Below are 58,598 nucleotides of genomic sequence, written 5' to 3'. Positions count from 1 at the left end.
GACTCGATTCAATCCTGGTATTCTACAGAAAAGTGCATTTTTGGTTTTTATAATCTCAATAGATATTCTACACAACTCAGAGACAGATGTAGGTTGCATTTTTAGAAGGTACACACTATACATTTTAAAACAGATTTATTTTGAAAACTTTTCAGGTTAGTTTTACAGCTATATCAGACAATGAATGATTGTTTGGTTATTTCAGTCATGCCACCCTGTGGAGGAGAACATCACCAGAAAGACATTTAAATTGTTTATTTCACTAAAACAACAACGTTAAGTATTCTGGATTTTTTTCTTCAACAGCAAAGATATAATATTTTAACAGAAAAGCATATGTCCATCGTTTCTTACATTTATCTCCAGACTTCTTCTCCTTGTCCAGATCTATTCCACCTCCAACATTCTTCTATTCATTCAACTTTTTGAAACTTTGCACTTTTGGAGAGAGGGAAGGGATTGACTCTGTGTACACAAATTTGCAGAGCGACAATAGAGGTGAGGTCTGTTATTTCTCACCTCTCTATATTATTTTAAAACATTTTGGCTGTTAACAAGCATGTTACCTCTGGAGACACAAAGCCACAGTTTGAGAACTGGGAAACTAAGCATCTCTGATGGAGTCTTCTAGACTGAGCACTGAGTCCCATGGGGTAGATGGAAAGATTAGCCTAAATAATCTATACAGAAGCCTGTGGAATCCCATAAAATTGGGTCCCTAATCCATCAACTATTGGAACTCATCATGTACAAAACTTTTCTTAAACATTCCATGAATATATTGTCTCATACTATAGAATTAGAATTTACAATCCCTATTCCATGATGAGATATCTTTGAGCTATAATGTATCTTAATTAAACGTATCTTTAGATAAGGTTTTTCCTCAAAAAGCATTTTATCAAAAAAAAAATCCAATTTAAATAAAAACACTGATTTTTGTTTAACTCATTGATTTTTATCCAGCCTGGGAAGCAGTGTAAAACATGCCCTGGGATGGAGAATTAAGCAGTTCAACAGTCCAGATTGTACCCTGGGGTACGTCTCACACCCGCTGTCTCCTGGGCCCCAGCATGGCACTGTTGGGCTTTCATCTTCCTGATCTTGAAAGACACGCTAAGCAGGGCAAACCAGAGAAGGGGAGCCAGCGGACATCCTCAACGCCACTGAGTTTGATTTTGACTAAATCCTGAACTCCCCCTGGTACGTGAGCAGCTGCTGGGAGCTTCGGGCCCTTGAAATCAGGGCAGGAGCAGTAGCTGCAATGGCAGCCGGGACCCCCGGGGCTCCAGCGGTGATTTAAAGGGCCCAGGGCTCCGCTGTGGTACCGGTGGCCAGAGCCCTTCACATCACCGGCCTGGGGAAGCTGCCCCCTGCCGGTGCAGTCAGCGGTGTCCCGGCTCTTGCCGGGTCCGCCAGAGTGGATCAGACCGGCTTACTTTCACCTCTGCCAGTGGTCTAAACAATTATGCCACCCCCACTTCTGCTCTCTCTCCTTTTGCCTTCCCTCGCTCCCCCCTGCAAATCTGGCCCAGTCAGCTCAAACAACCAGAGGTTTTGGGCCAGTCGCCGGTGACCAGAGAGGCGGTGAGAGCAAGGCCTCTGCCAGCCCAATATGGAGAGAAGTTTGCCGCAGACGGGCTGATCAGCCAGCGGCCGGTGCCCGGTCAGTCCTGCAGGGAGGCTGCGAGCGAGACTGAATGCTGACAGGAGAAGTTTCGAGGCGGGATGACCCCTTACTGCTGGGAGAAGCTCCCCGAGCCCAGGGGCGGTTGGGCCCCCAGGGGGCAGGGGCTGGGCAGGGGGCTGGATTACTGTGGGTTGATCGCTAGGACCCAGGAGCGGCTGGGGGGCGGCTCTGGGGGGAGCGATCGCGGGGCTCAGGCCCGGCCCAGGAAGTGACTCGCAGCCGCTGCGGGGACTCTGGCTCCCGGCGAGATCCCCGAGCCCCGGCGGCTGGTGCTGGGAGCCCGGAGCCCGGGCTGCAGCCGGGAGAGGGGAACCTCCAGCCGGGCCCTGCCCGCTGCTCCCCGGGAGCCTCTCCCAGGGCAGAGCCCCCAGCCCGGCCAGGGCCCCTTCCCGGCCCGGCCCCTGCCCCGGGGGGCCCCGCTCGGGGGGAAGGTAAGAGAGACCCTCCCATCCCCCCTTGCAGCGGGCCCCCCCCCCGTCACATCTGGGCTGCTGGGGGAGGAGGATAAAGAGGGGCCGGAGGCGGGTGCAGGGGATGCCGGGGGCAGGCTGGGATGGGGGCAGGGGTGCACGGAAGGGAAGATGGGGCAATGGAGGAGGATCGGGGACTGTGGGGCTGAGGGGAGCGAGGTCGGGAATGGGGGAAGACGTGAGTGGGGGGCACAGCGAGGGAAAGGGGGGATGTGGGGAGGCGGGCGGAGAGAAGCTCTTCTCAGCTTTGGGAGTGATCAGGGGACTAACCCCTCAGAGTGCAGAAGCTACACGGAAAAAAACCCAAACCCCCCTTAACCCCCCCCCCCGACACACACACCCGGCTCTGAGTGTGTTATTGTCAGACACCCCTGTGGTGGTGGGGTCTGTGTGCCCTGAGTGTTGGGGGCTGCCCAGGGCCCTGGTCTGATTTCCCTGTAGGGTTCAGATCTCAGCTACACCAGAGTCAGACCGGAGTCGCTGCTGGTTCAGGCAGGGGGTGCGCGGATGGGCCAATGGGATCAGCCTCTTCCTGCCTGTCCCTGGGGGCTGCCGGGGGAGTCCAGGGCAGCTCAATCTTCAGGTGATGCCAGCAGAGGGCTCCAGCTATTGGTAAGGGAGAGGGGTTTACACTGCAGTGGGGGGAAATCTCCCAAAGTGGCCCTTTTGATTCTTCCCTTTTCTTTAGCATTTGGCTCAGAGATGCTGTTACTGGGAGGTTCTGAAGAGTCTGGGGGGAATCGTGGTGTGACAGGACAGAGGTCCCTTCTGTAACCTCCCTCTCGCCCTCACAGGCAGAAGAATCAAGTCCACGTTTCACTAAAGATCAGCCAGTCTTCCAGGGGAGAGAGAAGGGAAATGGCTGTGTTGGAGCCAGCTCAGGTAGGGCATTTTCAGGGAGCTGCTGGGCGGGGGAGGGAGGAGTCAGGGTTTGATAAACCTACTGATTTACTAAGTAGGCCCATTGTGGCAGGGAAAGGGGAAGGGGACATTCCCCCATTTCTCAGGGAGGATATAACCACCTCGGCAGGGCTGGGAACATTTTTCAGGCTCCCAGTGCTGGAGCCTGACCCCACTTGCCTGGGGCTGCTGTGAAATACGAAGGGAAGCTGTCGGGATTCCTGTTCCTGTCCCCGGCTCAGAGCTCTGCTTCCTGTCCCAGTCTGTGGCTGGCAGACGTGTGGGAAATGAGAAGATCCTGGCGTGCTCCGTGTGCTGGGGCGGACAGGGAGCTCTCACCTTCTCCGCCCCCTGAAGCCTCCTGGCTGCTCTGAGCAGGGTGTGGGTGGGATTTTGCTATTCTGGCCCTCCCACAGCTTCACGTTTTTTTTTCCATTCCCCTGAGCAGTGGGATTGTGGCTGGGGCAGCAGGTGCTGAGTGGGGGACTCTTGGTGTTTCAGATGCCGGTGACCTTCGAGGAGGTGGCTATTTATTTCACCCAGGGGCAGGGGGCTCTGCTGGACCCCGCTCAGAGAGCCCTCTACAGGGACGTCATGCAGGAGAACTACGAGACGGTGACCTCGCTGGGTAAGGGATTCCCGTCCCCTCAGTTATTAGAAGCTGTGGGGTCTGTGTGTCTTAATGTGGTCAGGTTCTTCCCTGGTCAGTTGGAGCAGAGGCGAATGGGTTCCATAATGCACAGCTGCCATATGAGAAATACATGCATTTCGGTGCCCTCTCCACTGGGACATGGGAGTCAAAACCCAATGGACAAGCTAAACCATCCCCACCCCTCCAGCTTTCAAACGGGCATAAACCTGCATTGTCTTCTCTGTAAAAAGAAAAGGAGTACTTGTGGCACCTTAGAGACTAACCAATTTATTGGAGCATGAGCTTTCGTGAGCTACAGCTCACTTCATCGGATGCATACCGTGGAAACTGCAGCAGACTTTATATACACACAGAGAATATGAAACAATACCTCCTCCCACCCCACTGTCCTGCTGGTAATAGCTTATCTAAAGTGATCATCAAGTTGGGCCATTTCCAGCACAAATCCAGGTTTTCTACCCTCCACCCCCCCACACACAAACTCACTCTCCTGCTGGTAATAGCCCATCCAAAGTGACAACTCTCTACACAATGTGCATGATAATCAAGGTGGGCCATTTCCTGCACAAATTTGGACAGTGGGGTGGGAGGAGGTATTGTTTCATGATCTCTGTGTGTATATAAAGTCTGCTGCAGTTTCCACGGTATGCATCCGATGAAGTGAGCTGTAGCTCACGAAAGCTCATGCTCCAATAAATTGGTTAGTCTCTAAGGTGCCACAAGTACTCCTTTTCTTTTTGCGAATACAGACTAACACGGCTGTTACTCTGAAACCTGTCTTCTCTGTGTTGTTTCTTGCCTACACATACAATCTCTGTTCATCTCCCTCCTTGGGAATAGCTCCAGGCATGGGGAGAGCTCTGGGCTCTGCAGGTTTAGAAAGAGGCAGGGTCTTAAGTGCAGACCTGTGTGTGAGTCAGCAAGGCCCCCAGAGTGCACAGATCCTGGGAACGCCTAGTGAGGGTGTAGTAATAATTCAATTCACCTCCCCAGAGAACGTCCTCTGCGCAAGGGGGCTCAGTGACCCTGTTCCCATCCTCTTGGATTCCACCTTCCTCCAGCAGAGCACAGGGACAGGTTCCACTCACGGAATGTCCTTTGTGACAAATCCTCCACCAATGCTCCATGCACCCTGATCCGGACTCATTTCACCTTCTGCACAGGATTTCCCGTTCCCAAACCTGAGCTTATCGCCCAGCTGGAACGAGGGGAAGAGCTGTGGGTGTCCGATCTCCAGGATTTCAAGGACAGAAGGCTTCGGAGATGCACCAGCACAGGTGAGGACTGACAGAGAAACCATCCAGGGAATGAAGGAAAAAGTTGAGAATCCCAAAATATGATGTGAGTAATGCCCTCAGTTCTTCTTCATCTCACCGAGAGCAGGGCTATGGTCAGCAGATATTGCTCACGCCATTCCACCCTTCCCGTCTCTCCTTCCTTGTAAGTGTTAGGGTGGGATGTGGAGGCAGAATCCAATTGCTCAGTCTTTGTGTTGGCTTTTCCCTCAGTGCTATTCCTCTTTCTCCCCCGCACAATGACTCCTCTCTGGATTGTGTCTCTCCCAGCAGGTGCTGAGCGAGGGAGTGAGAAGAAGGAGGGGAATCATCATGAGGCAGTTCCTGGGGAAGTGGAACCACAGGGGACCTTTTTGGGAAGAGCTGAAGGGAATTTTTCCCCTTGCTGGAATCAGGGAGAAGCCTGGGGAAATTGGCACAGGTCAGAGAGACTTCTGATAAACCAACCCAGGAAGAAAGTGGATGAATCTGTGAATGGTGGGGCAGGAGACGAGAATCCCAGAGAGCAGCAGACATATCCCAAAGAAGAGACGCCCTGGCACTGCCTTGAGTGTGGGAAAGGATTCATTGTGAGATCACAACTTGTTACACATCAGACAGTCCATACGGGAGAGAAACCATTTCAATGCTTGGACAGTGGGGAAAGCTTCAATAAGCGCAGAGATCTTAATAACCATGGGAGAAGCCACACTGTAGACAAGCCCATTCAATGCGTTGAATGTGGGAAATGTTTCAGTTCAAAGTCAGCACTAAATTCACATGAGAAAAGCCACACAGGAGAGAGACCCCACAAGTGCTTGGACTGTGGGAAAAGTTTCATACGAAGGTCAACCCTTGTTCAACATCAGGCAGTCCACACAGGAAAGAGACGCCATAAGTGCTTGGAGTGTGGGAAAAGTTTCACATGGAGAGCAGGCCTTTTTTATCATCAGAGAATCCACACAGGAGAGAGACCCCATAAGTGCTTGGACTGTGGGAAAAGTTTCATATGGAGGTCAGACCTTGTTATTCATGAGGCAATCCACACAGGAGAGAGACCCCATAAATGCTTGGATTGTGGGAAAAGTTTCATACACAGGTCACACCTTGTTAAACATCAGGCAATCCACACAGGAGAGAGACCCCATAAATGCTTGGATTGTGGGAAAAGTTTCATACACAAGTCAGACCTTGTTAGACATCAGGCAATCCACACAGGAGCAAGACCCCACAAGTGCTTCCACTGTGGGAAAAGTTTCAAGCGGAAATCAGACCTTGTTAGTCATCTGGCAATCCACACAGGAGAGAGACCCCACAAGTGCTTGGACTGTGGGAAAAGTTTCATGCAGAGGTCATACCTTCTTAAACATAAAACAATTCACAAAGGAGAAAGATCGCATAAGTGCTTGGACTGTGGGAAAAGTTTCACAATGAGGTCAAACCTTGTTAATCATCAGAGAATCCACAGCGGAGAAAGACCCCACAAGTGCTTGGACTGTGGGAAAAGTTTCACTTTGAGATCAACCCTTGGTTATCATCAGAAAAGCCACACAGGAGAGAGACCCCACAAGTGCTTGGACTGTGGGAAAAGTTTCACTTGGAGATCAGCCCTTGGTTATCATCAGAAAAGCCACACAGGAGAGAGACCCCACAAGTGCTTGGACTGTGGGAAAAGTTTCATATGCAAGTCAGATCTTGCTAATCATCAGGCAATCCACACAGGAGAGAGACCCCACAAGTGCTTGGACTGTGGGAAAAGATTCATACGAAGGTCACGCCTCGTTCAACATCAGGCAATCCACACAGGAGAGAGACCCCACAAGTGCTTGGAATGTGGGAAAAGTTACATTTGCAAGTCAGATCTTGCTGATCATCAGGTAATCCACACAGGAGAGAGACCCCACAAGTGCTTTGACTGTGGGAAAAGTTTCAAGCGGAAATCAGTCCTTGTTCGTCATCAGGCAATCCACACAGGAGAGAAACCCCACAAGTGCTTAGATTGTGGGAAAAGTTTCATAAGAAAGTCACAGCTTGTTCAACATCAGGCAGTCCACACAGAAGAGAGACCCCACAAGTGCTTTGACTGTGGGAAAAGTTTCAAGCAGAGGTCATACCTTGTAAAACATCGGGCAGTCCACACAGAAGAGAGACCCCAGAAGTGGTTTGATTCTGGGAAAAGTTTCATGCAGATGTCACACTTTGTTAAACATCAGGCAATCCACAAAGGAGAGAGACCCCACAAGTGCTTTGACTGTGGGAAAAGTTTCATGCAGAGGTCACACCTTGTTCAACATCAGGCAATCCACAAAGGAGAGAGACCCCACAAGTGCTTTGACTGTGGGAAAAGTTTCATGCAGAGGTCACACCTTGTTCGTCATCAGGCAATCCACACAGGAGAGAGACCCCACAAGTGCTTGGATTGTGGGAAAAGTTTCATAAGAAAGTCACATCTTGTTCAACATCAGGCAATCCACAGAGGAGAGAGACCCCATAAGTGCTTGGACTGTGGGAAAAGTTTCATAAGAAAGTCACACCTTGTTCAACATCAGGCAATCCACACAGGAGAGAGACCCCACAAGTGCTTGGATTGTGGGGAAAGTTTCATATGCAAGTCAGATCTTGCTGATCATCAGGCAAACCACACAGGAGAGAGACCCCACAAGTGCTTGGAGTGTGGGAAAAGTTTCACTTGGAAATCAGCCCTTGGTTATCATCAGAAAATCCATACAGGAGAGAGACCCCACAAGTGCTTGGACTGTGGGAAAAGTTTCATACGGACGTCAGACCTCGTTAAACATGGAAGAATCCACACAAGATGTAAACTTCTGTGACTCATGGCAAGGAAGGGTTTAGCAACTTGTATGTAATTGACTGAGATTCAACTTTTAGAGAGAGATTTTAAAAGTGTTTCCACCTTCATGAAGCTAGAGTTTGAAATGTAAACATGTTAAAGACTTGGAAGAGGGGTAACTGTCGTGGTCTATGTTTAGCTATATCTTTTTAGAGGTTTACAATTTATGCAAAGGGTTCCTGTATTCTGTTAATTCAGAGATTATACCCATCGCCCATGTCACCTGCCCAATTCCAGCTCCCTCTCCTTGAAATCACTGGGGTTAGGGGCTGAAGGATGGAGGGAATGTTTATAGCTGAAATCACTGAAATGTATTTTGCAAGGTTAATATCAGTGCGATCTGTTCCTCTCTCTTGTTCGGACATTTTCTCTGGGGATCCCGCAGACAGAAAGGAGCAGGTGTTACCATCTTGGGTTCCGATCCCAACGGTGACTGTCTACACTAGTAATTCTCAAACTGTGGGGCACGTCCTCCCAATGGAGGCGCAGGAATATGTCAAGGGAGGCGTGACCTCTGGCTGGGACTCTTGAAGAAGGAACTGGCATATCTGGGAGGTGGGGATAAATGCTCAGGCTCTCAAAAGCCAGGTGGAGCAGCAGGGCAGAAATCAGGGTGGCAATGGGGTGCTAAGTCTGCTGTGAACAGTGATATTGACGAATATCACTTTTCACTCGGTCACCCTAACTTCTGTGCTGCTGCTGGAGGCCTTCAGAGCCGGGCGCATCGCCAGCAGCGACTCTGCCTTTAGAGCTGGGTGGCCATATATGTGCTTGTGAGGGCAGGGGCATAAATGACCACACACACAAAGAAGGGGGGGCCAATGAAACACTTTTGAGAACCACTGGTCTACACTCTTATGGTCACCACGATTACAGAAGGATAAATCTTCTCCAAAGTATGTCTTGTGAAGTATCATAGGAAAAGTCATCACCTGCTGAATATTATTGTCCTGTTAAAATGTGTCTATCAGCGCTGTCCATGGAGCTCTGAGAGTTTGCTGTATGTTTGTTACATGCTGGAAAGCTGGAAAACGCCCACAAACTAGCTCTTTAGAGACAATGGTACCTGCAGACCAGCTAGGTGCTAAGTGGCCATTAATTGCTTAGCTGGCCATTCGCCAGCTGTGGAGCTGTGAACAAGAGAGTTACAATTCCCCCCTGGAACTCTGACCTGGGATATTCTATCTACTACCCAAGATCCATAAACCTGGAAATCCTGGGCGCCCCATCATCTCAGGCATTGGCACCCTGACAGGAGGATTGTCTGGCTATGTAGACTCCCTCCTCAGGCCCTACGCTACCAGCACTCCCAGCTACCTTCGAGACACCACTGACTTCCTGAGGAAACTTCAATCCATCGGTAATCTTCCTGATAACACCATCCTGGCCACTATGGATGTAGAAGCCCTCTACACCAACATTCCACACAAAGATGGACAACAAGCCGTCAGGAACACTATCCCCGATAATGTCACGGCTAACCTGGTGGCTGAACTTTGTGGCTTTGTCCTTACCCATAACTATTTCACATTTGGGACAATGTATACCTTCAGATCAGCGGCACTGCTATGGGTACCCGCATGGCCCCACAGTATGCCAACATTTTTATGGCTGATTTAGAACAACGCTTCCTCAGCTCTTGTCCCCTAAAGCCCCTACTCTACTTGTGCTATATTGATGACATCTTCATCATCTGGACCCATGGAAAAGAAGCCCTTGAGGAATTCCACCATGATTTCAACAATTTCCATCCCACCACCAACCTCAGCCTGGTCCAGTCTACACAAGAGATCCACTTCCTGGACACTACAGTGCTAATAAACAATGGTCACATAAGCACCACCCTATACCGGAAACCTACTGACCGCTATTTCTACCTGCATGCCTCCAGCTTTCACCCTGACCACACCACACGATCCATCGTCTACAGCCAAGCTCTGCGATACAACCGCATTTGCTCCAACCCCTCAGACAGAGACAAACACCTACAAGATCTCTGTCAAGCTTTCTTACAACTACAATACCCACCTGCAGAAGTAAAGAAACAGATTGATAGAGCCAGAAGAGTTCCCAGAAGTTACCTACTACAGGACAGGCCTAACAAAGAAAATAACAGAACGCCACTAGCCGTCACCTTCAGCCCCCAACTAAAACCCCTCCAACGCATTATTAAGGATCTACAACCTATCCTAAAGGATGACCCAACACTCTCACAAATCTTGGGAGACAGGCCAGTCCTTGCCTACAGACAGCCCCGCAACCTGAAGCAAATACTCACCAACAACCACATACCACACAACAGAACCACTAACCCAGGAACTTATCCTTGCAACAAAGCCCGTTGCCAATTGTGCCCACATATCTATTCAGGGGACACCATCACAGGGCCTAATAACATCAGCCACACTATCAGAGGCTCGTTCACCTGCACATCCATCAATGTGATATATGCCATCATGTGCCAGCAATGCCCCTCTGCCATGTACATTGGTCAAACTGGACAGTCTCTACGTAAAAGAATAAATGGACACAAATCAGATGTCAAGAATTATAACATTCATAAACCAGTCGGAGAACACTTCAATCTCTCTGGTCACGCAATCACAGACATGAAGGTCGCTATCTTAAAACAAAAAAACTTCAAATCCAGACTCCAGCGAGAAACTGCTGAATTGGAATTCATTTGCAAATTAGATACTATTAATTTAGGCTTAAATAGAGACTGGGAGTGGCTAAGTCATTATGCAAGGTAGCCTATTTCCTCTTGTTTTTTCCTACCCCCCCCCCCCCCAGATATTCTGGTTTAACTTGGATTTAAACTTGGAGAGTGGTCAGTTTGGATGAGCTATTACCAGCAGGAGAGTGAGTTTGTGTGTGTATGGGGGTGGGGGGGATGTGAGAAAACCTGGATTTGTGCTGGAAATGGCCCACCTTAATTATCATGCACATTGTAGGGAGAATGGTCACTTTGGATGAGCTATTACCAGCAGGATAGTGAGTTTGTGTGTGTGGTTTTTGGGAGGGGGGTGAGGGGGTGAGAGAACCTGGATTTGTGCAGGAAATGGCCCAACTTGATTATCATGCACATTGTGTAAAGAGTTGTCACTTTGGATGGGCTATCACCAGCAGGAGAGTGAATTTGTGTGGGGGGGTGGAGGGTGAGAAAACCTGGATTTGTGCTGGAAATGGCCCAACCTGATGATCACTTTAGATAAGCTATTACCAGCAGGAGAGTGGGGTGGGAGGAGGTATTGTTTCATATTCTCTGTGTATATATAACGTCTGCTGCAGTTTCCACGGTATGCATCCGATGAAGTGAGCTGTAGCTCACGAAAGCTCATGCTCAAATAAATTGGTTATTTAGCAGTTTTTGAGACCCTCTGCCAGTGGTCTAAACAATTATGCCACCCCCACTTCTGCTCTCTCTCCTTTTGCCTTCCCTCGCTCCCCCCTGCAAATCTGGCCCAGTCAGCTCAAACAACCAGAGGTTTTGGGCCAGTAGCCGGTGACCAGAGAGGCGGTGAGAGCAAGGCCTCCGCCAGCCCAATATGGAGAGAAGTTTGCCGCAGACGGGCTGATCAGCCAGCGGCCGGTGCCCGGTCAGTCCTGCAGGGAGGCTGCGAGCGAGACTGAATGCTGACAGGAGAAGTTTCGAGGCGGGATGACCCCTTACTGCTGGGAGAAGCTCCCCGAGCCCAGGGGCGGTTGGGCCCCCAGGGGGCAGGGGCTGGGCAGGGGGCTGGATTACTGTGGGTTGATCGCTAGGACCCAGGAGCGGCTGGGGGGCGGCTCTGGGGGGAGGATCGCGGGGCTCAGGCCCGGCCCAGGAAGTGACTCGCAGCCGCTGCGGGGACTCTGGCTCCCGGCGAGATCCCCGGGCCCCGGCGGCTGGTGCTGGGAGCCCGGAGCCCGGGCTGCAGCCGCGAGAGGGGAACCTCCAGCCGGGCCCTGCCCGCTGCTCCCCGGGAGCCTCTCCCAGGGCAGAGCCCCCAGCCCGGCCAGGGCCCCTTCCCGGCCCGGCCCCTGCCCTGGGGGGCCCCGGTCGGGGGGAAGGTAAGAGAGACTCTCCCATCCCCGCCTTGCGGCGGGGCCCATCCCCGTCACATCTGGGCTGCAGGGGGAGGAGGATAAAGAGGGGCCGGAGGCGGGTGCAGGGGATGCCGGGGGAGGCTGGGATGGGGGCAGGGGTGCACGGAAGGGAAGATGGGGCAATGGAGGAGGATCGGGGACTGTGGGGCTGAGGGGAGCGTGGTCGGGAATGGGGGAAGATGTGAGTGGGGGGCACAGCGAGGGAAAGGGGGGATGTGGTCGGGCGGGGGGAGATGCCCAGGCAGCTTCTCCGCCCCATGGGAGACGAGGTGGGAGGAGCGGAGAGAAGCTCTTCTCAGCTTTGGGAGCGATCAGGGGACTAACCCCTCAGGGTGCAGAAGCGACAAGGAAAAAACCCAGCGTCGCCCTCCCCCCGCCCCACACACACACACACCCGGCTCTGAGTGTGTTATTGTCAGACACCCCTGTGGTGGTGGGGTCTGTGTGCCCTGAGTGTTGGGGGCTGCCCAGGGCGTTGGTCTGATTTCCCTGTAGGGTTCAGATCTCAGCCACACCAGAGTCAGACCGAAGTCACTGCTGGCTCAGGCAGGGGGGTGCGCGGATGGACCAATGGGATCAGCCTCTTCCTGCCTGTCCCTGGGGGCTACCGGGGGAGTCCAGGGCAGCTCAATCTTCAGGTGATGCCACCAGAGGGCTCCAGCTATTGGTAAGGGAGAGGGGTTTACACTGCAATGGGGGGAAATCTCCCAAAGTGGCCCTTTTGGGTCTTCCCTTTTTTTAGTATTTGGCTCAGAGATGCTGTTACTGGGAGGGTCTTGTTGCCCGCACCCAGTGCCAGAGGCAAGCAACAGCGGTAGGGGAGGGGTTCGCTACCTGGTGTGCTTCACCCAATAATCACAACGGGGTGGAGAAAAGCAGAAGAGTTTATTTGAAGCCTTAAAAAGGTACAGGGAGAATAGAATCTCAAATCCTGTACACAGAGCAGGAAGTTACACAGGCTTTTATACATCCTTTCTTCAGCATACTTATCCAATAGCAAGCTGCCCTAAGTATCCATATAGCCAGCCAATCCAGTTCCCGGCTAGTTTCCTTGTTTTTTGTATCATTTGTTAAACTATACATAAAGCTGCTTTATTCAGCATTGTTCATCCATATCTGCCCTGTTTGGCCTTGTTTAGTTTCAGGCAGTCTGACTCTGCAACATACTGTTGCAGATCCTCAGCATAGCTGCTGCGAGTGCCTCCTGGCCGGGGTGGGGGGGCAAGGACACTTGGGCCATGACACATGAGACTGCACAGCATAACTCTGGTAATACAAGCAATACAGGAAAAAGAAGTTTCAATAACAGGCTAAATAAACCACCAAGCCAAAACGACAAACCACAGCCTGAAAACAAGGTTTGCAACCAATCGCTCTCGGGGGCAGTATAGGCAACCTGTGCTCCGGCTCGGGCATGGGCCTCAGCCTGTACCACCTTTTCATAGATCTCATAACTGCTATCATTTATATATACACACCATCGGGGCGCGACGAGGGCACAAACCCCTCCTTGGGATGCCAAGAGATAGTCCAAAGCCAGCCTGTTTAGGAGGGAAAACGTCCTGAGCTGCTGTACCTCTTTATTTAATGTTTTTACTGCGGACCCTAAATCACTAACCGAGTCCTTTAACTCTAAGGCAACTTTCTCAAGTACCATTTGCAGCCTTACAGTATAGCGGCCTGTGCATGCCATGGCTGGTCCGGTAAACAGTGGCGCTATTCCCAGTACAGAGCACCCTACGAGCTTCTCGGTTGTGAGGGAATTTTTTTATATTGCCCTCCAATGCCATAGTCAGTCGCCGCAGGGTCTTTTCTCGTGACTCAACAGAGGTGTCTCGGGCATTTCCAATCTTTCCTTTAGGCAGTGTGGCAGTTATGGAAAGATGAGGAACTCCACGAGCTATATAACAGCTACCTGTCCAGTTGGCTGGCAGCACCTTGTAAGCCTTTCGGCCACATACAAAATAGTGACCCTGTAGGGCCCAGTAAGGACTGTTTCTTAAGGGGATTCCTGGGATATTTAAGGCTGCTTTGGCTGTTTTTCCAAACAGTTCATATGCCCCTAAGGGGGTATCCCATCCTCCTGATTGGGTACAAGTGGGGGCATTTCTAATTGTGCCGTTCAAATTACGCTCGCCATAGGGACCACTACAAACCCTCCATTGGCTTACTACGTTGGAGATATTAACTGGACGGCAAGTTATATTTTCAAACCCTTTTTTTGTGGTAAGATTATGTGTAAGAGTTTCCCTAAAAGGGGAGGAACCATTATACCCACACTGCTGGCCTCTCCTTTTGGTCTTTATCCAATACGCATCAGCCCACTGTGTAACAACACAGGAGCTTTTTCCCACAGGACGCCCATAGTGATCAGATTGGTTTCGGGTAAAACATAACACTCCCTCAGTGAGTACTGCAACTGAATACTCCTGGTCCTGATAGGTGGCTTGCTGTAAAGAGGTCTTGTTCCAGAACGGCGAGTCCGTTCTTTCCTGCTCTTTGGTGGCGGCTAATTCTGCTAGGGTCAAGGGCAGCATGTCAAGGGGCATTCCCATTTTGGGGGACAGTGGAGTTGGAGCACATACCCAGCAATCAGTCTGGTTTGTTAAAGTAGCAATATGGCGCGCAAGCAAAACAAAGGAGTTATGCTCCCGATATGCACAGTTTGGAAATACCAGTACAGAGAATAACAATGTTACCCAATTAATTATCACCAGAGTCTTTTCAACCCAGGGTCTTTAGTACCTGGGTGGGCCCATTTTAGCGTTAAGGTGCCCACTATTTGTGTCTTTTAAACAGTAGCTTTAGCCCAAGATTATTACTAGATGAGGAGTCAGCAGGTTGGACGGTCCACTGTTCTGCTGACGAGGGGGCGGGTACTGCCTTCAGACCAGAGTGATGGCTCCAGTTCTTGTGTCCCTCGATCTTTGCTGCTGTATGGGAGACCAGCAGGACGGTCCTTTCCACTTTTCCTGGAGAGTCTCGTCTTTCCAGGTACGAACAAGCACGAAGTCACCGGGCTGTAAGGAGTGGATGGGAGAGTCCAAGGGGAGAGGCTGGGAATCCTTGGTATACCTGTGAAGAGACAAGAGAACAGCAGACAGGGAACACATATACTGAGACAAAAAACCATTACCCAACTCCCATTCCCCTGACAGAACCGGGATGCCATTCATAGGCCATGCCCTTCCAAACATAATTTCAAAGGGACTAAGCCCTAATCTACCCTTTGGGAGAACGTGGATACGGAGTAGGATGAGGGGCAAAGCATCAGGCCATCGCAGTGAGGCTTCTTGGCACGCTTTTGAGAGATGCCTTTTTAGGGTCTGATTGGTACGCTCCACGACACCACTGGCTTGCGGTGTCCAGGGCGTATGGAGTTTCCAGGGGATCTGTAAGGCATTTGAGATGCTTTGGATGATTTTTGACGTGAACTGTGTCCCGTGGTCAGATTCCATCCACAGGAGGAGTCCAGAGCGAGGAATGATCCATTAACAAACTTGAGGGCCACTGTTCTGGCAGTGCAATTAAAGCATGGGAAGGCTTCTGGCCATCCGCTGAACCGATCCACTATGACAAGGAGTATTTGAACCCCTGGGTCCGGGGAAACTCAGTAAAGTCTATTTGTCACACTTGTCCGGGGCCCGGAGTGGGTTCTAGGGCAGCTGGTGGCACAGGATGTCCCGGTGGGGAGTTATTCTTTTGGCAGACTAAGCAGTCCGCTTGTATGTGGGCAGCCAGGGGTCGGAGTCCGGAAGTGATAAAGTATTTTCCCATTAGCTGGATAAGTGCTTCCCTGCCAGCATGAGTGGTTTGATGTAGTTTCTGCAGCACTGGCCGGATCAGGCCCTTTGGTAAGAGGACCTTCCCTTCCGGGGAATGGAGCCATCCCTCCTTTTCCCGGAGACTGAGTTTGTCAGTTAGCTGTCTCTCCTCCCCAGAGTACTGAGGGGTTGGAAGCTCCCCTACTGATGGGATAAGGGCATGCATATGGGCGTTCTCAGTCTGAGGGGATGGCAGGGTGGCAGCATGCTTAGCCTCTCTATCCGCCCGGGCGTTACCTCTGGCCACATCTTGATCTTCCCTTTGATGGGCTTTACAGTGTACCACCGCCACTTCCGAGGGAGTTGTACGGCTTCTAGGAGCCGGAGGATTTGGGGCCCGTACTTGACTGGGGAGCCTTGGGCTGTCAGCATTCCCCTTTGCTTCCATAGGCCAGCATGAGCATGGAGCACACCAAAAGCATACTTTGAATCAGTAAAAATGTTGACCCGCTTTCCTTTTGACAGTTCAAGTGCACGGGTCAGGGCTATTAGTTCGACAAGTGGGCAGAGGTCCCAGCAGGCAAACCTTCAGCTTCCACAGTGTCATGGAGGGTCACAACAGCATAACCCGCCCTCCTTTGCCCATCTATTACGGTACTGCTACCATCAGTGTACCACTCATAATCTGCATTTGGGAGGGGTACATCCTTTAAATCCGGACGGCTGGAGTAGTGGGCATCTGTGATCTCTAAACAGTCATGTTTCTGTTCCTCTGTTTCTGGCAAGAGGGTGGCTGGGCTAAGGGAGGGGCAAGGCTGTAAGGTGACTTCAGAGTTTTCTAACAACTTAGCCTGATACCGAGCAATCCGAGCCTGGGTGAGCCAAAGCCCTCCCTTTGCATCCAATAAGGCTCGGACCATATGGGCAGTATAGATTTGCATAACCCCTCCCAATGTTAGCGTCTCAGCTTCCTCAAGCACTAGGGCAGTAGCTGCGACCACCCGGAAACATGCCGGCCAACCCTTTGCAACCTGATCCAGTTGCTTAGAGAAATAAGCCACGGGACGTCTCCGTGCTCCTAACAGCTCTGTGAGCAATTCTAGGGCCACCCCCTTTCGTTTATGTACATACAACTGAAACGGCTTGGAGAGATCCGGCAGGCCCAGAGGCGGGGCTTTTATTAACTTTTTGTTCAGGATTTCAAATGCCCTGTCAGCCTCTGGGGTCCAATAGAAGGGGTCATGATCTGCTCCTTTTACACAGTCGTACAGGGGTTTAGCCCATAGTCCAAAAATCTGGGATCCATATCCTGCAAAAGCCTGCCATACCCAGAAATGCCCTGAGCCGTTTACGAGGGCTTGGGGTAGGGACTTGACAGATAACTTCCTTTCTTTCGCTTGAAAGCTGACACTCCCCTTGCCTTAGATGTAGCCTGATCCCTCTCCACCTCAGACAACAGGGTTCTCAGGAGGATATTACAGTTGTCCGAGTCTGGCTTGTGACGACTGAGGCACCCCTCAAAGACTGAAATAAACCGGCTTGGGTTCGTGGAGAATTCCCCAGCCCGTGTTTTAAAAGCTGCTAGGTCTATTGGATTGAATGGCACATGGGTGTAAACTTGCATGGTGGTAGCCTGACATCCATCTGCCCCTGGGCAAGTCACAACAGTCTCAGTAAGCAAAGGATAGAGTCCCACCAAGGGGGCAGTCTCTGTAACCTGAGGCATCCTACCCTTATAAGGTGGGGGTGTGGGGGCCGAAGGGGACACCGGCTCTGCCATTACAGTGGGGGTGGGGGTCTGGGGACTAACATTAGCTACGAACGAACCAGTCGGAGTCAAATTAGAGTGCTGTAAAATATCTGGTCGAGTACATAAAGCCAGAAACAAATGCGCATACACATGTTCATTCCACTTTCTTGTTCTCTGACAGAACAGGAGTAACTGGAGGATCGTGTTGTAATTAATTGACCCTCCTGGTGGCCACCACTCCTGGTCCTCTAGTTGATATTGAAGCCAGCCAACTGTACAGAATCGTTTTAATTGGCTCTTAGTCATCGGATCTGCACCAAATACCTTCCAGTTTGCTAGAATGTATTCTAGGGGCGTACACTGTGACCTAACCCCCGAGCTCTGTCCCTGTCCCATACCTACAGGGTATCTCTGGGTGTCCCCAGGTTCCAACAGAGCATACAATGCGGATTTCAAAAGGTTCCTACCTTATCCAAGGGACCGGTTCCTCACCATTGCCCGCAGCTGCTCCTCCCCATGTCCAACGGACCGGTTCCTCACCGTCGCCCACAGCGGCTTCTCCACTATATGAGTGCGTTGCACCATTGTACACTCCAGGGTCGATCAAATCGCGTCTCCCCCGAGGCCCCCGATAAACTCACCAGTGCACGCTGGGCGTCGGATCTCGCTGCAATCCTCGACCTCCAGGAGGGGTCCGGGCAAGGCTAAATAGCAGCCTCGTCGCCCACCCAGGGACGCCAAAACCTGTTGCCGGCACCGAGTGCCAGAGGCGAGCAACAGCGGTGGGGGGGTTCGCTACCCGATGTGCTTCACCCAATAATCACAACGGGGTGGAGAAGCAGAAAAGTTTATTTGAAGCTTCAAAAAGATACAGGGAGACGAGAATCTCAAATCCTGTACACAGAGCAGGAAGTTACACAGGCTTTTATATATCCTTTCTTCAGCATACTTATCCAATAGCAAGCTGCCCTAAGTATCCATATAGCCAGCCAATCCAGTTCCCAGCTAGTTTCCTTGTTTTTTGTATCATTTGTTAAACTATACATAAAGCTGCTTTATTCAGCATTCTTCATCCATATCTGCCCTGTTTGACCTTGTTTAGTTTCAGGCAGTCTGACATGTTATCCTCAGCATAACAGCTGCAAGTGCCTCCTGGTGGGGGGGGGGGCAAGGACAGTTGGGCCTAGTGTGAGGGCGCTTCATCCACACTCATGGTCTTCCATTCCCTTGAGTTACCTAGTGGCCATGCCCCAGTGTCCCCAACAGTCTGAAGAGTCTGGGGGGAATCGGGGTGAGACACGGACAGAACCATCTGTAACCTTCTGTAACCTCCCTCTCGCCCCGACAGGCTGAGGAATCAGGTCCACGTTTCACTAAAGATCGGCCAGTCTTCCAGGGGACAGAGAAGGGAAATGGCTGTGTTGGAGCCAGCTCAGGTAGGGGAGTCTCAGGGAGCTGCTGGGCGGGGGAGGGAGGAGTCAGGGTTTGATAAACCTACTGATTTACTAAGTAGGCCCATTGTGGCAGGGAAAGAAGAAGGGGACATTCCCCCATTTCTCAGGCAGGATATAACCACCTCGGCAGGGCTGGGAACATTTTCCAGGCTCCCAGCGCTGGATCCTGAACCCACTTGCCCAGGGCTGCTGTGAAATACGAAGGGAAGCTGTCAGGATTCCTGTCCCTGTCCCCAGCTCAGAGCTCTGCTTCCTGTCCCAGTCTGTGGCTGGCAGGCGTGTGGGAAATGAGAAGATCCTGGCGTGCTCCGTGTGCTGGGGCGGACAGGGAGCTCTCACCTTCTCCGCCTCCTGAAGCCTCCTGGCTGCTCTGAGCAGGGTGTGGGTGGGATTCTGCTACTCTGGCCCTCCCACAGCTTCACGTTTTTTTTTCCTTTCCCGTGAGTAGTGGGATTGTGGCTGGGGCAGCAGGTGCTGAGTGGGGGACTCTTGTTGTTTCAGATGCCGGTGACCTTCGAGGAGGTGGCTATTTATTTCACCCAGGGGCAGGGGGCTCTGCTGGACCCCGCTCAGAGAGCCCTCTACAGGGACGTCATGCAGGAGAACTACGAGACGGTGACCTCGCTGGGTAAGAGATTCCCGTCCCCTCAGTTATAAAAAACTGTGGGGTCTGTGTGTCTTAATGTGGTCAGGTTCTTCCCTGGTCAGTTGGAGCAGAGGCGAATGGGTTCCATAATGCACAGCTGCCATGTGAGAAATACATGCATTTCGGTGCCCTCTCCACTGGGACATGGGAATCAAAACCCAATAGACAAGCTAAACCATCCCCACCCCTCCAGCTTTCAAAGGGGCATAAATCTGCATTGTCTTGTCTGTCTTGTTTCTTGCCTGCACATAGAATCCCTGTTCATCTCCTGCCTTGGGAATAGCTCCAGCCATGGGGAGAGCTCTGGGCTCTGCAGGTTTAGAAAGAGGCAGGGTCTTAAGTGCAGACCTGTGTGTGAGTCAGCAAGGCCCCCAGAGCGCACAGATCCTGGGAACGCCTAGTGAGGGTGTAGTAATAATTCAACTCACCTCCCCAGGCAACGTCCTCTGCGCAAGGGGGCTCAGTGACCCTGTTCCCATCCTCTTGGATTCCACCTTCCTCCAGCAGAGCACAGGGACAGGTTCCACTCACGGAATGTCCTTTGTGACAGATCCTCCACCAATGCTCCATGCACCCTGATCCGGAATCATTTCACCCTCTGCACAGGATTTCCCATTCCCAAACCTGAGCTTATCGCCCGGCTGGAACGAGGGGAAGAGCTGTGGGTGTCCGATCTCCAGGATTTCAAGGACAGAAGGCTTCGGAGATGCACCAGCACAGGTGAGGACTGACAGAGAAACCATCTAGGGAATGAAGGAAAAAGTTGAGAATCCCAAAATATGATGTGAGTAACGCCCTCAGTTCTTCTTCATCTCACCGAGAGCAGGGCTGTGGTCAGCAGATATTGCTCACGCCATTCCACCCTTCCCATCTCTCCTTCCTTGTGAATGTTTGGGTGGGATGTGGAGGCAGAATCCAATTGCTCAGTCTTTGTGTTGGCTTTTCCCTCAGTGCTATTCCTCTTTCTCCCCAGCACAATGACTCCTCCCTGGATTGTGTCTTTCCCAGCAGGTGCTGAGCGAGGGAGTGAGAAGAAGGAGGGGAATCATCATGAGGCAGTTCCTGGGGAAGTGGAACCACAGGGGACCTTTTTGGGAAGAGCTGAAGGGAATTTTTCCCCTTGCTGGAATCAGGGAGAAGCCTGGAGAAATTGGCACAGGTCAGAGAGGCTTCTGATAAACCAACCCAGGAAGAAAGTGGATGAATCTGTGAATGGTGCGGGAGGAGACGAGAATCCCAGAGAGCAGCAGACAAATCCCAAGGAAGAGACACCCTGGCACTGCCTTGAGTGTGGGAAAGGATTCATTGTGAGATCACAACTTGTTACACATCAGACAGTCCATATGGGAGAGAAACCATTTCAATGCTTGGACAGTGGGGAAAGCTTCAATAAGCGCAGAGATCTTAATGACCATGGGAGAAGCCACACTGTAGACAAGCCCATTCAATGCGTTGAATGCAGGAAATGTTTCAGTTCAAAGTCAGCACTAAATTCACATGAGAAAAGCCACACAGGAGAGAGACCTCATAAATGTTTAGACTGTGGGAAAATTTTCACATGGAGGTCGGCGCTTGTTAATCATCAGGCAATCCACACAGGAGAGAGAACCCATAAGTGCTTCGACTGTGGGAAAAGTTTCACATGGAAGTCGGCGCTTGTTAATCATCAGGCAATCCACACAGGAAAGAGACCCCATAAGTGCTTCGACTGTGGGAAAAGTTTCATATGCAAGTCATATCTTGCTAATCATCAGGCAATCCACACAGGAGAGAGACCCCACAAGTGCTTTGACTGTGGGAAAAGTTTCGTACGAAGGTCAAACCTTGTTCAACATCAGGCAATCCACACAGGAGAGAGACCCCACAAGTGTTTGGACTGTGGGAAAAATTTCGTACAGCGGTCAACCCTTGTTAAACATCAGGCAATCCACACAGGAGAGAGACCCCACAAGTGCTTTGACTGTGGGAAAAGTTTCAAGCAGAAATCAGTCCTTGTTCGTCATCAGGCAATCCACAGAGGAGAGAGACCCCACAAGTGCTTGGACTGTGGGAAAAGTTTCATACGAAGGTCACGCCTTGTCCGTCATCAGGCAGTCCACACAGAAGAGAGACCCCACAAGTGCATTGACTGTGGGAAAAGTTTCAAGCAGAGGTCAGACCTTGTAAAACATTGGGCAGTCCACACAGAAGAGAGACCCCACAAGTGCTTTGACTGTGGGAAAAGTTTCAAGCAGAGGTCATACCTTGTAAAACATTGGGCAGTCCACACAGAAGAGAGACCCCACAAGTGCTTTGACTGTGGGAAAAGTTTCAAGCAGAGTTCACACCTTCTTAAACATCAGGCAACCCACAAACGAGAGAGACCCCACAAGTGCTTTGACTGTGGGAAAAGTTTCATGCAGAGGTCACACCTTGTTGAACATCAGGCATACCACACAGGAGAGAGACCCCACAAATGCTTGGATTGTGGGAAATGTTTCATAACAAAGTCACACCTTGTTCAACATCAGGCAATCCACACAGGAGAGAGACCCCACAAATGCTTGGATTGTGGGAAAAGTTTCATAACAAAGTCATACCTTGTTCGTCATCAGGCAGTCCACACAGAAGAGAGACCCCACAAGTGCTTTGACTGTGGGAAAAGTTTCAAGCAGAGATCAGCGCTGGTTAAACATCAGAGAATCCACACAGGAGCGTGACTGTATAAGTGCTTGGACTGTGGGAAAAGTTTCACATGGAGATCAGATCTTGTTCAACATGGAAGAATCTGTAGAAGAGAGAGACCCCCACAAGCGCTTAGACTGTGGGAAAAGTTTCAGACAGAGATCATACCCCATTAAAAATGGGAGAATCCACACAGGATGGACGTGGTCCACTTCCAATGACTGATGAGGAGGGGTCAATACCAAGAGAGGGAAAATTGCTTTTGTAGTGAGCCAGCCACTCCCGTCCCTATTCAGGCCCAAATTGTTGGTTTTAAGTTTGCAAATGAATTGTAGCTCTGGAGTTTCTCTCTGAAGTCTGTGTTTGAAGTTTTTTGGTTGAAGGATGGCTACTGTTAAATCTGTTATTGAATGTCCAGGGAGAGTGAAATGTTCTGCTACTGGCTTTTGTGTGTTACCGTTCCTGATGTCGTATTGGTGTCCATTTATTCTTTTACATAGAGACTGTCTGGTTTGGCCAATGTACGTGGCAGAGGGGCATTGCTGGCCCATGATGGCATACATCACATTGGTAGATGTGCACGTGAATGTGCCCCTGATGGCGTGGCTGATATGGTTGGGTCCTATGATGGTGTCGCTAGAGTAGATATGGGGACAGATTTGGCAATGGGATTTGTTGCAGGGATTGGTTCCTGGGTTAGTGTTTCTGTGGTGTGGTGCTGGTGAGTATTTGCTTCAGATTGGGAGCTGTCTGTAAGCGAGGACTGGCCTGCCTCCCACAGTCTGTGAGAATGAGGAATCGTTTTCCAGGATAGGTTGTAGATCGTTGATGATGTGCTGGAGAGGTTTTAGTTGGGGGCTGTACATGATGGCCAGTGGTGTTCTGTTATTTCCCTTGTTGGGCCAGTCCTGTAGAAGGTGACTTCTGGGTCTCCATCTTGCTTTGTCAGTCTGTTTCCTCACTTCCCCAGGGGAGTATTGTAGTTTTAAGAATGCTTGATAAAGATCTTGTAGATGTTTGTCTCTGCCTGAGGGATTGGAGCAAATGCGGTTGTATCTTGGGGCATGGCTGTAGACAATGGATCGTGTGATGTGTCCTGGATGGAAGCTGGAGGCATGTAGGTAAGTATAGAGGTCAATAGGTTTCCAGTATAGGGTGGTATTTATGTGACCATCACTTATTTGCACTATAGTTTCCAGGATCTCTTGTGTGGACTGGTCCAGGCTGAGGTCGATGCTGGGGTGGAAATTGTTGAAATCCAGGTGGAATTCTTCAAGGGCCTCCTTCCCATCGGTCCATAGGATGAAGATGTCATCAATGTAGCGCAAATAGAGGAGGGGGCGCTAAGGGACGAGAGCTGAGGAAGCATTGTTCTAAGTCAGCCATAAAGATGTTGGCATGCTGTGGGGCCATGCGGGTACCCCTAGCAGTCCCGCTGACTTGAAAGTATAAATTGTCCCCAGATCTGAAATGGTTGAGGGTGAGGACAAAGTCACAAAGCTCAGCCACCAGGTGTGCCGTAGCCTCATCAGGGATAATGTTCCTGACAGCTTGTAGCCCATCCTCATGTGGAATATTGGTGTAAAGAGCTTCTACATCCGTGGTGGCCAGGATGGTGTTTTCAGGAAGCTCACCAATACGTTGTAGTTTCCTCAGGAAATGGTGAGGGTTAGGGCCTGTTTGTTGGGTTATGCGCCCCGAGGCACACAGGCAGGATGTTTTGCCAACAGTATATAATCTTTGTGTAACCTGTAATCGGGGTCCCGTTCAGCTTAAGAGAACGGTACCACGCTTGAGCGTAATAAACCTACAAACTCTGAGACACTCTGCAGTCTGTCTTTATTTGGTTGCCTCAGCTTAGAAACGAAGTGTAAGTGTCCTAACTGGAATAATTCGTAACAGTTGCTGTAAAATATGAAGGGAAGCTGTCGGGATTCCTGACCCCATCCCCGGCTCAAAGCTGGACCTGGGCCAAGCCTGGGGAGGGGCTCCTCTCCCTGCCTGCCTCCACGGCCCTCCATAGCCTGCAGTTCAGCTGCGTAGCCTGACGGGAACACAGTTTCTGACCCCCGACCTTCCGTTAGCAGAGTGATTGCTAGTCCCTGAGTTCCCCCTTTGGGGCCAGGTTGTCTCATTCCCAAATAGTCTCACATTGCTCCAGGCCGTGCTGAAAAGCATTTAATGTTTGTACATTTTATCCCTTATGGGCCAGAATTAACTAGATGCTAAAAAGGTGGGAGAAGGGACAATAAAATGTGGAGTTTTCGCTTCTGTGCTATTTCAGGGCAAAGGGGTGAGTGCGAGAGATTCCCTCCTTCCCCTCTCACTGTCACGCTCCTCTCTCCACACAGCAGCCTCTGTCCCAGCTATGGAAAGTTTAACCTGCCTCCGTTCTATCCCTCCATCTCCCACGGTGTCACGTACCACCCTGTCCCTGGCTCTCCATGCTTAGGAGTCACAGCTTTGATGTCTATGATCTTAGTCAGACTCCTAAGGGAGGGACTCACCATCTACTAAGTAGCACTCGCTAGGCAAGGGTCATGGGTTCCAAAACTCTGTGAATTGAGAGAGGCTGGGGATAAGTATTAATACTTGGTGGTATGGGCTCCTTTGTGAGGGCCTTACATGCTAATTGCACTTCCTCCTCGCTCCACTGTGGAATGTCAGAGCTAATTTTGATTCCATTAGGAGTCTAGTTACAGGCTGCTGAGCTCACTTTGGGCTAATGGTGCACCAGCACTGAGGCTCCCCTACTAGAAGCTGAATTCACCAAAGAGCTGAACTGACTAAGAGCTGAAATCACTGAGCGTTGTGTTAAGTTGTGGGGGAGCCTGAAGATATATTGTGGAGCAGTTTGCGGGACGGCTGGAGTGCCTTGTGGACAGGCTGGTGGAGCAGTTCATAGGACGGCGGGAGCTGCTGGTGGGATGCGGAGCAGTTCGTGGGATGGCGGGAGCTGCTGGTGGGCCACAGAGCGGAGCTGAGCGAAGCAGTTCGTGGGGCGGCGAGCAAGCAGAGCGGAGGCCTATGGAGCTGTGGGGTGCTCAGCTTCAGATCATGTAAGGTGCCTCTTACCCCCGCCCCCATCTCCACCCAGGTTGGGAGGTAAAGCTCTGCAGATAAACTTTCGAACTCTGGAGCTGCCCTGACCAGGGACAGAGACTTTTGGGTCATTGGACTTTTGGGACTTTGGGTGATTCGGGGTTGCTGGACTCAAGAACCAAAGGGAAAGGGCATGCCCCAATTTGCTTGGGGTGGGTTTTTTGCTCATGGGTTGTGTTACGAATCCTGTTCGTGGTGTTTCCCCAACATAATGCCACATTGTTTCTCTCTGTTATTAAAAGGCTTTTTGCTACACTCAGACTATGTGCTTGCGAGAGGGGAAGTATTGCCTCTTGGAGGCGCCCAGCGGGGGTGGTATATATTTGTCCCAGGTCACTGGGTGGGGGCTCGAGCCGGTTTGCATTGTGTTATTGGAATGGATCCCCTAGATATTGAACCCGGCCCTTGTTGCTGCCAACTCTGACGGGCGAAGGGTTACATGAGTCTAACCCACCTGCCCCCTGGTTCCTTCCTCCACCATCGGAAAGCAGAACTTGTCCCTGACGCGTTCCCAGCACTTCTGGCACAGTGGGTGCTGTTAGGGTGGCCAGGTGCCCGGTTTTCAACCATGAAGTCCAGTGGAAAAGGGGACCTGACAGTGTCCGATCACATCTACTGACCGGACAGCCAAAGTCGAGATACTGCGGGTGGGGAGGCACTGGGTCATCACTCCCATCAGAGCCGACTCAGCCAGGGCTGCCTCCTACCTGCACTGGGCAGCTGCAGCTCCCAGCCCCGGCTCCACAGACAAGCCCTTCCTGACCTAGGCAGGGAAGGGGGAAAGAGAAGTGGAGGGCGGGTAGACCCTTGGAGGAAGAGGTGGAGTCGGAGCAGGGCCTTGGAGGGAAGAGGTGGGGCAGGGATGGGACCTTGGGGGGAAGAGGCGGGGCAGGGGAGGTTGCAGCACTCCGACTTGAGTGTCCATTTTTAAAATATTACCAAATTGGCAACCCAAGTCGCTAGCTGAGAGGTTGTGAAAATTTTTAGCAAACATAGAAATACCCTTTTTTACAGCAGCGGATTTACTAACTACCAATAAAGAAATTATGATTTTCATGTTTATAGGAGTAAGGGGATTGTTGGCCCGTTACTGAAACTTAATGGGTTGGCCATTAGTTAGGCCGTCTCCTAACACCAAAAGAAAGGGGAAGGGCCAATGAGAACTGAGACCCTGAGCTGACGCTAGGAAGAAGGGTCCTACTACCTAGAGCCTGAGGCCAACACCAGAGTTAGTGTCCAACCCTGGGCATGCCTGCAGCACAATCAGGGTCTGGGCAGGAGGCCTGGGACGTTGGAGGGACAGACTGTGAAGTGCCCTGGCATTCCAGAGAGGGTTGTTTGGGGTTCCCCCCCACGGAGCGGGGTGACATGTTTTCCTTTCATCTTTCCCACTTTTCTCTTTATTTTTGTATTACTTGCTGATTAATAAATTGTATTTGTTCTTAACTCTGTGCAATGATGAAGGAAGCATCCAGAGTGGAGAGAACACCCCACAATGGGGACAGCTGTCCTGAGTGATCACAAGATTGGGGGTCGAGCGCCTCAGGAGCCCTGGGCCCAGCCTTGGGGTTAGGGGGGTCCAGAGTGGAAGCGGGCAGGGGGAGGGGTGCTCGAGGTCATGCAGGCCTCTGGGTAAAGGACTCAGATCCTTTTGCTTGCCAGTTCCTCTGGGGCTTGGTAGAAGCCAGAAAAGTTCCCCACACTGGGAGGAGTGTTCCCCCTTCTTACCTCTGTGCATATTGATTGGTTTCTAGTCAAGTTAATTGGGATTATAGGGGCAAGTGTGAGAGCGGGCACCAGCGAGAGTTGCTGGACACCCTCTGAGGCCACCAAATTTGGTGGTGAGAACCCCTGGGCAAGATGCTCATGATGGTCCCTTGTGACCCCGGAGCCTGTGAGTGTAACAGGAGCCGGGCACAGGGATGCCGATATATGGAGAGTTGATCGCTAGGACCCGGGAGCGGCTGGGGGGCGGCTCTGGGGGGAGCGATCGCCGGGCTCAGGCCCGGCCCAGGAAGTGACTCGCAGCCGCTGCGGGGACTCTGGCTCCCGGCGAGATCCCCGAGCCCCGGCGGCTGGTGCTGGGAGCCCGGAGCCCGGGCTGCAGCCGGGAGAGGGGAACCTCCAGCCGGGCCCTTCCCGCTGCTCCCCGGGAGCCTCTCCCAGGGCAGAGCCCCCAGCCCGGCCCCTGCCCCGGGGGGCCCCGCTCGGAGGGAAGGTAAGAGAGACCCTCCCATCCCCCCCTTGCAGCGGGCCCCCCCCCGTCACATCTGGGCTGCAGGGGGAGGAGGATAAAGAGGGGCCGGAGGCGGGTGCAGGGGATGCCGGGGGCAGGCTGGGATGGGGGCAGGGGTGCACGGAAGGGAAGATGGGGCAATGGAGGAGGATCGGGGACTGTGGGGCTGAGGGGAGCGAGGTCGGGAATGGGGGAAGACGTGAGTGGGGGGCACAGCGAGGGAAAGGGGGGATGTGGGGAGGCGGGCGCGCGGAGATGCCCAGACAGTTTCTCTTCCCCGTGGGTCACGAGGTGGGACGGTCGGAGAGAAGCTCTTCTCCTGGAACTGGTCAAGCCAGTTTTGGGAGCGATCAGGGGACTAACCCCTCAGGGTGCAGAAGCTACACGGAAAAAAACCCAACCCCCCCTCAACTCCCCACCCACGACACACACACCCGGCTCTGAGTGTGTTATTGACAGACACCCCTGTGCTGGTGGGGTCTGTGTGCCCTAAGTGTTGGGGGCTGCCCAGGGCCCTGGTCTGATTTCCCTGTCGGGTTCAGATCTCAGCCACACCAGAGTCAGACCGGAGTCACTGCTGGCTCAGGCAGGGGGGTGCGCGGATGGGCCAATTGGGTTAAGCCTCTTCCTGCCTGACCCTGGGGGCTGCCGGGGGAGTCCAGGGCAGCTCAATCTTCAGGTGATGCCACCAGAGGGCTCCAGGTATTGCTAAGGGAGAGGAATTTACACGGCAATGGATGGAAATCTCCCAAAGTGGCCCTTTTGATTCTTCCCTTCTGTAACCTCCCTCTCGCCCCGACAGGCTGAGGAATCAGGTCCACGTTTCACTAAATATCTGCCAGTCTTCCAGAGGAGAGAGAAGGGAAATGGCTGTGTTGGAGCCAGCTCAGGTAGGGGAGTCTCAGGGCGCTGCTGAGCGGGGCAGGGAGGACTCAGGGTTTGATAAATCTACTGATTTACTAAGTAGGCCCATTGTGGCAGGGAAATGGGGAGGGGACATTCCCCCATTTCTCAGACAGGATATAACCACCTCGGCAGGGCTGGGAACATTTTCCAGGCTCCCAGTGCTGGAGCCTGACCCCATTTGCCTGGGGCTGCTGTGAAATACGAAGGGAAGCTGTCGGGATTCCTGTCCCTGTCCCCGGCTCAGAGCTCTGCTTCCTGTCCCAGTCTGTGGCTGGCAGGCGTGTGGGAAATGAGAAGATCCTGGCGTGCTCCGTGTGCTGGGGCGGACAGGGAGCTCTCACCTTCTCCACCCCCTGAAGCCTCCTGGCTGCTCTGAGCAGGTTGTGGGTGGGATTCTGCTACTCTGGCCCTCCCACAGCTTCACGTTTTTTTTTCCTTTCCCATGAGTAGTGGGATTGTGGCTGGGGCAGCAGGTGCTGAGAGGGGGACTCTTGTTGTTTCAGATGCCGGTGACCTTCGAGGAAGTGGCTATTTATTTCACCCAGGGGCAGGGGGCTCTGCTGGACGCCGCTCAGAGAGCCCTCTACAGGGACGTCATGCAGGAGAACTATGAGACGGTGACCTCGCTGGGTAAGGGATTCCCGTCCCCTCAGTTATTAGAAGCTGTGGGGTCTACGTGTCTTAATGTGGTCAGGTTTTTCCCTGGTCAGTTAGAGCAGAGGCGAATGGGTTCCATAATGCACAGCTGCCATGTGAGAAATACATGCATTTCGGTGCCCTCTCCACTGGGACACGGGAGTCAAAACCCAATGGACAAGCTAAACTATCCCCACCCCTCCAGCTTTCAAAGGGGCATAAATCCGCATTGTCTTGTCTTGTCTGTGTTGTTTCTTGGCTACACATACAATCTCTGTTCATCTCCCTCCTTGGGAATAGCTCCAGGCATGGGGAGGGCTCTGGGCTCTGCAGGTTTAGAAAGAGGTACGCTGAAGTCGAGACCTGTGTGTGAATCAGCAAGGCCCCCAGAGCGCACAGATACTGGGAACGCCTAGTGAGGGTGTAGTAATAATTCAACTCACCTCCCCAGACAACGTCCTCTGCGCAAGGGGGCTCAGTGACCCTGTTCCCATCCTCTTGGATTCCACCTTCCTCCAGCAGAGCACAGGGACAGGTTCCACTCACGGAACGTCCTTTGTGACAAATCCTCCACCAATGGTCCATGCACCCTGATCTGGACTCATTTCACCTTCTGCACAGGATTTCCCATTCCCAAACCTGAGCTTATCGCCCGGCTGGAACGAGGGGAAGAGCTGTGGGTGTCCGATCTCCAGGATTTCAAGGACAGAAGGCTTCGGAGATGCACCAGCACAGGTGAGGCCTGACAGAGAAACCATCCAGGGAATGAAGGAAAAAGTTGAGAATCCCAAAATACGATGTGAGTAACGCCCTCAGTTCTTCTTCATCTCACCGAGAGCAGGGCTATGGTCAGCAGATATTGCTCACGCCATTCCACCCTTCCCGTCTCTCCTTTCTTGTAAGTGTTAGGGTGGGATGTGGAGGCAGAATCCAATTGCTCAGTCTTTGTGTTGGCTTTTCCCTCAGTGCTATTCCTCTTTCTCCCCAGCACAATGACTCCCCTCTGGATTGTGTCTCTCCCAGCAGGTGCTGAGCGAGGGAGTGAGAGCAAGGAGGGGAATCATCATGAGGCAGTTCCTGGGGAAGTAGAACCACAGGGGACCTTTTTGGGAAGAGCTGAAGGGAATTTTTCCCCTTGCTGGAATCAGGGAGAAGCCTGGGGAAATTGGCACAGGTCAGAGAGGCTTCTGATAAACCAACCCAGGAAGAAAGTGGATGAATCTCTTAACGGTGGGGGAGGAGACGAGAATCCCAGAGAGCAGCAGACAAATCGCAAGGAAGAGACACCCTGGCACTGCCTTGAGTGTGGGAAAGGATTCATTGTGAGATCACAGCTTGTTACACATCAAACAGTCCATACGGGAGAGAAACCATTTCAATTGTTGGACAGTGGGGAAAGCTTCAATAAGCGCAGAGATCTTAATGACCATGGGAGAAGTCACACTGTAGACAAGCCCATTCAATGCGTTGAATGCGGGAAATGTTTCAGTTCAAAGTCAGCAGTAAATTCACATGAGAAAAGCCACACAGGACAGAGACCCCACAGTTGCTTGGACTGTGGGAAAAGTTTCAAGCAGAAATCAGACCTTGTTCGTCATCAGGCAATCCACACGGGAGAGAGACCCCACAAATGCTTGCACTGTGGGAAAAGTTTCATACGAAGGTCAGCCCTTGTTCAACATGAGGCAATCCACACAGGAGAGAGACCCCACAAGTGCTTGGACTGTGGGAAAAGTTTCATACAAAGGTCACGCCTTGTTCAGCATCAGGCAGTCCACACAGGAGAGAGACCCCACAAGTGCTTGGACTGTGGGGAAAGTTTCATTTGCAAGTCAGATCTTGCTGATCATCAGGCAATCCACACAGGAGAGAGACCCCACAAGTGCTTGGACTGTGGGAAAAGTTTCATACGAAGGTCACGCCTTGTTCGTCATCAGGCAATCCACACAGGAGAGCGACCCCACAAGTGCTTGGATTGTGGGAAAAGTTTCATAAGAAAGTCACACCTTGTTCAACATCAGGCAGTCCACACAGAAGAGAGACCCCACAAGTGCTTGGACTGTGGGAAAAGTTTCAAGCAGAGGTCATACCTTGTAAAACATCGGGCAGTCCACACAGGAGAGAGACCCCACAAGTGCTTGGACTGTGGGAAAAGTTTCAAGCAGAGGTCATACTTTGTAAAACATCGGGCAGTCCACACAGAAGAGAGACCCCACAAGTACTTTGACTCTGGGAAAAGTTTCATGCAGAGGTCACACCTTGTTAAACATCAGGCAATCCACAAAGGAGAGAGACCCCACAAGTGCTTTGACTGTGGGAAAAGTTTCATGCAGAGGTCACACCTTGTTCATCATCAGGCAATCCACACAGGAGAGAGACCCCACAAGTGCTTGGATTGTGGGAAAAGTTTCATAAGAAAGTCACACCTTGTTCATCATCAGGCAATCCACACAGGAGAAAGACCCCACAAGTGCTTGGACTGTGGGAAAAGTTTCATACAAAGGTCAGATCTTGTTTATCATCAAGCAATCCACACAGGAGAGAGACCCCACAAGTGCTTGGACTGTGGAAAAAGTTTCATACAGAGATCAGCGCTGGTTAAACATCAGAGAATCCACACAGGAGTGAGACCCTATAAGTGCTTGGACTGTGGGAAAAGTTTCACATGGAGACCGGCGCTGGTTAAACATCAGAGAATCCACACAGGAGAGTGACTCTATAAGTGCTTGGACTGTGGGAAAAGTTTCAGACAGAGATCATACCCCATTAAAAATGGGAGAATCCACACAGGATGAACGTGGTCCACTCCCAATGACTGATGAGGAGGGGTCAATACCAAGAGAGGGAAAATTGCTTTTGTAGTGAGCCAGCCACTCCCAGTCCCTCTTCAGGCCCAAATTCTTGGTTTTAAGTTTGCAAATGAATTGTAGCTCTGGAGTTTCTCTCTGAAGTCTGTGTTTGAAGTTTTTTGGTTGAAGGATGGCTACTTTTAAATCTGTTATTGAATGTCCAGGGAGATTGAAATGTTCTGCTCCTGGCTTTTGTGTGTTACCGTTCCTGATGTCGTATTTGTGTCCATTTATTCTTTTACATAGAGACTGTCCGGTTTGGCCAATGTACGTGGCAGAGGGGCATTGCTGGCACATGATGGCATATATCACATTGATCGATGTGCACGTGAATGTGCCCCTGATGACATGGCTGATATGGTTGGGTCCTATGATGGTGTTGCTAGAGTAGATATGGGGACAGATTTGGCAATGGGATTTGTTGCAGGGATTGGTTCCTGGGTTAGCGTTTCTGTGGTGTGGTGTTGGTGAGTATTTGCTTCAGATTGGGAGCTGTCTGTAAGCGAGGACTGGCCTGCCTCCCATGGTCTGTGAGAACGAGTAGTCCTTTTCCAGGATAGGTTATAGATCGTTGATGATGTGCTGGAGAGGTTTTAGCTGGAGGCTGTACATGATGGCCAGTGGTGTTCTGTTATTTCCCTTGTTGGGCCTGTCCTGTAGAAGGTGACTTCTGGGTCTCCATCTTGCTTTGTCAGTCTGTTTCCTCACTTCCCCAGGTGAGTATTGTAGTTTTAAGAGTGCTTGACAAAGATCTTGTAGGTGTTTGTTTCTGCCTGAGGGATTGGAGCAAATGCAGTTGTATCTTGGGGCATGGCTGTAGACAATGGATCGTGTGATGTATCCTGGATGGAAGCTGGAGGCATGTAGGTAAGTATAGAGGTCAGTAGGTTTCCAGTATAGGGTGGTATTTATGTGACCATCACTTATTTACACTGTAGTGTCCAGGATCTCTTGTATGGACTGGTCCAGGCTGAGGTCGATGCTGGGGTGGAAATTGTTGAAATCCAGGTGGAATTCTTCAAGGGCCTCCTTCCCATGGGTCCATAGGATGAAGATGTCATCAATGTAGCGCAAATAGAGGAGGGGGCGCTAGGGGACGAGAGCTGAGGAAGCGTTGTTCTAAGTCAGCCATAAAGATGTTGGCATGCTGTGGGGCCATGCGGGTACCCATAGCAGTCCCGCTGACTTGAAAGTATAAATTGTCCCCAGATCTGAAATGGTTGAGGGTGAGGACAAAGTCACAAAGCTCAGCCACCAGGTGTGCTGTGGCGTCATCAGGGATAATGTTCTTGACAGCTTGTAGGCCATCCTCATGTGGAACATTGGTGTAAAGAGCTTCTACATCCATGGTGGCCAGAATGGTGTTTTCAGGAAGATCACCAATACGTTGTAGTTTCCTCAGGAACTTGGTGGTATCTCGAAGATAGCTGGGAGTGCTGGTAGCATAGGGTGTGAGGAGAGAGTCCACATCGCCAGATAATCCTGCTGTAAGAGTGCCGATGCCTGAGATGATGGGGCGTCCAGGATTTCCAGGTTTATGGATCTTGTGTAGCAGATAGAATACCCCTGGTCGGGGTTCTAGGGGTGTGTCTGTGTAGATTTGTTCCTGTGCTGTAGCAGAGAGTTTCTTGAGCAGTTGGTGTAGTTTCTTTTGATACTCCTTAGTGGGATGGAGGACAGTGGCCTTTAGAATGTGGTAGAATCCTAGAATATGAGGGTTGGAAGGGACCTCAGGAGGTCATCTAGTCCAACCCCCTGCTCAAAGCAGGACCAATCTCCCATTTTTGTCCCACATCCCTAAATGCCCCCCTCAAGGATTGAACTCACAACCCTGGGTTTAGCAGGCCAATGCTCAAACCACTGAGCTATCCTTCCCCCCCAAAGGTACCACCTCCCTAGGTAACGCATTCCAGTGTTTCATCACCCTCCTAGTGAAAAAGATTTTCCTAATATCCAACCTAAACCTCCCCCACTGCAACTTGAGACCATTACTCCTTGTCCTGTCATCCGCTACCACTGAGAATAGTCTAGATCCATCCTCTTTGGAACCTCCTTTCAGGTAGTTGAAAGCAGCTATCAAATCTCCCCTCATTCTTCTCTTCTGTAGACTAAATAATCCCAGATCCCTCAGCCTCTCTTCGTAAGTCATGTGTTCCAGTCCCCTAATCATTTTTGTTGCCCTCCGCTGGACTCTCTCCAATATTTCCACATCCTTCTTGTAGTGTGGGGCCCAAAACTGGACACAGTACTCCAGATGAGGCCTCACCAATGTCGAATAAAGGGGAACGATCACGTCCCTCGATCTGCTGCCAATGCCCCTACTTATTCATCCCAAAATGGCATTGGCCTTCTTGGCTACAAGGGCACACTGTTGACTCATATCCAGCTTCTCATCCACTGTCACCCCTAGGTCCTTTTCTGCAGAACTGCTGCCAAGACTTTCGGTCCCTAGTCTGTAGCGGTGCATTGCATTCTTCCGTCCTAAGTGCAGGACTCTGCACTTGTCCTTGTTGAACCTCATCAGATTTCTTTTGGCCCAATCCTCCCATTTGTCTAGGTCCCTCTGTATCCTATCGCTACCCTCCAGCGTAACTACCGCTCCTCCCAGTTTAGTGTCGTCTGCAAACTTGCTGAGGGTGCAGTCCACACCATCCTCCAGATCATTAATGAAGATATTGAAGAAAAGCGGCTCCAGGACCGACCCTTGGGGCACTCCGCTTGATACTGGCTGCCAACTAGACATGGAGCCATTGATCACTACCTATTGAGCCCAACAATCTAGCCAATTTTCTACCCACCTTATAGTGCATTCGTCCAGCCCATACTTCTTTAACTTGCTGACAAGAAGACTGTGGGAGACAGTGTCAAAAGCTTTGCTAAAGTCAAGGAACACTACGTCCACTGCTTTCCCTTCATCCACAGAACCAGTTATCTTGTCATAGGAAAGTTGTAGGAAAGTTGCCTGGCAGTCTCCTGTGCATAATTGTGAGGGGAAATTAACCTAGTTAGCATATGTGACTCCATTTTGGGTTTCCTCTCGGCCGTTAACTAGAAGTGAGCACATCACGTACCAAGGAAGGAGGATCCTTCCGAGTGGACAGCTGGACAGTTTCAAGATAAGGGAAACAAAGGAGACAGGAACTAGCGGACATGCCTGAAATAGCTGCTAATTCAGCGTTTTTGCAGGGGGAAGTTGGCTGCAGGGGATTGGTGGTAGATAAGGAGAAGGCCTGTTTGTTGGGTTATGCGCCCCGAGGCACACAGGCAGGATGTTTTGCCAACAGTATATAATCTTTGTGTAACCTGTAATCGGGGTCCCGCTCTGCTTAAGAGAACGGTACCACCCTCGAGCGTAATAAACCTACAAACGCTGAGACACTCTGCAGTCTGTCTTTATTTGGTTGCCTCAGCCTAGAAACGAACTGTACGTGTCCTAACTGGAATAATTCGTAACAGTTGCTGTGAAATAGGAAGGGAAGCTGTCAGGATTCCTGTCCCCATCGCCAGCTCGGAGCTCTGCTTCCCGACTCAGCCTGTGGCTGGCAGGCGTGTGTGAAATGAGAAGACCCTCCCCTTCTCCGTGTGCTGGTGGGACAAGGAGCTCTCACCGTCTCCCAGCCCCTGGAGCCTCCTGGCCGCTCTGAGCAGGTGCCTGTGGGATTCTGCTACTCTGGCCCTTCACTCTTTTCTTTCTTTGCCATGATTAGTGGGACTGTGGCAGGGGCAGCAGGTGCTGAGCGGGGGACTCTTGTTGTTTCAGATGCCGGTGACCTTGGAGGAGGTGGCTGTGTATTTCACCCAGGGGCAGGGGGCTCTGCTGGACCCCGCTCAGCATCTGATGTGCTCTGACCAGTGTTCCCTCAGTTTTTACGTCCAAGTGCGGAATGAATTTGGTTCTACGCACCAGTATGTGACACATCATCTCCATATTGGCGCACAGAACAAAATTCATGGGGTGGGGGTGGGGCCGAGGGATTTGGAGTGTGGGAACTGGCTCAGGACTGGGACAGGGATGAGGTGAAGGGGGTGAGGGCTCTGGATTCAGGTGCGGGCTCTGGGGTGGGGCTGGGGATGTGGAGGTTGACGTGTGAGAGGGGGTTCAGGGCTGGGACAGAGGGATGGGGTGCGGAGGGGTGAGTGCTCTGGCTAGGCATGTGGGGGTTGGGACTGGGGATGAGGGGTTTGGGGTTCAGACTGCAGTGGAGAGAGGACTCCCCCAGCCCTCTCTCACCACATGAGTTTGGGGCCAGGTCAGAGACAGCTCTCCCCAGCCACGGCGGCTCCTGTGGTCCTGGGCCGGGCTGAGGGAGGGGTTCCTCTCCCCAGCAGCTCCAGTGGACCTGGGCCAAACCTGGGGAGGGGCTCCTCTCCCTGCCTGCCTCCACGGCCCTCCATAGCCTGAAGTTCAGCTGCGTAGCCTGCCGGGAACACAGTTTCTGACCCCCGACCTCCCGTTAGCAGAGTGATTGCTAGTCCCTGAGTTCCCCCTTTGGGGCCAGGTTGTCTCATTCCCAGATAGTCAAGCATTTACTGTTTCTACATTTTATCCCTTATGGGCCAGAATTAACCAGATGCTAAAAAGGTGGGAGAAGGGACAGTAAAATGTGGAGTTTTCGCTTTTGTGCTATTTCAGGGCAATGGGGCGAGTGCGAGAGATTCCCTCCTTACCCTCTCACTGTCACGCTCCTCTCTCCACACAGCAGCCTCTGTCCCAGCCATGGAAAGTTTAACCTGCCTCCGTTCTATCCCTCCATCTCCCACGGTGTCACGTACCACCCTGTCCCTGGCTCTCCATGCTTAGGAGTCACAGCTTTGATGTCTATGATCTTAGTCAGACTCCGGAGGGCTGGAGAAGGAAGTGTCACAGACACTTGGAGTTGGCAGGGAAATCTCAATGAACTTCAAAGCACAGTTGGACCTTCAGATCTTAGAGCCCCGTTTCCATCTATTGGTAAAATTACTTCCCGGCTTTCTCTAGGTTTGGTCCAGATCATTTGTAGATGGGAAGGTTGTTTTCTCTTTCGTTCTCTTTCTTTTATGATGATGCTAAAACTTTTGTAACTAATACAGCCGAATAATGAGGCGAGAAGTGAAGCCGGTTTAGCCACTGGAGAAGAAAATGGGTAAATTTTCCTCCCCCTGATTTTGAGTCTTAAAGGATTCTCTGAGATTTCCACCAACAGGAAGAAAGGGGTAAACAAAGAAACTTACAATTCATCTGTAGCACAGTGTGTAGCTCACTGATGCCACGGACTTCCCTGACCCCATGACCCAGCAAAGACTTTTCAAGTATATAGGATCCGAGTACAAGAAGCGGGAAAAGGGGTTCTGGCCCCATGTCTACTCAGGGCAGCAAGATCCCTTGAAAGACAATAGGAGCATCATTGAGCTGGGGGAGTGGTCCGAGCTGGAAGGCTTTCCAAAGAGCTTGGACTGCTGAAAGCTTTTGGGTGAGAGAAATCCTTTTGCTTGTCAGGGTACGTCAACACCCCAAACTTAAGTTGACCTGTATTAGGTTGACTTATAACCACTCCAGTAATGACTGCGGTAGATGATGTCCCCACTGTCCTCCTTGGGTTGGTGGGGTGTGTCCTCACTAGGAGCACTTCCACCGACCTAGGAGGGGCAATGTGGGGAACTGAGAGCCCGCTCTGCCAACTCCAGCAGCAGCTCTCTGCCAGGAACGTGGCTGGCCTACAAGCTCTGTGTGAATTGCTCCCCATCTAGGCCCCGTTCCCTGCTGGGCTGCCCCCCCCCCACTCCCTCTTCCCCATATAGAGCGAGGGAGGCCACCTGGAGCTTCTCCCTCCTCCCGCCCCCGGCACCATTCCCCTCCCAGTTTGACACCAGACCATAAATAACGACTCTGAGAGCAGTCTTTAGTTGTGCACCCACTTTACAGTAGTTTCATCTCGACCAATGAATTCTTCCCCGCTGGTCAGAACTGAGTCTAACCCACCTGCCCCCTGGTTCCTTCCTCCACCATCGGAAAGGAGAACTTGTCCCTGACGCGTTCCCAGCACTTCTGGCACAGTGGGTGCTGTTAGGGTGGCCAGGTGCCCGGTTTTCAACCATTAAGTCCGGTGGAAAAGGGGACCTGACGGTGTCCGATCACATCTACTGACCGGACAGCCAAAGTCGAGTTACTGCAGGTGGGGAGGCACTGGGTCATCACTCGCATCAGAGCCGACTCAGCCGGGGCTGCCTCCTACCTGCACTGGGCAGCTGCAGCTCCCAGCCCCGGCTCCACAGACAAGCCCTTCCTGACCTAGGCAGGGAAGGGGGAAAGAGAAGTGGAGGGCGGGTAGGCCCTTGGAGGAAGAGGTGGAGTCGGAGCAGGGCCTTGGAGGGAAGAGGTGCGGCAGGGATGGGACCTTGGAGGGAAAAGGCGGGGCAGGGGAGGTTGCAGCACTCCGACTTGAGTGTCCATTTTTAAAATATTCCCAAATTGGCAACCTGAGTCGCTAGCTGAGAGGTTGTGAAAATTTTTAGCAAACAGAGATATTGCATTTTTCACAGCAGCGGATTTACTAGCTACCAATAAAGAAATTATGATTTTCATGTTTATAGGAGTAAGGGGATTGTTGGCCCCTTACTGAAACTTAATGGGTTGGCCATTAGTTAGGCCGTCTCCTAACACCAAAAGAAAGGGGAACGGCCAATGAGAAATGAAGATCCTGAGACTGACAAGGGGCGGGGGGGGGGCAATGCTGTAGGTCAGCCTGATTGACAGGGCAGGCAGGCCGGCCAATGAGGGAGTCAGCAGCCGGGTCCTCTCCTTTGTGTCAGCTGGAGCTGGCTGGGCTAGAGCAGAGCAAGAGGGGCTAAGGAGAGAGGAGGGCTGGGCTGGAGGCAGAGGGAAACTGGAGCAGCCGGGAGCAGTGAGCGAAGGGGACCCTGGGCAAAGGGCCCAGGGCAAGGAGAGGCCCTCAGCCAAGAGGCCTTGCAGGCCAGACTGGGTGGGGGATCATAACCCTGACAGGAAGCAGCTGACGCTAGGAAGAAGGGTCCTACTACCTGGAGCCTGAGGCCAACACCAGAGTTAGTGTCCAACCCTGGGCATGCCTGCAGCACAGCCAGGGCCTGGACAGGAGGCCTTGGATGTGGGAGGGACAGACTGTGAAGTTCCCTGGCATTCCAGAGAGTGTTGTTTGGGGTTCCCCCCCACACAGCGGGATGACATGTTTTCCTTTCATCTTTCCCACTTTTCTCCTTATTTTTGTATTACATCCTGTTTAATAAATTGCATTTGTTCTTAACTCTGTGCAATGATGAAGGAAGCATGCAGAGTGGAGAGAACACCCCACAATGGGGACAGCTGTCCTGAGTGATCACAACATTGGGGGTCGAGCACCTCAGGAGCCCTGGGCCCAGCCTTGGGGTTATGGGGGTCCAGAGTGGAAGTGGGCGGCGGGAGGGGTGCTCGAGGTCATGCAGGCCTCTGGGTAAAGGACTCAGATCCTTTTGCTTGCCAGTTCCTCTGGGGCTTGGTAGAAGCCAGAAAAGTTCTCCACAGTAGGAGGAGTGTTCCCCCTTCTTACCTCCCCAGGCTTGGCCCAGTTCCACTGGAGCTGCTGGGGAGAGGAACCCCTCAAACACCAACACCAGAGTTAGTGTCCAACCCTGGACTTGCCTGCAACACAGCCAGGGCCTGTGCAGGAGGCCTTGGATGTGGGAGGGACAGCTAGAAAAGTTCCCCACACTAGGAGTGTCCTCCCTCTTACCTCTGTGCATATTTATTGGTTTCTACTAAAGTTAATTAGGATTATAGGGGCAAGTGTGAGAGCGGGCACCAGCGAGAGTTGCTGGCTACACTCTGAGGCCACCAAATTTGGTGGTGAGAACCCCTGGGCAAGATGCTCATGATGGTCCCTTGTGACCCCGGAGCCTGTGAGTGTAACAGGAGCCGGGCACAGGGATGCTGATCCTACGGTGAGTTGATCGCTAGGACCCAGGAGCGGCTGGGGGGCGGCTCTGGGGGGAGCGATCGCGGGGCTCAGCCCGGCCCAGGAAGAGACTCGCAGCCGCTGCGGGGACTCTGGCTCCCGGCGAGATCCCCGAGCCCCGGCGGCTGGTGCTGGGAGCCCGGAGCCCGGGCTGCAGCCGGGAGAGGGGAACCTCCAGCCGGGCCCTGCCCGCTGCTCCCCGGGAGCCTCTCCCAGGGCAGAGCCCCCAGATCGGCCAGGGCCCCTTCCCGGCCCGGCCCCTGCCCCGGGGGGCCCCGCTCGGAGGGAAGGTAAGAGAGACCCTCCCATCCCCCCTTGCAGCGGGGCCCATCCCCGTCACATCTGGGCTGCAGGGGGAGGAGGATAAAGAGGGGCTGGAGGCGGGTGCAGGGGATGCCGGGGGCAGGCTGGGATGGGGGCAGGGGTGCACGGGAGGGAAGATGGGGAAATGGAGGAGGATCGGGGACTGTGGGGCTGAGGGGAGCGAGGTCGGGAATGGGGGAAGATGTGAGTGGGGGGCACAGCGAGGGAAAGGGGGGATGTGGGGAGGCGGGCGGGTGGAGATGCCCAGGCAGCTTCTCCGCCCCATGGGAGACGAGGTGGGAGGAGCGGAGAGAAGCTCTTCTCAGCTTTGGGAGTGATCAGGGGATTAACCCCTCAGGGTGCAGAAGCTACAAGGAACCCCCCCGACACACTCGGCTCTGAGTGTGTTATTTTCAGACACCCCTGTGGTGGTGGGGTCTGTGTGCCCTGAGTGTTGGGGGCTGCCCAGGGCCTTGGTCTGATTTCCCTGTAGGGTTCAGATCTCAGCCACACCAGAGTCAGACCGGAGTCACTGCTGGCTCAGGCAGGGGGATGCGCGGATGGGCCAATGGGATCAGCCTCTTCCTGCCTGTCCCTGGGGGCTGCCGGGGAGTCCAGGGCAGCTCAATCTTCAGGTGATGCCAGCAGAGGGCTCCAGCTACTGGTAAGGGAGAGGGGTTTACACTGCAGTGGGGGGAAATCTCCCAAAGTGGCCCTTTTGGTTCTTCCCTTTTTTTAGCATTTGGCTCAGAGATGCTGTTACTGGGAGGGTCTTGTTGCCCGCACCCAGTGCCAGAGACAAGCAACAGTGGTAGGGGAGGGGTTCGCTACCTGGTGTGCTTCACCCAATAATCACAACGGGGTGGAGAAAAGCAGAAGAGTTTATTTGAAGCGTTAAAAAGGTCCAGGGAGAATAGAATCTCAAATCCTGTTCACAGAGCAGGAAGTTACACAGGCTTTTATACATCCTTTCTTCAGCATACTTATCCAATAGCAAGCTGCCCTAAGTATCCATATAGCCAGCCAATCCAGTTCCCAGCTAGTTTCCTTGTTTTTTGTATCATTTGTTAAACTATACAAAAGCTGCTTTATTCAGCATTGTTCATCCATATCTGTCCTGTTTGGCCTTGTTTAGTTTCAGGCAGTCTGACTCTGCAACATATTGTTGCAGGTCCTCAGCATAACTGCTGCGAGTGCCTCCTGGCTGGGGTGGGGGGGCCGAAGCGGACACCTCCTCTGCCATTACAGTGGGGGTGGGGGTCTGGGGACTAACATTAGCTACTAACGAACCAGTCGGAGTCAAATTAGAGTGCTGTAAAATATCTGGTCGAGTGCATAAAGCCAGAAACAAATGCGCATACATATGTTCATTCCACTTTCTTGTTCTCTGACAGAACAGGAGTAACTGGAGGATCGTGTTGTAATTAATTGACCCTCCTGGTGGCCACCACTCCTGGTCCTCTAGTTGATATTGAGGCAAGCCAACTGTACAGAATCGTTTTAATTGGCTCTTAGTCATCGGATCCGCACTAAATACCTTCCAGTTTGCTAGAATGCATTCTAGGGGCGTACACTGTGCCCTAACCCCCGAGCTCTGTCCCTGTCCCATACCTACAGGGTAACTCTGGGCATCCCCAGGTTCCAACAGAGCATACAATCCGGATTTCAAAGGTTCCTACCTTATCCAAGGGATCGGTTCCTCACTGTCGCCCACAGCTGCTTCTCCACTATATGAGTGCGTTGTGCCCTCCAGGCTCGATCAAATCGCGTCTCCTCCGAGGCCCCCGATGAACTCACGGGTGCGCGTAGGGCGTCGGTTCTCGCTGCAAGCCTTGACCTCCAGGAGGGGTCCGGGCAAGGCTAAATAGCAGCCTCGTCGCCCACCCAGGCACGCCAAAAGCTGTTGCTGGCACCCAGTGCCAGAGGCGAGCAACAGCAGTGGAGAGGGGGTTCGCTACCCGGTGTGCTTCACCCAATAATCACAACGGGGTGGAGAAAAGCAGAAAAGTTTATTTTAAGCGTTAAAAAGGTCCAGGGAGAATAGAATCTCAAATCCTGTTCACAGAGCAGGAAGTTACACAGGCTTTTATACATCCTTTCTTCAGCATACTTATCCAATAGCAAGCTGCCCTAAGTATCCATATAGCCAGCCAATCCAGTTCCCGGCTAGTTTCCTTGTTTTTTGTATCATTTGTTAAACTATACATAAAGCTGCTTTATTCAGCATTGTTCATCCATATCTGCCCTGTTTGGCCTTGTTTAGTTTCAGGCAGTCTGACTCTGCAACATATTGTTGCAGATCCTCAGCATAACTGCTGTGAGTGCCTCCTGGTGGGGGAGGGCGGGGGCAAGGACACTTGGGCCTAGTGCGAGGGGGCTTCATCGACACTCGTGGTCTTCCATCCACTCGAGTTACCCAGTGGCCATGCCCCAGCGTCCCCAACAGTCTGAAGAGTCTGGGGGGAATTGGGGTGTGACATGGACATGGACATGGACAGAAGCCCCTTCTGTAACCTCCCTCTCGCCCCGACAGGCTGAGAAATCAGGTCCACGTTTCACCAAAGATCGGCCAGTCTTCCAGGGGACAGAGAAGGGAAATGGCTGTGATGGAGCCAGCTCAGGTAGGGCATTTTCAGGGACCTGCTGGGTGTGGGAGGGAGCAGTCAGGGTTTGATAAACCTACTGATTTACTAAGTAGGCCCATTGTGGCAGGGTAAGGGGGAGGGGACATTCCCCCATTTCATAGGCAGGATATAACCACCTTGGCAGGGCTGGGAACATTTTCCAGGCTCCCAGTGCTGGAACCTGACCCCACTTGCCCAGGGCTGCTGTGAAATAGGAAGGGAAGCTGTCGGGATTCCTGTTCCTGTCCCAGTCTGTGGCTGGCAGGCGTGTGGGAAATGAGAAGATCCTGGCGTGCTCCGTGTGCTGGGGCGGACAGGGAGCAATCACCTTCTCCACCCCCTGAAGCCTCCTGGCTGCTCTGAGCAGGGTGGGGGTGGGATTCTGCTACTCTGGCCCTCCCAGAGCTTCACGTTTTTTTTTTCCTTTCCCATGAGTAGTGAGATTGTGGCTGGGGCAGCAGGTGCTGAGTGGGGGACTCTTGTTGTTTCAGATGCCGGTGACCTTCGAGGAGGTGGCTATTTATTTCACCCAGGGGCAGGGGGCTCTGCTGGACCCCGCTCAGAGAGCCCTCTACAGGGACGTCATGCAGGAGAACTACGAGACGGTGTCCTCGCTGGGTAAGGGATTCCCGTCCCCTCAGTTATTAGAAGCTGTGGGGTCTGCGTGTCTTAATGTGGTCAGGTTCTTCCCTGGTCAGTTGGAGCAGAGGCGAATGGGTTCCATAATGCACAGCTGCCATGTGAGAAATACATGCATTTCGGTGCCCTCTCCACTGGGACATGGGAGTCAAAACCCAATGGACAATTTAAACCATCCCCACCCCTCCAGCTTTCAAGGAAGCATAAATCCGCATTGTCTTGTCTGTGTTGTTTCTTGGCTGCACATAAAATCTCTGTTCATCTCCCTCCTTGGGAATAGCTCCAGGCATGGGGAGAGCTCTGGGCTCTGCAGGTTTAGAAAGAGGCAGGGTCTTAAGTGCAGACCTGTGTGTGAGTCAGCAAGGCCCCCAGAGCGCACAGATCCTGGGAACGCCTAGTGAGGGTGTAGTAATAATTCAATTCACCTCCCCAGACAACGTCCTCTGCACAAGGGGGCTCAGTGACCCTGTTCCCATCCTCTTGGATTCCACCTTCCTCCAGCAGAGCACAGGGACAGGTTCCACTCACGGAATGTCCTTTGTGACAGATCCTCCACCAATGCTCCATGCACCCTGATCTGGACTCATTTCACCTTCTGCACAGGATTTCCCATTCCCAAACCTGAGCTTATCGCCCGGCTGGAACGAGGGGAAGAGCTGTGGGTGTCCGATCTCCAGGATTTCAAGGACAGAAGGCTTCGGAGATGCACCAGCATAGGTGAGGCCTGACAGAGAAACCATCTAGGGAATGAAGGAAAAAGTTGAGAATCCCAAAATATGATGTGAGTAACGCCTTCAGTTCTTCTTCATCTCACCGAGAGCAGGGCTATGGTCAGCAGATATTGCTCACGCCATTCCACCCTTCCCGTCTCTCCTTCCTTGTAAGTGTTTGGCGGGATGTGGAGGCAGAATGCAATTGCTCAGTCTTTGTGTTGGCTTTTCCCTCAGTGCTATTCCTCTTTCTCCCCAGCACAATGACTCTTCTCTGGATTGTGTCTTTCCCAGCAGGTGCTGAGCAAGGGAGTGAGAAGAAGGAGGGGAATCATCATGAGGCAGTTCCTGGGGAAGTGGAACCACAGGGGACCCTTTTGGGAAGAGCTGAAGGGAATTTTTCCCCTTGCTGGAATCAGGGAGAAGCCTGGAGAAATTGGCACAGGTCAGAGAGGCTTCTGATGAACCAACCCAGGAAGAAAGTGGATGAATCTGTGAATGGTGGGGGAGGAGACGAGAATCCCAGAGAGCAGCAGACAAATCGCAAGGAAGAGACACCCTGGCACTGCCTTGAGTGTGGGAAAGGATTCATTGTGAGATCACAACTTGTTACACATCAGACAGTCCATACAGGAGAGAAACCATTTCAATGCTTGGACAGTGGGGAAAGCTTCAATAAGCGCAAAGATCTTAAGAACCATGGGAGAAGCCACACTGTAGACAAGCCCATTCAATGCGTTGAATGTGGGAAATGTTTCAGTTCAAAGTCAGCACTAAATTCACATGAGAAAAGCCACACAGGAGAGAGACCCCACAAGTGCTTGGACTGTGGGAAAAGTTTCATACGAAGGTCAACCCTTGTTCAACATCAGGCAGTCCACACAGGAAAGAGACCCCATAAGTGCTTGGAGTGTGGGAAAAGTTTCACATGGAGAGCAGGCCTTTTTTATCATCAGAGAATCCACACAGGAGAGAGACCCCATAAATGCTTGGACTGTGGGAAAAGTTTCATATGGAGGTCAGACCTTGTTATTCATGAGGCAATCCACACAGGAGAGAGACCCCATAAATGCTTGGATTGTGGGAAAAGTTTCATACACAGGTCACACCTTGTTAAACATCAGGCAATCCACACAGGAGAGAGACCCCATAAATGCTTGGATTGTGGGAAAAGTTTCATACATAGGTCAGACCTTGTTAGACATCTGTCAATCCACACAGGAGCAAGACCCCACAAGTGCTTCCACTGTGGGAAAAGTTTCAAGCGGAAATCAGACCTTGTTAGTCATCAGGCAATCCACACAGGAGAGAGACCCCACAAGTGCTTGGACTGTGGGAAAAGTTTCATGCAGAGGTCATACCTTCTTAAACATAAAACAATTCACAAAGGAGAAAGATCCGATAAGGGCTTGGACTGTGGGAAAAGTTTCACAGCGAGGTCAAACCTTGTTAATCATCAGAGAATCCACAGCGGAGAAAGACCCCACAAGTGCTTGGACTGTGGGAAAAGTTTCACTTCGAGATCAGCCCTTAGTTATCACCAGAAAAGCCACACAGGAGAGAGACCCCACAAGTGCTTGGACTGTGGGAAAAGTTTCACTTCGAGTTCAGGCCTTGGTTATCATCAGAAAAGCCACACAGGAGAGAGATCCCACAAGTGCTTGTACTATGGGAAAAGTTTCAAGCAGAGGTCACACCTTGTTAAACATCGGGAAGTCCACACAGGAGAGAACACCCACAAGTGCTTGGACTGTGGGAAAAGCTTCACAGAGAGGTCAACCCTTGTTAAACATCAGGCAATCCACACAGGAGAAAAACCCCACAAGTGCTTGGACTGTGGGAAAAGTTTCAAGCGGAAGTCACACGTTGTTAATCATCAGGCAATCCACACAGGAGAAAGACCCCATAAGTGCTTGGACTGTGGGAAAAGTTTCATACAGAGATCACACCTTATTCAACATCAGGCAATCCACACAGGAGAAAGACCCCACAAGTGCTTGGACTGTGGGAAAAGTTTCACTTGGAAATCAGCCTTTGGTTATCATCAGAAAATCCATACAGGAGAGAGACCCCACAAGTGCTTGGACTGTGGGAAAAGTTTCATACGGACGTCAGACCTCGTTAAACATGGAAGAATCCACACAAGATGTAAACTTCTGTGACTCATGGCAAGAAAGGGTTAAGCAACTTGTATGCAATTGACTGAGATTCAACTTTTAGAGAGAGATTTTAAAAATGTTTCCACCTTCATGAAGCTAGAGTTTGAAATGTAAACATGTTAAAGACTTGGAAGAGGGGTAATTGTCGTGGTCTATGTTTAGCTATTTCTTTTTAGAGGTTTACAATTTATGCAAAGGGTTCCTGTATTCTGTTAATTCAGAGATTATACCCATCGCCCATGTCACCTGCCCAATTCCAGCTCCCTCTCCTTGAAATCACTGAGGTTAGGGGCTGAAGGATGGAGGGAAGGTTTATAGCTGAAATCACCGAAATGTGTTTTGCAAGGTTAATATCAGTGTGATCTGTTCCTCTCTGCTGCTCGGACATTTTCTCTGGGGATCCCCCGCAGACAGAAAGGAGCAGGTGTTACCATCTTGGGTTCCGATCCCAATGGTGACTGTCTACACTTGTAATGGTGACTGTCTACACTTGTACACTTGTAATTCTCAAACTGTGGGGCATGTCCTCTTATGGTCACCACGATTACAGAAGGATAAATCTTCTCCAAAGTATGTCTTGTGAAGTTTCATAGGAAAAGTCATCGCCTGCTGAATATTATTGTCCTGTTAAAATGTGTCTATCAGCGCTGTCCATGGAGCTCTGAGAGTTTGCTGTATGTTTGTTACATGCTGGAAAGCTGGAAAACGCCCACAGACTCACTCTTTAGAGACAATGGTACCTGCAGACCAGCTAGGTGCTAAGTGGCCATTAATTGCTTAGCTGGCCATTTACCAGCTGTGGAGCTGTGAACAAGAGAGTTACAATTCACCAGAAGGATGGCTGGACGCTCACTTTGGCCACAGACGGATTGTTGCCTGCCCCCTGGCTGGAGCTTGAATCTCAAAGAAGAGAATGGTATAAAAGCAGAAGGGAGAATTGCCTCCATTTTCACCTCTCCTCTCCCATCTTTACAGATGTCAAGGATATGCCTTGAAAGGCCACAGGGGCCTTGGACTGGGGAGGACGCACCAAGGCGGGAAGGAAATCCGTCCTGGGTACGAAGAACTGTGAACCGCTTGCAATAGCGGGCGGGTGCGAAAACCTGCTTGCTTCGCATTTTCCTTAGATTGGTAAAATTTATGATTTAAAATGCATGTTTTAATTGTATAGATTTAACTAGTTCTGCCCTTTCACATCTTTCTCCCTTGTGATCCCTGAAAACCTCCTTGTTCCAGTTAATAAACTGATTTTAGTGTTTTGTCTGGACCTGTGTGTTTTCATCGAAGTGTTTGGGGGATTTGATTTGAGAGAACAAGGCTGTGGCCTAATCCGACCACTTTGTGTGTGTGTGGGGGGGGGGGGGGGGGATGACCCACTAATTATTGAGTTTTTCCAGCACAGTGAACAGACTGAGCAGTCCAAGATGCAGATTACCAGGGTGCAAGGCTGGGAGCAGAAAAGTGGCTGATGTTGCTGAGTCCTTTAGTAACTTCATGAGTGTCTGGCTAGTCACACTCAGTACCGTGCAGCCAGGAGTGAGTTTGAATGCTAGTGGCTGTGTGTGAGCAGAGCGTGGAGGGGTTTGTTGTTCACACAGCGATGCAGCAGGGTGGATTTGATTTAAATCATGATTTAAATCACTCGTCTGGAAGACTCGATTCAATCCTGGTATTCTACAGAAAAGTGCATTTTTGGTTTTTATAATCTCAATAGATATTGTACACAACTCAGAGATAGATGTAGGTTGCATTTTTAGAAGGTACACACTATACATTTTAAAACAGATTTATTTTGAAAACTTTTCAGGTTAGTTTTACAGCTATATCAGTCAATGAATGATTGTTTGGTTATTTCAGTCATGCCACCCTGTGGTGGAGAACATCACCAGAAAGACATTTAAATTGTTTATTTCACTAAAACAACAACGTTAAGTATTCTGGATTTTTTTCTTCAACAGCAAAGATATAATATTTTAACAGAAAAGCATATGTCCATCGTTTCTTACATTTATCTCCAGACTTCTTCTCCTTGTCCAGATCTATTCCACCTCCAACATTCTTCTATTCATTCAACTTTTTGAAACTTTGCACTTTTGGAGAGAGGGAAGGGATTGACTCTGTGTACACAAATTTGCAGAGCGACAATAGAGGTGAGGTCTGTTATTTCTCACCTCTCTATATTATTTTAAAACATTTTGGCTGTTAACAAGCATGTTACCTCTGGAGACACAAAGCCACAGTTTGAGAACTGGGAAACTAAGCATCTCTGATGGGGTCTTCTAGACTGAGCACTGAGTCCCATGGGGTAGATGGAAAGATTAACCTAAATAATCTATACAGAAGCCTGTGGAATCCCATAAAATTGGGTCCCTAATCCATCAACTATTGGAACTCATGTACAAAACTTTTCTTAAACATTCCATGAATATATTGTCTCATACTATAGAATTAGAATTTACAATCCCTATTCCATGATGAGATATCTTTGAGCTATAATGTATCTTAATTAAACGTATCTTTAGATAAGGTTTTTCCTCAAAAAGCATTTTATCAAAAAAAAAATCCAATTTAAATAAAAACACTGATTTTTGTTTAACTCATTGATTTTTATCCAGCCTGGGAAGCAGTGTAAAACATGCCCTGGGATGGAGAATTAAGCAGTTCAACAGTCCAGATTGTACCCTGGGGTACGTCTCACACCCGCTGTCTCCTGGGCCCCAGCATGGCACTGTTGGGCTTTCATCTTCCTGATCTTGAAAGACACGCTAAGCAGGGCAAACCAGAGAAGGGGAGCCAGCGGACATCCTCAACGCCACTGAGTTTGATTTTGACTAAATCCTGAACTCCCCCTGGTACGTGAGCAGCTGCTGGGAGCTTCGGGCCCTTGAAATCAGGGCAGGAGCAGTAGCTGCGATGGCAGCCGGGACCCCCGGGGCTCCAGCGGTGATTTAAAGGGCCCAGGGCTCCGCTGTGGTACCGGTGGCCAGAGCCCTTCACATCACCGGCCTGGGGAAGCTGCCCCCTGCCGGTGCAGTCAGCGGTGTCCCGGCTCTTGCCGGGTCCGCCAGAGTGGATCAGACCAGCTTACTTTCACCTCTGCCAGTGGTCTAAACAATTATGCCACCCCCACTTCTGCTCTCTCTCCTTTTGCCTTCCCTCGCTCCCCCCTGCAAATCTGGCCCAGTCAGCTCAAACAACCAGAGGTTTTGGGCCAGTCGCCGGTGACCAGAGAGGCGGTGAGAGCAAGGCCTCTGCCAGCCCAATATGGAGAGAAGTTTGCCGCAGACGGGCTGATCAGCCAGCGGCCGGTGCCCGGTCAGTCCTGCAGGGAGGCTGCGAGCGAGACTGAATGCTGACAGGAGAAGTTTCGAGGCGGGATGACCCCTTACTGCTGGGAGAAGCTCCCCGAGCCCAGGGGCGGTTGGGCCCCCAGGGGGCAGGGGCTGGGCAGGGGGCTGGATTATTGTGGGTTGATCGCTAGGACCCAGGAGCGGCTGGGGGGCGGCTCTGGGGGGAGGATCGCGGGGCTCAGCCCGGCCCAGGAAGTGACTCGCAGCCGCTGCGGGGACTCTGGCTCCCGGCGAGATCCCCGAGCCCCGGCGGCTGGTGCTGGGAGCCCGGAGCCCGGGCTGCAGCCGGGAGAGGGGAACCTCCAGCCGGGCCCTGCCCGCTGCTCCCCGGGAGCCTCTCCCAGGGCAGAGCCCCCAGCCCGGCCAGGGCCCCTTCCCGGCCCGGCCCCTGCCCCGGGGGGCCCCGCTCGGGGGGAAGGTAAGAGAGACCCGCCCATCCCCCCTTGCAGCGGGCCCCCCAGTCACATCTGGGCTGCAGGGGGAGGAGGATAAAGAGGGGCCGGAGGCGGGTGCAGGGGATGCCGGGGGCAGGCTGGGATGGGGGCAGGGGTGCACGGAAGGGAAGATGGGGCAATGGAGAAGGATCGGGGGACTGTGGGGCTGAGGGGAGCGAGGTCGGGAATGGGGGAGGACGTGAGTGGGGGGCACAGCGAGGGAAAGGGGGGATGTGGGGAGGCGGGCGGAGAGAAGCTCTTCTCAGCTTTGGGAGTGATCAGGGGACTAACCGCCCAGGGTGCAGAAACTACAAGGAAAAAACCCAGCCCCCCCCCGACCCGGCTCTGAGTGTGTTATTGTCAGACACCCCTGTGGTGGTGGGGTCTGTGTGCCCTGAGTGTTGGGGGCTGCCCAGGGCCCTGGTCTGATTTCCCTGTCGGGTTCAGATCTCAGCCACACCAGAGTCAGACCGGAGTCACTGCTGGCTCAGGCAGGGGGGTGCGCGGATGGGCCAATGGGATCAGCCTCTTCCTGCCTGACCCTGGGGGCTGCCGGGGGAGTCCAGGGCAGCTCAATCTTCAGGTGATGCCACCAGAGGGCTCCAGCTATTGGTAAGGGAGAGGGGGTTACACTGCAATGGGGGGAAATCTCCCAAAGTGGCCCTTTAGGTTCTTTCCTTTTTTTAGCATTTGGCTCAGAGATGCTGTTACTGGGAGGGTCTGAAGAGTCTTGGGGGAATCGGGGAGTGACATGGACAGAAGCCCCTTCTGCAACCTCCCTCTCGCCCCGACAGGCTGAGGAATCAGGTCCACGTTTCACTAAAGATCGGCCAGTCTTCCAGAGCAGAGAGAAGGGAAATGGCTGTGATGGAGCCAGCTCAGGTAGGGGATTTTCAGGGAGCTGCTGGGCGGGGGAGGGAGGAGTCAGGGTTTGATAAACCTACCGATTTACTAAGTAGGCCCATTGTGGCAGGGAAAGGGGGAGGCGAGATTCCCCCATTTCTCAGGCAGGATATAACCACCTCGGCAGGGCTGGGGACATTTTCCAGGCTCTCCAGTGCTGGAGCCTGACCCCACTTGCCTGGGGATGCTGTGAAATACGAAGGGAAGCTGTCAGGATTCCTGTCCCCGTCCCCGGCTCAGAGCTCTGCTTCCTGTCCCAGTCTGTGGCTGGCAGGCGTGTGGGAAATGAGAAGATCCTGGCGTGCTCCGTGTGCTGGGGCGGACAGGGAGCTCTCACCTTCTCCGCCCCCTGAAGCCTCCTGGCTGCTCTGAGCAGGGTGGGGGTGGGATTTTGCTATTCTGGCCCTCCCACAGCTTCACGTTTTTTTTTCCTTTCCCCTGAGCAGTGGGACAGTGGCTGGGGCAGCAGGTGCTGAGTGGGGGACTCTTGGTGTTTCAGATGCCGGTGACCTTCGAGGAGGTGGCTATTTATTTCACCCAGGGGCAGGGGGCTCTGCTGGACCCCGCTCAGAGAGCCCTCTACAGGGACGTCATGCAGGAGAACTACGAGACGGTGACCTCGCTGGGTAAGAGATTCCCGTCCCCTCAGTTATTAAAAACTGTGGGGTCTGTGTGTCTTAATGTGGTCAGGTTCTTCCCTGGTCAGTTCGAGCAGAGGCGAATGGGTTCCATAATGCACAGCTGCCATGTGAGAAATACATGCATTTCGGTGCCCTCTCCACTGGGACATGGGAGTCAAAACCCAATGGACACGCTAAACCATCCCCACCCCTCCATCTTGTCTTGTCTGTATTGTTTCTTGGCTGCACATACAATCTCTGTTCATCTCCCTCCTTGGGAATAGCTCCAGCCATGGGGAGAGCTCTGGGCTCTGCAGGTTTAGAAAGAGGCAGGGTCTTAAGTGCAGACCTGTGTGTGAGTCAGCAAGGCCCTCAGAGCCCACAGATCCTGAGAACGCCTAGTGAGGGTGTAGTAATAATTCAACTCACCTCCCCAGACAATGTCCTCTGCGCAAGGGGGCTCAGTGACCGTGTTCCCATCCTCTTGGATTCCACGTTCCTCCAGCAGAGCACAGGGACAGGTTCCACTCACGGAATGTCCTTTGTGACAAATCCTCCACCAATGCTCCATGCACCCTGATCCGGACTCATTTCACCTTCTGCACAGGATTTCCCGTTCCCAAACCTGAGCTTATCGCCCGGCTGGAACGAGGGGAAGAGCTGTGGGTGTCCGATCTCCAGGATTTCAAGGACAGAAGGCTTCGGAGATGCACCAGCACAGGTGAGGCCTGACAGAGAAACCATCCAGGGAATGAAGGAAAAAGTTGAGAATCCCAAAATATGATGTGAGTAACTCCCTCAGTTCTTCTTCATCTCACCGAGAGCAGGGCTATGGTCAGCAGATATTGCTCACGCCATTCCACCCTTCCCGTCTCTCCTTCCTTGTAAGTGTTAGGGTGGGATGTGGAGGCAGAATGCAATTGCTCAGTCTTTGTGTTGGCTTTTCCCTCAGTGCTATTCCTCTTTCTCCCCAGCACAATGACTCCTCTCTGGATTGTGTCTCTCCCAGCAGGTGCTGAACGAGGGAGTGAGAACAAGGAGGGGAATCATCATGAGGAAGTTCCTGTGGAAGTGGAACCACAGGGGACCTTTTTGGGAAGAGCTGAAGGGAATTTTTCCCATTGCTGGAATCAGGGAGAAGCCTGGGGAAATTGGCACAGGTCAGAGAGGCTTCTGATAAACCAACCCAGGAAGAAAGTGGATGAATCTCTTAACGGTGGGGGAGGAGACGAGAATCCCAGAGAGCAGCAGACAAATCCTAAGGAAGAGACACCCTGGCACTGCCATGAGTGTGGGAAAGGATTCATTGTGAGATCAAAACTTGTTACACATCAGACAGTTCATACGGGAGAGAAACCATTTCCATGCTTGGACAGTGGGGAAAGCTTCAATAAGCGCAGAGATCTTAATGACCATGGGAGAAGCCACACTGTAGACAAGCCCATTCAATGCATTGAATGCGGGAAATGTTTCCGTTCAAAGTCAGCACTAAATTCACATAAGAAAAGCCACACAGGAGAGAGACCCCATAAATGTTTGGACTGTGGAAAAAGTTTCACATGGAGGTCGGCGCTTGTTAATCATCAGGCAGTCCACACAGGAGAGAGACCCCACAAGTGCTTGGACTGTGGGAAAAGTTTCACATGGAGGTCGGTGCTTGTTAAACATCAGGTAATCCACACAGGAGAAAGACTCCACAAGTGCTTGGACTGTGGGAAAAGTTTCACTTGGAGATCAGCTCTTGTTTATCATCAGGCACTCCACACAGGAGAGAGACCCCACAAGTGCTTGGACTGTGGGAAAAGTTTCATATTCAAGTCAGATCTTGCTGATCATCAGGCAATCCACACAGGAGAGAGACCCCACAAGTGCTTGGACTGTGGGAAAAGTTTCATACGAAGGTCACGCCTTGTTGAACATCAGGCAATCCACACAGGAGAGAGACCCCACAAGTGCTTGGACTGTGGGAAAAGTTTCATAAGAAAGTCACACCTTGTTCAACATCAGGCATTCCACACAGGAGAGAGACCCCACAATTGCTTGGACTGTGGGAAAAGTTTCATACGAAGGTCAGAGCTTGTTTATCATCAGGCACTCCACACAGGAGAGAGACCCCACAAGTGCTTGGACTGTGGGAAAAGTTTCATATGCAAGTCGGATCTTGCTGATCATCAGTCAATCCACACAGGAGAGGGACCCCACAAGTGCTTGGAGTGTGGGAAAAGTTTCATACGAAAGTCACGCCTTGTTCAACATCAGGCAATCCACACAGGAGAGAGACCCCACAAGTGCTTGGACTGTGGGAAAAGTTTCATACAGAGATCAGCGCTGGTTAAACATCAGAGAGTCCACACCGGAGAGTGACTCTATAAGTGCTTGGACTGTGGGAAAAGTTTCACATGGAGATCAGATCTCGTTCAACATGGAAGAATCTGTAGAAGAGAGAGACCCCCACAAGTGCTTAGACTGTGGGAAAAGTTTCAGACAGAGATCATACCTCATTAAAAATGGGAGAATCCACACAGGATGAACGTGGTCCACTCCCAATGACTGATGAGGAGGGGTCAATACCAACAAAGGGAAAATTGCTTTTGTAGTGAGCCAGCCACTCCCAGTTCCTATTCAGGCCCAAATTGATGGTGTTAAGTTTGTGAATGAATTGTAACTCTGGAGTTTCTCTCTGAAGTCTGTGTTTGAAGTTTTTTGGTTGAAGGCTACTTTTATATCTGTTATTGAATGTCCAGGGAGAGTGAAATGTTCTGCTACTGGCTTTTGTGTGTTACCGTTCCTGATGTCGTATTTGTGTCCATTTATTCTTTTACATAGAGACTGTCCGGTCTGGCCAGTGTACGTGGCAGAGGGGCATTGCTGGCCCATGATGGCATACATCACATTGATCGATGTGCACGTGAATGTGCCCCTGATGGCGTGGCTGATATGGTTGGGTCCTATGATGGTGTTGCTAGAGTAGATATGGGGACAGATTTGGCAATGGAATTTTTTGCAGGGATTGGTTCCTGGGTTAGTGTTTCTGTGGTGTGGTGCTGGTGAGTATTTGCTTCAGATTGGGAGCTGTCTGTAAGCGACGACTGGCCTGCCTCCCACGGTCTGTGAGAATGAGGAATTGTTTTCCAGGATAGGTTGTACATCGTTGATGATGTGCTGGAGAGGTTTTAGCTGATGATAGTACATGATGGCCAGTGGTGTTCTGTTATTTCCCTTGTTGGGCCTGTTCTGTAGAAGGTGACTTCTGGGTCTCCATCTTGTTTTGTCAGTCTGTTTCCTCACTTCCCCAGGTGAGTATTGTAGTTTTAAGAATGCTTGATAAAGATCTTGTAGATGTTTGTCTCTGCCTGAGGGATTGGAGCAAATGCGGTTGTATCTTGGGGCATGGCTGTAGACAATGGATCGTGTGATGTGTCCTGGATGGAAGCTGGAGGCATGTAGGTAAGTATAGAGGTCAGTAGGTTTCCAGTATAGGGTGGTATTTATGTGACCATCACAAATTTGTACTATAGTGTCCAGGATCTCTTGTGTGGACTGGTGCAGGCTGAGGTCGATGCTGGGGTGGAAATTGTTGAAATCCTGGCAGAATTCTTCAAGGGCCTCCTTCCCATGGGTCCATATGGTGAAGATGTCATCAATGTAGCGTAAATAGAGGAGGGGGTGCTAGGGGACGAGAGCTGAGGAAGCTTTGTTCTAAGTCAGCCATAAAGATGTTGGCATGCTGTGGGGCCATGCGGGTACCCATAGCAGTCCCGCTGACTTGAAAGTATAAATTGTCCCCAGATCTGAAATGGTTGTGGGTGAGGACAAAGTCAGAAAGCTCAGCCACCAGGTGTGCCGTGGCCTCATCAGGGATAATGTTCCTGACAGCTTGTAGCCCATCATTGTGTGGAATATTGGTGTAAGATCACCAATAGGTTGTAGTTTCCTCAGGAAGTCGGTGGTGTCTCGAAGATAGCTGGGAGTGCTGTTAGCATAGGGTCTGAGGAGAGAGTCCACCTCGCCAGATAATCCTGCTGTAAGAATGCTGATGGCTGAGACGATGGGGCGTCCAGGATTTCCAGGTTTATGCATCTTAGGTAGCAGATAGAATACCCCTGGTCGGGACTCTAGGGGCGTGTCCGTGTAGATTTGTTCCCGTGCTGTAGCAGGGAGTTTCTTGAGCAGTGTAGTTTCTTTTGATACTTCTCTGTGGGATCGGAGGACAGTGGCCTGTAGAATGTGGTGTTGGAAGGTTTCCTGGCAGCCTCCTGTTCATAATCCAACCTGTTCATGATGACTACAGCACCTCCTTTGTCAGCTCCTTTGATTAGAATGTCAGGGGTGTTTCTGAGTCTGTGGATAGCGTTGTGTTCTGTATGGCTGAGGTTATGGGGTGTGCGGACAATTTCTCAGGCCTAAACTTGATCTATAGAGAGGAAAGCTTATTATATGGAAATGCTGTAACTCAAGAAACCTACAGGCCCGTGTCCTGTATGACTTAGGCCAGCATAGTAAAGTGCAGTAGGCCTGTGTCTGTTGACACAGATAATCAGTTAAGCCACTTTGGGTATGTGGGAAGGGGCTGGAAGGGGGACTGAGGGGGACCAAGCAGTGTCCGAAAGATCCCCAACTGTATGTTATTGCACCAGCCAGCTCTGTAAAAACCCCCAGCTGCAATATTGTGCTAGGTAACTGCAGATTTTGTTCACGCTGATAAACAACTTTGCTGTACTAATATGGAGTTGTTTTCCTATATTCCTTATAAGGCATTATTAATGAGGCTTGAGTGTTTTTGTTGTTTATTGATTTTATGTACAATATGGGGAGTGGGTTAATTTTTTATGTTTTTGTTTTTAAAGACTGTTGGTGTGCAAATTGTAATACCAATTTTTTTAATTGAAAGATTTGGCCAATGAAATTTTTTTTTGTTTTACTTAAGCAAATGTATTAGACTTTAGTATATTATATTTTTTTGATATTAAACACTTTGTATTTTAAGTTGAATAAAACAAACATTTGCCTTTTGATTTAACTTTTTTATTTGATTTTGAACTAGACTGTTTTATGAAAATATTACACATAACAATTTTGGCCCAGCCAATGAGAGGAGGGCTTGCAGAGAGAGCCAATGGAAAGAAGACTTGATGGAGCAGCCAAGAAGGGCCAGTGAGAGCCATATAAAAAGGACTGTTCAGGAGAGCAGGGAGCAGTCTCTTTCTCCAGCCTGAGGGAAAAGGACTAGCTGTCTATAAAGGGAAGTGTCAGGGGAAGAGCAGCGTGGGGCAGTGTCAGGAGAGCAAGCTGTGCTCTAGCCTGACCGGCTGCCAGACTGAAGCCCGGATAGGGGGCAGCGAAGGTGCTGGGGCTATGGGAAAGTGGCCCAGGGATAAAGAGGTAAGCACGAGAACTTGGAGGAGAGGCGGTAAGTGCTGGCCCTAGAGGGTCCTGGGGGTGGAGCCCAGAAAAGCAAGTGGGTCTGTCCCACTTGCTGCAAAAGAGTGGCCCATCCAAGAACTGCAGTTTGCCCCTGAGGGAAGGGCTAGACTAGGGGCTGCAGTCTGTCACCACAGCAAGAAGCTGGGAGCAAGGACAAAGGGCTGCTGTGTCCCTTGTATGATGTGATCTGATTAAAATATGAACATATAGATCATTTTTGCAACCACTGTTCTATGTTTGCAACAAACCTGTGCAAAAGTGGTCTCGTGAGGTGCCTAGGGAAACAATATCAATACCTGGGTATGATTATGCTATTGGTATGCATGTGTTATTTTTGTATTTGAAATCATGAGTATTGGCTACATGTATTTCTATGAGTTTAATTCTGAATAGGACCAGTGAAGCAGTTGGCCAGCATATTGCGAAGGGACTATTCAAATTGAGTGGCCCATCAAGAAGTACATGGCTGACAATGGGCCTTTGGAGACCCCAATCCACATCTGATGAGCCTTAGAATCATAGAATCCCAGGGTTGGAAGGGACCTCAGGAGGTCAACCCTGCTCAAAGTAGGGCCAATCCCCAATTTTTGCCCCAGATCCCAAATGGCCCCTCAAGCATTGAACTCACAACCCTGGGTTTAGCAGGCCAATGCACAAACCACTGAGCTGTCCCTTCCCAGCCTTCCTGGGAACATTTAAACTCACCTGTGGGCAATGGCTTCTACCTGTAAAGAACTGAGTCATGCATGGAGGGGTGATTTGCCCATGTGCTGGCTCATGTGACTGGACACCATCTTGTTACTGTTCTTTTCCACAGTAAGAACAATGGGATTCCCTCCACATGGCAAAAGAAGATGTAAAAGGCCCTGGAAATATCTCCATCTTGCCTCTTTCCTCCTCCAGCTTCTCTGCTGCTCAAACCTCTGGACTATGCACTTATCCCAAGGGGAGTGTTCCAACCAGGGAACAGAGGTCCTTCTAATGATTTGGAAGTAACCAGAAACTTGACTTAAGCCAGCAGTTTATTCCATCACTGCTATAAGCCTGAATCAAGAGTTTTGTGATTATTGTATGTATTTGAGTCCTTGGACCAATTTTAACTCTTACCTTTCTTTTTATTAATAAACCTTTAAATTTTAGATACTAAAGGATTAGCAACCGCATGATTTCTGAGTAAGATCTGATTTGTCTATTGACCTGGGTGTGTAGCTGATCCTTTGGGATCAGGAGAACCTTTAATTGGGGACACATGTTTAAATAACCACTCATCCCGCTGCCCCAGGAAGCAGTGTCCCCCCACACACACATGCACCTGGGCTGTAGGGGGAGGAGGATAAAGAGGTGCGGGGAGAGTGGAGTGGGGGCAGGAGGCGGGTGCTGGGGATGCAGGGGACAGGCTGGGATGAGGGCAGGGGTGCATTGAAGGGAAGATAGGGGCATCCGGGGGATTGTGAGGCTGAGGGGAGCGAGGCTGGAATGGGGGAAGATGTGAGTGGGTGGCACTGCAAGGGAAAGGGGGGATGTGGGGAGGCAGGAGAGGGGAGTTGCCAAGG

At 51.4% G+C, this 58,598-nt stretch overlaps 3 protein-coding genes and 1 long non-coding RNA gene across 6 annotated transcripts; 3 read left to right on the top strand and 1 right to left on the bottom strand.

Moving 5' to 3' along the window:
- Nucleotides 1-1,880: 1,880 nt before the first annotated feature.
- On the top strand, nucleotides 1,881-8,186 carry LOC142069283 (uncharacterized). 3 transcript variants are annotated; one of them, XM_075119889.1, is made up of 5 exons: nucleotides 1,881-2,121; nucleotides 2,955-3,042; nucleotides 3,562-3,688; nucleotides 4,876-4,989; nucleotides 5,278-8,186. In XM_075119889.1, exons 2-5 carry the CDS (start codon nucleotides 3,019-3,021, stop codon nucleotides 7,815-7,817), a joined length of 2,805 nt encoding a protein of 934 aa, XP_074975990.1. In that variant the 5' UTR covers nucleotides 1,881-2,121; nucleotides 2,955-3,018; the 3' UTR covers nucleotides 7,818-8,186. The 3 variants fall into 3 exon arrangements, with proteins under 3 accessions (XP_074975990.1, XP_074975989.1, XP_074975988.1); XM_075119888.1 differs by lacking the exon at nucleotides 1,881-2,121 and adding an exon at nucleotides 2,409-2,772 and having other exon boundaries at nucleotides 5,281-8,186; XM_075119887.1 differs by lacking the exon at nucleotides 1,881-2,121 and adding an exon at nucleotides 2,410-2,772.
- Nucleotides 8,187-8,322: 136 nt separating this feature from the next.
- Nucleotides 8,323-35,307, top strand: LOC125621526 (uncharacterized). The gene is made up of 6 exons (XM_075119964.1): nucleotides 8,323-10,586; nucleotides 18,789-18,876; nucleotides 19,396-19,522; nucleotides 20,147-20,260; nucleotides 20,549-22,235; nucleotides 30,607-35,307. Exons 1-6 carry the CDS (start codon nucleotides 9,406-9,408, stop codon nucleotides 31,796-31,798), a joined length of 4,389 nt encoding a protein of 1,462 aa, XP_074976065.1. The 5' UTR covers nucleotides 8,323-9,405; the 3' UTR covers nucleotides 31,799-35,307.
- On the bottom strand, nucleotides 12,793-18,793 carry LOC142069299 (uncharacterized). Its single transcript, XR_012665063.1, has 2 exons — nucleotides 17,908-18,793; nucleotides 12,793-15,001 (listed from the first exon to the last, which is right to left on the bottom strand). It is a non-coding gene; the product is annotated as an uncharacterized LOC142069299 (long non-coding RNA).
- A 5,129-nt stretch (nucleotides 35,308-40,436) lies between the features above and the next one.
- On the top strand, nucleotides 40,437-54,389 carry LOC142069295 (uncharacterized). Its single transcript, XM_075119963.1, is given in 7 exon segments — nucleotides 40,437-40,846; nucleotides 42,716-42,803; nucleotides 43,298-43,424; nucleotides 44,049-44,162; nucleotides 44,450-46,303; nucleotides 53,057-54,069; nucleotides 54,071-54,389. Coding segments are annotated over 7 exon segments (3,381 nt in total). The 5' UTR covers nucleotides 40,437-40,742; the 3' UTR covers nucleotides 54,152-54,389.
- Nucleotides 54,390-58,598: the final 4,209 nt, after the last annotated feature.

Source organism: Caretta caretta, chromosome 14 (genome assembly GCF_965140235.1).
Source record: "Caretta caretta isolate rCarCar2 chromosome 14, rCarCar1.hap1, whole genome shotgun sequence".
Lineage (NCBI taxonomy): Eukaryota > Metazoa > Chordata > Testudines > Cheloniidae > Caretta > Caretta caretta.
Note: the sequence above shows the minus strand (reverse complement) of the source record. Positions and strands in the feature narration are given on the sequence as shown.

Excerpts from the sequence above, each read along its gene's own strand:
- LOC125621526 (XM_075119964.1), top strand. The coding sequence starts at position 9,406 with ATGGGTACCCGCATGGCCCCACAGTATGCCAACATTTTTATGGCTGAT. Across the intron at positions 18,877-19,395 it reads CTGTGTTGGAGCCAGCTCAG|ATGCCGGTGACCTTCGAGGA; the intron begins GTAGGGGAGTCT and ends TTGTTGTTTCAG. Across the intron at positions 19,523-20,146 it reads CGAGACGGTGACCTCGCTGG|GATTTCCCATTCCCAAACCT; the intron begins GTAAGAGATTCC and ends CCCTCTGCACAG.
- LOC142069283 (XM_075119887.1), top strand. The coding sequence starts at position 2,747 with ATGCCAGCAGAGGGCTCCAGCTATTG. Across the intron at positions 2,773-2,954 it reads GCAGAGGGCTCCAGCTATTG|GCAGAAGAATCAAGTCCACG; the intron begins GTAAGGGAGAGG and ends TCGCCCTCACAG. Across the intron at positions 3,689-4,875 it reads CGAGACGGTGACCTCGCTGG|GATTTCCCGTTCCCAAACCT; the intron begins GTAAGGGATTCC and ends CCTTCTGCACAG.